General features: G+C 41.4%; 1 protein-coding gene across 1 annotated transcript; it reads right to left on the minus strand.

Annotated features, from left to right (window-relative positions):
- Positions 1-963: 963 nt before the first annotated feature.
- Positions 964-50,432, minus strand: CDHR3 (cadherin related family member 3). Its single transcript, XM_069956132.1, has 19 exons — positions 50,348-50,432; positions 36,770-36,963; positions 35,209-35,377; positions 34,625-34,716; positions 33,228-33,322; positions 29,943-30,047; positions 28,281-28,429; positions 27,148-27,337; positions 26,385-26,556; positions 16,534-16,636; positions 16,344-16,442; positions 14,970-15,199; positions 14,478-14,649; positions 12,977-13,227; positions 9,710-9,885; positions 8,109-8,122; positions 6,626-6,654; positions 5,138-5,186; positions 964-1,520 (listed from the first exon to the last, which is right to left on the minus strand). Exons 1-19 carry the CDS (start codon positions 50,394-50,396, stop codon positions 1,168-1,170), a joined length of 2,691 nt encoding a protein of 896 aa, XP_069812233.1. The 5' UTR covers positions 50,397-50,432; the 3' UTR covers positions 964-1,167.
- Positions 50,433-72,089: the final 21,657 nt, after the last annotated feature.

The following is a 72,089-nucleotide window of genomic DNA, read 5'->3' on the forward strand; positions in this document are numbered from 1 at the left end:
ATGCAGTTTGATTATTTAGGGTTAGGTTTTTTTGTTTTTTTTTCCATTATATTTTGACACTTTTATTTTTTTTACTTTTTACCAGTTCTGCTAGTGCACTTAGATCAGCAATCTTCTGATCAGTACAATACATTGCTAGTGTGGTGCAGCCTTTGTGCCTGTTAGCATAACACTGACAGGCAATGTTTACAGCTGTGTTTTCAGCATTGTGTAGAGGCATATATACATGGCAACTGTACTGTGGTTACCCATGTCGCTGGACTGCCAATGGGGCAAGTGACACTTACATGTGGTCGTGATTTGACCTTGACATGTAACGGGTTAAACTACCCAGAACAAGCAGCTGACAAATGAGAAAATACTTATTCATTTGCTGATTGCACTTTTGGTTGAGGTAATAAAGGGATTATTATCAGATACACATTACCCCATGTAAACAAGGTATGAGCAGCCAATAATGAAGTTAATTGCCAGTACTAATGGGACAGACCAGAAGAGTACAAGTAAACTGAGTGTGAATGATCCAACTTAATAGATGCTCAAAGGTGGGTTGTAACGAAAGGCTACAGGTTATCAAAACCTAGCAGGTATAGCAGGCACATGGGGGATTAGTAAATTTATATTCTTAAAACAATACATTTTAAGAAATGCTTGTACAATTGAAATATGTTTCATTTAAGACAATGCATCAGTATAGACTTAATTTTTGGTGACAAAATCCCTTGATGTGTAAAGGAAGGTGAGTTGCTTTTTACTCAATATATTTTGGGCTATATTTTATTTTGCACATAGTTTCACTGCTGAAAGCACTAGAACATCATATTGCATGTTACCCCAGGGGACTGTACATGGAGCAGCAAGTTATGCTTTTGGACACATCTGTAAATCTTATAGTTATCAATTCTTTATCATTAGAGTTTGATAATATACACATAAACAAATCTTATTCATATTTATGTGTCTTATATGCTTAAAATACAAAATACAGGTAGAAAAAATAATATAATACCATAAAGTGCTGGATACAGCTGAAAACTTTCACATTTACAGTACAAGTGTAAAATTCCACACAAGGTTTAGCTTTTATTGTCATGTTATTGGATTCAGTGCGAAGTGAGAAGAGTTTTCAGAGAGGTATATTGTTGCAAGCTAACAAGGTTTATTTTGTTAAGCTGGAGTTTTGGGAATTTTAGGAGATACTCTGGGAGAACGTCCTGGTGATATTAGGGCCCTGGTAGGCGGACCTTTAGTTTCGGGTTCCATATTGGGTTGTTTAGGTGTTTGTAGCTTGTTTGGTGTTCCAGGTATTGCAGCGATTGTTCCATCTTCTGCTTTATCTGTATTACTGGGTGTCTTGACCTTTTTATTTGGGGAACCTCTTGACAGTGCTGGTGATTGTGTTTGCTCAGGGGGATTGATTGGCAATTGCTGTGCGGCTGGCACTGGACTTAAAGGCTGCTTTGTGTCCTTCCATCGTCTAGCCCCAGACTTTGAATTGTATTCATAAATATTTCCTGTAACTACAAGCAGCAATGCAAGACTTTAGTAGCAATATTATAGTAATATGGAAATTACTGTAGATGTATCATATGAGAACTGTAGTTTTAGCTTCACTTCAGAATAAAATGACATTATTTATAATGTGTTAAAATACACAATAGAATCACAAAAAGTTATACACTCTAATATTCCAGGATACCTTGTAATTTATTCATGTAAATCTCTACTAGGGTAAGTAGTGGGTGGTTCTTCTTAGTGATAGCCCTATGTGTTCATTGTGTTCTTATGGAGAGAGCTGTCCCCCATAGAATAGGACTGCCCACTTGACCCCTAAGCCCAGAATTATCACATTATTTATCAAATAATTATTTATAATGTATTAATATGTACGTTAATAAATGATAAGTTATAATATATCAAACTACACGGCTCCTCCCTGCTCCATGAAAAGATCCACCCTCCTGCCCCATCTATAATAGAGCAACTTCATCTTTTAAAAAGTGTCTTTATCTTTAAATAAAGATAATGTACAAAACTAACTATAAAAGAGATAATGGGATTGACTTCTAAAAATAAGCTGGCCATGATATTATAAGCATCTCTAAAGGTCTCCATACACTTTAGGGGTTGGTCAGGTGTACCCGCCCCTCACAGGTGGGTGAGATAACTAATGGCCGGATGATCGGAGGATCCTTTGGCCGTCAGTTATTGAAGATGTGAGACCAACTCATAGTAATTAGGTGTTTCAAGGGGGGGGGGGGGGGAATACACCTGGCCATCTATCTTCACTGCAGCAGCAGTTGTATCTAATGCTAATGGACCAGGTTCACTAGAGCTGAAGCAGATTGAGTGTGATTTCCCCCTACCCCATTTTTGTGACTTTTCATTGGTCCGTGACATATTTTTTATCCAGGGCCTTAGCTAAGGGGGGGGGGGGGGGCAGGGGTGTAGCTGCCCCGGGCGCCGAGACCAGGGGGGGCGCCATCACAGGGAGCAGAGAGAAGGATGACAGTGAATGAGGCAGCCTGGAAGCCTCCTGCTCTCTGTCAGTGTGAGGAGACAGGGGACGATTTTTGCTTGATCAAAAAAGGTATTTCCCATACTGTACTGTCTCCTGGCTGCTGTTTAGCTATAATTTGCGCAAAATTGCGGCGTTTTTACCGCGATTTTGCGCAAATTAGGGCTAAACAGCAGCCAGGAGACAGTACAGGAAAGAGATGGTGAAGGACCTTGACATGTGACTATGATGTCACCACAGGTCCTGTATGTACACTGCACTATGGAGGAGGAGGAAGAAAGAAGCTACTGGTGTGTGGGAAGGGGTGCCTGTCTGGGGAGGAGATCCAGGGGGGGTACAGGGTGACACTTGTCTGGGATGGGGGGACACACACAAGAGAGTTGGGTCCAGTGTCTATTTAGGGGCCCTTTAATAACTGCCCTATCCAAATATATATATCACATTTATATAAACCTTACCTACTATCTGCAGGGGTAGGGAAGCTTAGCTCTCCAGCTGTTGCAAAACTACAACTCCCATCATGTCTGGACAGCCAAACTTTTAGCTTTGACTGTCCATGTATAATGGGAGTTGTAGTTTTTCAACAGCTGGTGAGGCAGGGTTCCCTATGCCAATCTATAAAGCACCTGTACCTGTCATTTTTCTAAATGATTTCTATTTTGAATTTTGTGAGGTTATACCTTACTGGAGGTATTACTGCTGTGGTCTCCGCTGCTGAGTAGAGTTGATGGAACCTCAGGAAATCCTAGGTTCTATAAAACTCGACCACTCATGAACCTGCCGCATTAGATTGCTGATGCCTTCCTGGTCCATGGGGAAGGAGGAGACATCCCGGGTACCGACTGGAATTCCTATTACCTAGGCTAAATCCTGGAATTCCAGTCGGTACCCAGGCACTCTCCTTCTTCCCCACGGACCGGTAAGGCATCAGCAATCTAATGCGGCAGGTTTGTGAATGTTCGAGTTCAATTGAACCTAGGATTTCCCAAGGTTTGATCAACTCTACTGCTGAGCGTACCTGTGCATTAGGAGACGGCACCATAGAATCACATTACACTGGGTGTCACACTGGAGATAGATCAGGAAGCTTCGCCTCCTAATTCACAGGTACAGACAGCAGGGAGCGGAGACAACGGCGCCTCCTCAGGTACAGACAGCAGGGAGTGGAGACAACGGCGCCTCCTCATGTACAGACAGCAGGGAGCGGAGGCAACGGCGCCTCCTCAGGTACAGACAGCAGGGAGCGGAGACAACGGCACCTCCTCAAGTACAGACAGCAGGGAGCGGAGGCAACGGCGCCTCCTCAGGTACAGACAGCAGGGAGCGGAGGCAACGGCGCCTCCGTTAAGGTACTTAGGGACCAAATTTTAAATGGGAACATTCCAGGTACACAGTAAATATGACATTATGTATCACATATTGTGAACCCCACACTAGTGCTGCCAGTAGAGATGACCGAATTGCTCATCTAAACAATCTCTGATCTACACTTCATAAAGGCTACAAACACACTTGGCGTATCCGCAGCGAGACTCGCTGCGTATCCCGGCCCTATACTTCGTATACTGCGTATCCCGGCCCTATTCAATGGCAGACAAACATGCAGCAGGGATGTCCGCAGCCTGCCCCTTTAACCCGCCGTCTGCCGGAGACAATACATTACTGGGACCCCGCTCATGCTTGCTTTGGCGGTTCCTGGCATGTCCCGCTCGGCCAATTAGTGCGCTGCCCCGCAGTGCACTGATTGGCTGAGCGGGACGTGAAGACACCGGGAACCGCCGAAGCAAGCAGGAGCGGGGACCCGGTAATGTATAGTCTCCTGCGGGTTAACAGGGCGGGCTGCGAGTTTGTCTGATATTGAGTAAACAGGGATGGGATCCACAGCGAGTTTCGCTGCGTATTAGCAGCGAGAAACTCGCTGCGGATACACCAAGTGTGTTTGTACCCTAAAAAAAAAAATATATATATATATATATATATATATATACATACATGGGCCCCCCTGTTCTTACTGCGCATACGGGGGGGGCGCCAAATTGAATCTTTGCCCCGGGTGCAGGAGAGCCTAGCTACACCTCTGTTTTATCTTTGAAGGGGAACTATCAGCAGGTTAGAGGCATCTAACCTGCTGATATGTCCCCATAGGGCACAGGGCGCTGAGGATGAAAGTAAATTTCCCAACTTCATCCTCAGCTCTGTTTTCGGGATGTCAGCAGTTTATTTAATATGGTGATGAGGCATTTCAGTGCACAGGGGATGGGGCTACCAGCTTCAGTGCACCAATCCACCCTGGCCAGCCTGCCCTTCTAACTAATATTAGTAGAGCACCACCCCAATACTCATTAGGAGGGTGGGCTGGCATGGACTAATCGGTACACTGAGGGCATTAGCCCCATCCCCAGTGTACTGAAGTGTCGAATTAGCATATTAAATAAACTGCTAATAGCCCAAACATGGCAGCAAGGATGAAGGTAAGAAAATTACCTTTATCCTCAGCACCCTGGGTCCTATAGGGACATATCATCAGGTTAGATGCTTCTAACTTGCTGATACTTTTAAAGGGAAAGTAAGGTATTAATAATACAAAGGTCAGCTATGAACAGATTATCTATAACTTACTTGGATCGACTGCCTCTCCATCGAAGACAGTGTTTAACTTGGTCATTTCCTATAAAATGAACAGCAATGGTTACTGTAATCATGTGCTTTTGTAACAAAATGGAAAGAAGACAAAGACACCTCCTTATGATCTATCAAAAGTAATTTACTGCAATGGCTAAAGCAAAATGTTGTCATGCTGTACATTTTATATTCTTTTGTTCTATTTTGTATTGTTACACTTTATTTTCTTTGTTTTAAAAAATGACACTAACACATTGCTTTACTAAAGTTATATTACTTTGTATGCTCACAAATGTGTCCCATACAAAGAATATGGTATAGAGATGTTCATTGTGTCTATGCCAATGAGGCTTGCTGTAAAATATGTCACTAAAGGAATCATAAAAACAACTTAGGCAAGATGGCTGCCCCCCCATAATAATTTACTAAGGATAAAATGTTAAAAAGTATAATATGAAAATAGAAACAGATAAGAAAAACAAAAAACAATATCTGACTCTGATCAGTTAAAACAAATCTAGGTGTCACCCCCTTTTTAACTAAAGGGTATTAACAATTTTGTCCACATACAGTATATATCTTCTTGCATAAACAGCACCATCCCTGCCCTCAGGGTGTGTGTGGTATTACCATTCAGCTCTATTCACCCCAATGGGACTGAGCTAGAAACCTTAACTTTTAATGACTGTTACCACATATTTGTCACTTGATTTAATAAACACACAACACCACAGTCGGTGGTTAGTATTAAGTTCATGCGCCGTTATCGAGTGTAGTACACTCTCAAAGTAGCTGACTGACTAACTAATATCACACTGTCTAACTATATAAGGACTGATGGTGGAGTGATATGAAAACCAGCCACCATAGCACCTCATCTAGTTTAACCCACACATGGGCGTCATCGGTAGGAGGCGTCCTGATGACACCCATGTACTGTATAGGTGAAACTGCAAGAATGATGCAGTTTGTGGGAAAAAAGCGGCCAGGATAATCCCTTTTATGAATTCAGCTTTTTCTATAACAGTTGGTAAAGCTGTTCTATAGTCATTCTCCTTTGTTCTGTGCCATACAATTGTGTTGGGTTCTGCTATTAGTAAGTGGAATTAGAAACCTTTAATTATCAGCCATTAAGTAGTAATGTTACTGAGGCATTGTGGGAAATAAATGAACACATTTTTACTAACTGATTAGTAGAGGAGGAAATGTTGCAATAAAAAGCATACCTTCCTGTGATGTTTTACAGGCTAATGCCGAATATACCTTTTATTTATTTAAGATCTACAACTATTCTATTACCTACTTTTTATCCTTAGTACAACAAACTTTTACAAAAACTGGATTTACTTACCAGATTTGATGAAAGTTTGTTCCTAGCATCTACTACTCTTTCAGTAAAATAATATTGTTCAGTTTCTTATTAAAACATTTCATTCCTGAACCTTATTTAGGCTTTTTATATGTTAAGATACATGTAAAACTTACCCAGAAAACATCCTGCTTAACTTTCTTTTCTATATAAAAAAACAACAACAACATAAGTAATAGACTAGACTATGGATGCATTTTAGAGTCATTAATAGGGCTGCAACATCTGAACTACCTACTTGCATCTACTGAAGTAAGCTTACCTTTTAAAGGAACCCTATAGTAATGTAAGTTTAGTTCAGGATGGTCCTGGTGTTATGGTGCTTTTTTCCCATGACCAAAAAAATCTGTGTAGGGCCATAGCCTCAAACCTAAATTTTGTTGTATCTCAGCTGTGTACAAATGAACCTTTATATCAGCCTTCTAACTACTGACAAGTGTTTAACTTTAGCATAGCAGCATAGCATAGTGAAAGACATCTTCCGTAGCATATTGCCTATATTAAAAGTAGTAGTTTAGTAGTAAGAGTAGTTTAGGAGGAGCTTCATGTAGAAGCATGGTTTAACTTCCAGCTGACTGTCACTCAAGCAGGGATAATGATGGGAGTGTGGCTTTACAGGCTTCAGCACTTCAGGAACTTGGGAAAGCCTGACACTTTGCCCCAAAGAATATCTATTATGGAAGCAGAGATAGATACATGAAAGATACCCTGTGTCTCCTTGACTTAGCAGCTAATAGTGGCAGTGGTAGCTACCATAGAGGCAGGGAAGGCGGTTGCTATGGGGCCCGTGGAGGTAGGGCACCCAGGGAAGTTAAGAGCCTCCTGTGTCCTTTTGCTTAACCCCTTATGTACTGCAGTGTGTAAGTGACCCAGTGTCTCTTACATGCTGCAACACAAAAAAGGGTTAACAATTAGCTCCCTGCACACACTGCAGTAAATAAAGGGTTAAAGGCAACCTGTCACCTTCTGTGTCGGGGTGACAGGCTCCCGACCCCCCGCTACAGCCCTCTATACTCACCTGATCCCGCCGGGTCCCGCTTCTGGATCCGGTCGGGTCACGGAGATCTCAGCCGCTGCAGCCCGGCGCGCGTGCTGAGAGATGAGTCCAACGCTCATAGAGAATGACGGAGAGTCCAGCGCTCTGTCATTCTCTATGAGCGTTGGACTCATCTCTCAGCGCACGCGCCGGGCTGCAGCAGCTGAGATCTCCGTGACCCAACTGACAGGTTCCCTTTAAGCAAAAGGTAGTCTGCTCCTGCACCTATGTATATAACCATGAGGCTCCTAATACTCTGTTATAGTTAAATACAGTGGATGGACAGAACAAGCAGACATTGGCTTTCTCCTCTGCCAGTCCTTGTTTTGCCACATCACCGAATATATATATATATATATTTTTTTTTATATAGTGTGTAGGAGGGCCCCATACAGTTTTTTGCTATGAGGCCCCATGAATCCTAGCTACGCCCCTGAATAGTGGTCAGCAGTTTGTATCCTGAATTGCAACAGGTTCCCTTTATGTTCCAAATCCCCATATTTCAGTAATGAATATATTTCATTAGGGTTGTATAAAATAAGATTTACATAAGTTCCACATACCTGTTGGTTTTATTCTGGAAAGGAATAGACAAACATATTAATTCAGGATAACGTAAGAACAATACATAAAATATATTTTTCACACTGATAATTATTTAGTAAAACACTGAATTTATATTGCACTTATTATGTAAAAATGTTCCGCAGCACACCAGCATACGTGTGAAAGGTGATTTATTCCAAAAAATACAAAGGAGTACAAAAGATGCGACGTTTCGACCTCCTCACAAGATCATTATCAAGCAATGATCTCGTGAGGAGGTCGAAACGTCGCATCTTTTGTACTCCTTTGTATTTTTTGGAATAAATCACCTTTCACACGTATGCTGGTGTGCTGCGGAACATTTTTACATACTTTTGGGGATCCCCGAGCCAGGGGACTGACTCTGTACAGCACCTGCTCCATGAACCTTTGGATGTGCGGCTTCTTCCTGTTTCTTCTATTGCACTTATTAGCAATGTAATTTCAGTAATTGCAACATGCTTTTTTTTACCACTGAATGTAGATTTTGTAGTGTTACAGGAAAAATCTCTGCTAACATAGTTAAACTTGTAGGAATTGTCAAGGTGAATATTTTTGCAAATATATTCATTTAGTAAACTTGCCTCCTTCTCTTGATATGCTGCTCTTTTCTTTCCATTGTTGACAGTGATTTGTCTAGGTTACCGACCACCACTCTGGTCTAAAAGCAGTGGTTCAATACTGTGCCAATACACAGCAAAGCCAGCTACTGCAGCAGTGTTAGGCTGGGTTCACACTACATATATTTCAGTCAGTATTGTGGTCCTCATATTGCAACCAAAACCAGGAGTGGATTAAAAACACAGAAAGGATCTGTTCACACAATGTTGAAATTGAGTGGATGGCCGCCATATAACAGTAAATAACTGGAATTATTTCAATATAACAGCCGTTGTTTTAAAATAACAGCAAATATTTGCCATTAAATGGCAGCCATCCACTCAATTTCAACATTGTGTGAACAGAGCCTTTCTGTGTTTTCAATCCACTCCTGGTTTTGGTTGCAATATGAGGACCACAATACTGACTGAAATATATGTAGTGTGAACCCAGCCTTATAGAGTATACAATAGCTAAAATCAACAAAAAACTATGCTACTGTAGAACAGCTTTACCAGTCATGTTCCACAATCCATATACTAGTACATTCCCTATTTGCTATCTATCCCTATACACCTCTGATACTTCTGATCAAAGTTTTGAGGAGACAGATTAGTGACAGTACTTGCCTACATTTTTAATATGATTATTGCAACAGGTCAGTTTTGTACACATGCTCTCATTCCTGCATAGACATTTTCTTTATAAAGTCCCGTTCTCATGAATGAATGGCCCTCAGTTAGTAAAAATCTACCTACTGCTTGACAAATATAACATAAAAATCTATTACGAATAATCTAATATCTAATAAGATTATCATATATGGTGAATACAAGGTATAAACTATGCAGGTTTCCACTGTTACTTTGGTCCTGCAGACTGTACATATGACACCCTTCAACCATATATGTTTATTAGACCAAACAGTAAGCATGCAGAGAAATCCACCCATGGCATATATGTCTTCCATAATACTCACAATGGTTCAGTGTCTGGTTTGGTTCGTCCATTGCATGGGCAGTACTTTGCAAGCAAGTAAATCAGCAATCCAAGAAATCCAAGTAGGAGTAAAGCACCAATTGTAATTACAAATGGTACATACCATGCCAATGGAGAATACACATTTTTAGATGAAACCACATACACAGCACTAGGCTGTAAAAAAACAAACATATTTCGGATTAGGCATCGACAAGTATAAAAAGTTTAAAGACAACAAGGTCTACACTGCTGTTTGGCAAATACAAGATGACTATATAAACCATATGTATACATTTGTAATTTCTTTTGTGTTGTAATATAGGAACTATATGAAAGAGGAACCAGCAGCATCCATGTCTAGATAACTATGGAGACAATGCTGATCAAGCTATACTGACATACATAAATGGCACAGATATCAATGGGAAATTAGATAGAGCTATATTATGTGGCAGTGGATAACTTAAAGAGGGCCTGTAGGCAACCCTTAAAATGGGGAACTATCAGCAGGTTAGACAAATCTAACCCACTGCTGTTAGAAGTGTAATCCTCGGTCCAGAGCACCGTTAGGAGCACTGTCCCACCCCCACCTGCCTGCCCTCTTCATTGATTATCATTAAAAGAAGCAAGCACATCTAGCATCTTATTTGTTGGGGAGGGTGGCTACAGGTTCTCTTTGAATGGAATCTGCAACCTAGATAAGTGCTAGAGGTTTTTCAACTCTTCACAATCAGTGACTGTTCGCACAACAGTGAAAGGGAACAGGGAGAAGTATTGCATTGAGAGGCAATTCAGTGCCCCAGTTAAACTTCTTTTATCTTTCAGACTGACATACTAAAGCATTTTTCACATTATTGTGCCCATGGACAAGCTAACTGCAGGAACCATTACTCCCATTGCTACCACTGCTATCATTGCCATATAACCATCTCTGCAGTTTAATAGAGTTTTTAGGCAACAGATTCCCTTTTAATTGGTATTCGTAAAATAAAGGTCTTTCTTCATCATATAAAAAGGTATACAATTTTTCAAAATAATTTTCTGTCATTTCCTTATTGTTTTTCAAAACCTCTGCTAGTTGTCACTGTATTGGAACCTGTGCGTCCAAAGCACGGCCAGAACAGATTTATATCCACAGAGAATGGCAACAAGCAGGCATCTTGACAAATGTGAGAAAATGATTCAGAAAGTATTTGGAAAAAGTTGAACCTTTCATTATACAAAAAATAAGATTCATTTGCTAAAACCAGTCTTGAAAAAGGCACGTCGGTCATGTAGCAACCCTGCCCATATTTACGCTAGTCATGCATTAAATGTTAGCTCCATCATTATAATAGTGCCAGGTTGCGGACTTGTGGTATGTGGAATAAACATAATTATCTTTGTCACCTAGAGAGCTCAGTAACAAATACAGTGTATCGGGTTTCAATAAAAGCAAGCATTTACACATCCTAAAAGCGTTAATCCAACTTCAGATAAAATATGATTGTGCTAGACCGTGAACGTTAATCTACAGGTGACAAATAAACTAAGGTAAATATAAGCAGGTATCACTGCCATTAAAAACATCCAGGAGTATCAGTGTGGAAAAGTACCTATGGGCAAGGTGTCTACTAAAACTATTCTGTACTTTACAGCTAGATGAAACTATATCTCCTATTTATACTGCTAGACATCTTCTGTTGGATCCTATTACAAGATCTGCTTAAAACATGAAAGAAAAACTTATATTTGATTCCCTACCAAAATGGTGGATTTGCAAATGTAGTGTTGGTACCCTTTTCTGTTGTTATGATGAATATGGAAGAACGGCCCACATGTTCCATCCATCCATCAGGCACTTTTGCATGAACAGGTTTTTAAGAATAATCCATTTTTTTCCTCAGACCTTAACAGTTATTGGCATGAAGCTCAGTAATATATTGGTGACTAGTTATCTTATCGGATAAAGTATGCTAGTATGTGAAAGGCACTAGCCTAAGTGAAACGTTTAGGCTACCGTTCCATGGTGACACAGTGTCACCTGTAAGCTATAGCAAAATGACTTAGGGATAAAAACAGTTGTAATTAACCTTATGGATGTCACAATTAAACATGTTTAGAAAAAAAAATGACAGTTCTCAACTTCTACAGTAATAAAAAATATAGACATCCATGCATGGAATCGTGTCATGTGACCTCCAATCCAGGGGGGTCCACATATTGAAGAAGTAGTGTGCACGTCACCATAACATGCTCGGCGGGCGCAAATATAATGTTAGCATTACTGTTGCAGTCAGTGTTAGACTAGGGTATATGGTGCCCACCAATGAAGAACCAGTGAGAAACAACATGTCAGTCAGTGTCTGTGCAGGTTCTAAAGCTGGGGGCCCACCGGAGGATCCTCTGGTCCTCTAGTGGGCCAGTCCAACACTGCAATCAGATCAGGAGGGGTTTATTAGCAAAAAAAATACACACACATATATATATACATATATATATATATATATATATATATATATATATATATATATACAGTTGTACCTATGTTCTTGAACTTAATTGGTTAAGGGGGGCAGTTTGAGAACCGAGCAGTGTTTTCACATAGGAAATAATGTAACTGTGTTTGATTGGTTCCAGCACCCACCAATAATTACCTACAATACTCATTTATTACATTGATTAGTGCCCAGTGTAATCTCTGCAGTACATTACAGAGCAGCTCTATACTGCTGCACTGGTGGTGCACTGACTGTACTACTACTGTACTGTATATGTACTCCAGCAGTCTTATACAATACTGTATAGGATGCTAGATGGTGGGGCACTGACTGTACTACTACTGTACTGTATATGCACTCCAGCAGTCTTATACAGTACTATACTGTTTGTGAAGCCTCACCAGTGCTAAACTCACCACGTACAACCCACCATCCACACTTGCAAAAACTTTCTGATACTGAGCAAAGTTTGACTTCCGAACTTTACTTCAGAGTGAATTTTCGTTTGAATTCAGATGCACTCTAATACCAAGGTATTACTGTACTTTAAGACTGTGTGCCAAAAAAGTGTTCGAGAACCAAGCAAGTGTAAAGCAAACTTTCCTTGAAAATGTTGTTTGAGAACTGAACTGTTTGAGTTCAGAGCAGTTGAAAACCGAGGTACCACTGTATCTATCTATCTAAAATATCATACCCCTTTATAAACATGGTAACCTAGACTGGTTGGACTTTGGATGAAAATTTTCAACAAATTCAGGTTTCTGGTAAATCATCTACATACTTACCGTGGTAGTTGTTGCAGTGGTGGTTGGCCCAGGGACATAGACATTAATTAATAAAGACACAGTCCCAGTTTGTACAATTCCCTTTGGCTGCGGAGCATTTGCCATCAAGTTGCCATCAGTAATAAAAACTCTCAGGTTATATTGCCAAGTAGTATCCCCACCGTTAGAGTAATCAAATGGGAGGGCAAGGATCAGACTGGTGACATTGGTGCCAGAGGATGGTGAAAAAACGAAATGGTTGTTTATATTGCCTAAAAAAGTAAGAAGAAACATAATCAAAATCTCTTGGAAAGTTTGAGAAGTTCAGCTCAATGTTCAGGTCCTTCAATCTTAAGCACAAATGTAGATTATTGCTGAAAGAGCAAAGTATTATAGTAAAAAGAAAGACACTACGGAAAGTTGAAACTGTCCATTAGTTTGAGGACACTGCTCTACAACATCCAGCAATGTAGTTTTCATGTGACATAAAGGCTGGTTTCACACTGGCTATAAATTTCATAAAAACGCCCAAAAAATGTTGTGGCCAGATGTTAGCTGTGAATCAATGGACTTTTATTAAATGCCATGCTTAAAGTCAAAAACACCAGAAAAAACGCCAAGATAATGTTTGACAGTTTTTCTGGTGATTTTTAATTTGGAGGCCAGAAAAACTCCTTAAAAAAGCTGTGTTTTTTTAAGACAATAGTAAAGTTTCAGAACTCCTTTGAGACACGAATGCCTTCCTGTACAATATAAAACTGTCTCAGATGCCATAAGATAACATTACATTGCCGGAGGTCCTAGAGGTGTAACCTTAAAGCGACTCTGTATCTACAATCGACCCCACACAAACCGCTTCTACCTTTTAATCCAAGATCTGTCCTGGGGTCTGCTTGGCAGGTTATGCAGTTATTGTCCTAAAAAACAACTTTTAAACTTGCAGCCTTGTGTCAAATTGGCGTGGCCTAGAGTCCCTCCTCACCATTAGGAATGCCCCAGGCAGGATTTTACGTATTCATCACCTGTAAGAACACTGCACAAGTGTTGGATCGTTTAGGCATCTGTGCACTATTCAGACAAGTGATGAATAGAAAAAAACCTGCCCAAGGGAATTTCTAATGATCAAGAGGGAAGGGAGGAGGGACGGAGGGGCATTGCAAGCCTAGGGCACAGACATTTTAGGCCACCCCAGTTAGACACAGAACTGCAAGTTTAAAAGTTGTTATTTAGGACAATATCTGCATCACCTGCCGAACAGACCCCAGGACAGATCTTGGATTAAAAGCAGCGATAAGAGGGTACAAGTGGTTAGGAGGGGGTAGATTGTGGGTACAGAGTCACTTTAAACCGATGAAATCCTTCCACTTTCACTAATGCCTCAGTGAAAGTATTTGAAAGCTAGGCAGGACCTCACAAACTTTCCAGAAGCTATGGAATGGCAATATAATCGAATTTGATGTATACTTAAACGAAACACAACCATATATTGCACAATTTCATCTTTATTAATGGATTGTTGTACCTGAATTAATAAAGTATTGAAAAGAGGTGGGTGCAGAATCCCGATCTGTACATGTAAGCTTGAAATTCTGAATGTTTGTACCCGTTGCTTGATTTGTAGGTACATACAGTGTGTATGAATTTGGTGAACACACCGGTTTTTCATCATTAGCCTCCAGTATATTAATAGTTACCTAAGAAAACAAAAAAGGAAGAAACCTATAAAATAAGGACTATAATAAACAGAATGTTCAAATAAAACTTTGGTCACATTTTTATGATTTGTAAAATATAGCTGGGCTGGCCTTGTGCAGAACTATTTGGCTAAACCACCTTCCCCCAACACTCTTCATGTTCAAATTCTAGCCATTGAAAGGACAGCACCACCTTCTTAAAGCTATAAAGAATGCATTTTGGTAAAGAATTATTCATAGTTTTGCTATATCTAGAAAAAGGTCACATTTCTGCATGATGTTATTTTCCTGGTTGTAAATTGTAATCTATTAAAGCTTACTTGAACTGTAGTAAACAATGATCCGGAATCTGTAGCTTTCACAGTAAGTGTATATTGCTGTGTTGCTTCATAATCTGCATAATCGGAAAGCACTAACACGCCAGTATTTGGATTTATCCAAAAAATGCTAGTAGCACCCAAAGTGCCGCCACCACTTTGAATTGAGTAAGTGATGCCTATATATGGGTAGTCTTTGTCTGTCGCATATATGTAACCAATTAGTGTTCCAGCTGTAAAGACAATAACATATACATTATTATTTTATATTCCACACTGCGATTGCACATAGAACATCAACATATGTTATTTGATTCTTATATAAAGTAGCCTTTGCAGAGAGCCCTCAATATAAGTTGATGAAGAATATCTTCAAAGGTTAAATATACTGATAAGTTTTCTTTGTTATTAAAAGAAGGTTACCCCTTTAAAATAAAATTTTGGGGTCAATCAACCCCTTTAAAATATAAATTAATTAACCTCTCTTCGGGAGCTTCATAGAGGTTTAATGGATCTGCGGTGCACACGCGTTGCCCGCAGCTCTATTCTGCAGGGATGTTCACAAGATCACCTTTTCTCACCCCAGCAGTCCACGCTCTGCAATCTCTTAGTTATGCCTATTTTTGTGCATACTCTGCTTAGGGTATACCTACCCTATAAGGAAATACCCCAGTTTATGCATCAGTTCATTGAGTATTTCTAACGTTTTGTCAGGACAGGGGAGGTAGGGACAAGACACCACAGTGAGCCCTGATGCTGAACCCACCAACTGTCCCTACCCACTTGCCTTAAACGGCCCTAGGCAGCCGCGGACAACCACAAAGACGTTTCCTGTACTAGATACGTGCACACAGAACAAGACAGACAAACAGAATAGCGGATAGTCAAACAAGCAAGGTAAGAACCAAACGGGCAGCGAGGTATAAAATCAGGTTACATTCGAATAGTCAAAAAGTCAAGCCAGAGGTCAGGTAACAAAGTCAAGCAAGCAGAGGGAGTTAGGACGGGGAGCGCAGGGGGAAGCTGGGATCAGGGTGTTAATCTAATAGCCAACGCTGGGACTCTGCCTTAGCTTTCTTTTATGCTGAACCAGAGCCCGGTCCAAATCCCCATTGGACCGGCGCTCAGATCTTCCAGGTTCCAGATAGGAAGAGAACCAGTCAGTCTAAAGACCTACTCAGCTGGAAAAATCAAGTCTCCCAGTAAATCAGTTTAACTCCCGCATTGCCAGATAGCTAAAAGCAAGCGGGTGTGGCACAGAAGTAAAAACAGGCCCAGTTCAGACCAGGTTACTGCACAATCCTGACACGTTTATTATTTGGCTGTTAATTCACTATATGATATGTAGTCCCATACATTTCTGCAGCAGTTACTCACATGGGGAAATCTCAGACACATTGAACACATATGAAGAACTGTTGAATACTGGAGGATATTCATTGACTGGAGTTGTTTTTATATACACGAAAATACTCTCTGAACAAAAAAAACAACAACAAAAAACAGCATTAATTGTATTCCAGTTTACAGAGGAAATGTTTACAGCACAGAAACGCACATAACTTACTCTTGTAATTTGGATAGGCTATGTCCTCCACGTCAATTGTTAAACTATATTCATTGCCTACACCTATATTATTGGGGTCTTCAAAGTCCAAATTACCTGTCAGCTAAAAGTAAAGAATTGTTATACATTATTATTATTATTACTACTACTACTACTACTACTCATTATAAGGATTTTTACAAAATTAGCAACATAAGATGATTTTGAATATTCCAAACATATATCCAGTGGCGGTCTTTGGCACCAAGCACACCAAGCGATCGCTTGGGGCCCCCAACATCCAGGGGGGCCCCCACGCCCCGCTCTTGTGCTCAAGACCACTGGACGGGGCTGCTGCCCCGCTCGCTGCTGCCATTTGAACTGTAACTATGAGCACTCGTAATGAGCGCTCATAGTTACATGCAGCAGCACTGACAGGGCAGGAGACATTGGCTCCCTTCCTGTCAGTCACTCTTGTGGCCGCAGGAAGGGTTTTCCCTGCGGTCACAAGTGGCAGCTTTGTCCTTGTGGTGCCGGCGCTCCAGTGACATCACTGGAGCATCGGCGCCAGCACAAGGGGAGCGCGGCCTCTTGTGATCGCAGGGAAAACCCTTCCTGCGGCCACAAGAGTGAAGAGAAGAGGAGACGCCCAGACCCAGGTGAGTATAAGTGTTTGTTTTATTGTGTTATATACTGTATGGGAGGGGGAGCACACAGGGGTCTGTTTAACTGGGGGGTCTATATAAATCGGGGGAGCACACAGGGGGGCTATATAACAGGGGGAGCACACAGGGGGGCTATAGACTACTGGGGCTTCACAAAGGGGTCTACATACTATTGGGGGCAGCACACAGGGGGTCTATATACAACTTGGGGCAGCAGAATGGGGTCTATATACAACTTGGAGAGCACACAGGAGGTCTATATCCAAGTGGGGGAGCACACAGGGGCTATATACTACTGGGGGAGCACACAGGGGTCTATATACTACTGGTGGGGCACACAGGGGGTCTATATACTACTGGGGGAACATACAGGGGGTCTATATACTACTTGTGAGGCACACAGGTGGTCTATATATAACTGGGGGAGCACACAGGGGTCTGTATACTACTGGGGCAGCACACAAGGGGTCTATTTAATACTGGTGGGGCACACAGGGGGTCTATATACTACTGGGGGAACCACACAGGGGGTTTATATACTACTGGAGGAGCACACAGGGGTCTATATCCAAGTGGGGGAGCACACAGGAGGTCTGTATCCAAGTGGGGGAGCACACAGGGGGGCTAAATACCCCTGAGGGAGCACACAGGGGGTCTATATACTAGTGGGGGAGCACACAGGGGGTCTATATACAACTGGGGCAGCAAACAGGAGGTCTATATACTTCTGGGGGAGCACACGAGGGGGGCTATATATAACTGGGGGAACACACAGGGGTCTATTCTATATACTACTGGGGGAAGCAAACAAGGGGTATATACTATTGGGGGAAGGACACAAGGGGTATATACTACTGGGGACAACACACAGCGGTCTATTGTTTTGGAACGTGTGTCGAGGGGGGGGGGCCCCAGACACAACTTCGCTTGGGGCCCCAGAAATGCCAAGACCGCCCCTGCATATATCCAGCCCTCAACTAAATCATTTGTGGTATGTCCAGCCTATTGTAAGTCTTTTGACAGTCTGTACATTCTCAAAGCCACAATGCAATTTGCAAAGCCTAAACTGGGGTGGGGCTACATGGTAATTCCTGGCCACACAACAAGGTGTCAGAATGTCTCGTGACCCCTTCACTCATACAAGGGAATGGGGTCACACTGCGACCCACAGGTGCAAACAGGGAGTGAGGCATAGTGATATCTTGTCACTCGACTAGGAATCGCCATATAGACCTAGCCCTATACCACGCCAGGAGGTACAGAGTTTGCAACAGGAAGATTCCCTAGGTTGCAGTCTTCAGAGCAGTCACTGTAACAGTAATGCTGTAGGACAAAAATTAAAGTAGCAATCTTTAAATGTCAAGACAATACATACATTTAACAATTGTGCTGATATGGTTCCCAGAATAATAGTATAGAGCTTGCCGCATGTACCAGCAGTGGCTGCAGCAGTAGCTTTAGTAAGAGAGGCAGGGAGAGGGGCAGCAACTAGTCATCTGGGCAGGAAGTCACACGTGACTAGTCACTGCTGTCTGCCTGTCAGCATGCAGTGCGGGGTTGATTGACAGGCAGAGAGACCACTAACAGGCCTCTCTGCCTGTCAATCATCCCTGCACTTGCTGATTGGTTCCCTTTAAATCCCATCACTGCTATATTTACTATATATGTAACTCTATTACAGAAAATAAGATGAAGAGTGGCACTACAAGTTCCAGCGAGTGGGTGCCTGTAGACGTAGTCTGTGACCAAAGACCTCCGATAACTATGTACATACGATGATCCACGGTACTCCAGTTTAGTGAAGAAAACCGAATTAAATGTGAATTAAACAGAAACCTAATGCAACACAGCAAAAATCGCACAACGCACTTGAAAATGGCGGGAGCACCGCCAAAACGTTGTGCAATTTTTGCTGTGTTGCATTATGTTACTGTTTAATTCACATTAAATTTGGTTTTCTTGGGGGGGGGGGTGGCGAACCGCTGATGAGGAAGGACGTGTGGTAGCTGAGCTCCCGCTCCACACAGCTACATTAGCAGACCCAGAAATATTTTATGTCCTGAAATTGGCCGAGAAGCATTTTGAGACCCAGCTGTTTATCCCCCCCGCTGCCGACTGGCTCTTAAACCCTGTGCGCCCAGCCCCGGTACCCATCGGAGGCTGCCGCCATTACCTCGGCTTGCCCGGGAGACCCGCCGCTGCTGCTGCAGCTGCCGCCGGGAGTGCCTGGTACCTCCCTCCTTCCTGGGACTCTAAACCCGCGGCGGAGACCTTGCCCCGGCGGGTGCCGACGCTGACGAAAAGGTCCCCCCTCTCTCAGCAGGGTCCCGCTCTGCCCTGCCGCTCATTCGAGACCATCGCCATTGTCCGGCCCCGACCGGGAGTTTAGCTGAGGGGGTAGCTGTCGCCGGGAGTGCCTGTATTCTTCCTCTCACCTGAGGCTCCCCATCCTGGTGAGCCCGCTGCAGTGATCCGGCTTCGGCAAGTGACAAGACCCCTGAGCGCCGAGAAGATCTTCTGACAGCCGGGTCTCCACGTGGTGAGTCGCCATTTTGCCCATCATAGGAAGCCCCTGCACAACCCTCTCTCCACCTGCTGGCTGCGCTCTGGCCTGCTCAAATATCCAGCCTGCCTATAGAGATAGAGTGGACATTGTAGCTTACCCCTCCATGCCCATCTCCCCTGAGGGTAACCTCCCTGCAGTCAGTCTAACACCCTTAAAGAAACAGCACTTTCCTGAGCCTGAGAGTGACCTGTCTGCAGCAAGTCCAGCTCTCTTAAAGGGGCAGCAACATATCTCTGACTCTGGGGGCACCCTGTCTGCAGCACGTCCAGCTCTATCACAGGGGCAGCAGCACATTTCTGACTCTGGGGGCACACTGTCTGCAGCAAGTCCAGCTCTTTCACAGGGACAGCGGCACATCTTTGAATCTGGAGGCACCCTGTCTGCAGCAAGCCCAGCTCTCTTAAAGGGGCGGCAACGCATTTCTGACTCTAGGGGCATCCTGCCTGCAGCAAGTCCAGCTTCATTACTGGGGCAGCACCACATTTCTAAGTTTGGGGGCTGCCTGTCAGCGGCAAGTTCAACTCCTTTAAAAGGGCAGCAACGTAATTCTGATTCTGGGGGCAACCCATCTGCAGCAAGTCCAGCCCTATTGAAGGGGCAGCAACGCATCTCTGACTATCTGATGCACGCTGCTCCTAAGCCCCAACGTAAGAGAGGACAACAAGTAACAGGTGTCCAGAAAATGTCTTGTTCCACTAGAGCCACGACCAAAAAGGATGGGAATTGGCCGCAACACACGGACTCTGATTCTGATGCCTCACATGCGGGGGGGACCTTCGCAGCAAGTTTTCCGTGATATGCTCTCCCAACTCCCGACCAAAGAGGATTTCCAGTCCCTCATTGCTGAGGTCAGAGAAGCGTGCAGAGTTGAAATTGCTGAGATGAACAAAGATATCCACCATATTTCTGAGCGTGTTGACATTTTGGAAGATGATCATGACTCAACACGCACCTATATCGGTCAATTGCAATCTACTGTCTGCTCACAAACAGCCGCCCTGGAGGATATGCAGAGGCACGTGGAGGATTTGGATAACCGGGGACGGAGGTGTAACATCAGGGTCCGTGGGCTGCCAGAGACGACTCAGGATGATGACTTGATCTCTACCTTGAAGGGCTTGTTCAATATTATCCTAAAGGAACCGTCTTCTCACAAAATAAAGTTTGATAGAGCGCACAGGGCCCTGCGGCCCAAACCAACCTCGGGCCCCCCCAGGGATGTTATTTGCTGTTTACACGACTATACTGTTAAAAAAAAAATTATGGCTCAAGCACGGCTGCTGCGCGACTTTGATTTTGACGGTGCCCCTGTTCAGCTATACCCAGACCTGCCCTGGATCACTTTACAGAAAAGACGCTTCCTACGTCCTCTGCTCACCACCCTTAGGGATCACGAAATTCAGTACCGGTGGAATTTCCCCTTTGCCCTGTCTGCTAGGAGAAATGGTCGCTCCGCGGTACTACGTACATTGGCGGACCTGGCAGACTTCTGTTCCAACTTGGACATACCTGTCCCCAACATCTCAGAGTGGTCAGTTGCCCCTCCTCCCCCGCCCCCTCCTGCGGTCTGGGAGAAGGCCCAAAACCAGAAGAGACGCAGACGATCAGGAAGTTCTTCTACAACCCCCACCCAGGGGAACGATGTCTAGATCTGATGGACTGTGCTACTCCGGAGTCTTATGCTGTAGACTAGTTGGCTTCCTTAAGCCTGTCATTCGTTACATAGTTTGATTTTGTGGCCTATACCCTCCCTCCTGATTATTCGGGTCTAAATTCACTGTCTTCTTACCATAGCTGTGTGGACAAGCAATGTTGGAACAAATGTGGTTTTGTTACATGTTTATTTCTCATGGTATTTCTCTCTCCCCCCTCTGGGGTACCTGTTTTCAACCTGCTGGTCTCATTCTATAGAATCCATCGCTCCTGAGACCTTCTTAGGTTGTTACTCCCCCTGTCCTGATATGTTTGGTCAGGATGAGTGGCCGTGTGCCTGGGATCCTTTTGGGTCCGTACTAGTTTTGTCTTGTTTTAATGTGGTTTGTCTGTTTGTTCCCCTGTCCTCCTTTCCCTCAATCTTTCCTTCCAGGGTTGGTCCAAGTTCTTCAGTTTGGTCATCTGTTGCCAGAAATGCCTCCCTTCTCTACTCGCTGGATTTGGGTAAGCCATTTCATTTACTTGTCCTATCTTTCCAACCGTCCCGATGATTAACTGTGTTTCCCTGAATGTCAAGGGCCTAAACTCTAACTCTAAAAGGCGCCTGGCCTTGAGGGAACTGCGTAATCTCAGAGCGGACGTGGCTTTCCTACAGGAGACCCACTTTGATGCCTCAGCGAACTTCCAATTTGCTAAATTTTCCTTTCCCACGGTAATATCTGCCTCAAGGGGGAACAAAACTGCAGGTGTGGCCATCTTGTTTTCGCACACATGCCCCATCACCATATCCTCTACTTATGCCGACCCAGGAGGGAGGTTCGTAATTGTGGAAGGTACCATACAGGGTAAACGCCTAGTGTTTTGTAATGTTTATGCCCCTAACAGGGCACAAATTCCTTTCCTCCGTAGAGTGCTTGCCCGACTCTTTAAGTATCCCCCAGGCCCGAGATTGGTAGGAGGTGACTTTAATGTTCCTTTTTTTGAGCTTACTGATAGGCACTCTGTGGAGGGCAGACCTGTTTCAGCTGACCAAGCAAAACTGTCCAGGGAATTCCGGAAACTTGTCCGCACCCATGGATTGTATGATCTCTGGAGAATAGACCACCCTACGGAACGGTCTTACACTTTCTTCTCCCACCCCCATAAAATGCACTCCAGGATCGACTACTTTTTTGGTAATATCCCTATGGTCCGTGTTCTCCAGAGTGCCTATATTGAACCAATTTCATGGTCTGACCATGGCCCCATCCTGGTTTGTTTGAAGGACCTCCTTACCCCTACCCGTCAGTGCCATTGGCGGTTAAATGAAAGTCTACTAAAAAATCAAATTTCCAGGGACTCTATTAAAAATTCCATAGTTAATTACTTTCAAGAAAATGGCGGCTCAGTGTCCTCTGAATCGATTTTGTGGGAGGCCCATAAGGCTGTGGTTCGGGGCCACTGTATAGCCCTGGGTGCGCGCCTGAAAAAGGACACCCGAGTAGCCATGGAAGAGGCCAAGAGTTTGGTTGTTGCCCTGGAGCGGACTCTTGCTGGGCGCCCTTCGGTGGGTACTCTGCCTCGGCTTGTGGCGGCGAGGGCTCGGCTTAAGGAACTGGCTCTGTTTAAAGTGGAGAGATTGCTTCTCTACTCCAGACAACGCTTTTATGAAAAGGGTAATAAAGCCCACACTCTTTTAGCCAGATTATTGAACGAGCGCTCAGCCGCCCCGTCTCCGCAGGCCCTAAGAAACACCCAAGGGGTAGTTACCTATCATCCACGCGAGGTCTCGTCGATCTTCTGTGACTACTACTCGAAACTTTACTCCCTAGCCTCTACCTTGCCCTCGGACCCGGAAGCTCGCTCCCTGCGCATCAATGAATTTCATCAAGGTTGTAGTTTACCTTCTCTTTCCAGCACTGCTTTGGAGGAATTAAACTCGCCTATCACCGATGAAGAGCATTCTGAAGTTCTTAAATCTCTTCCCACGGGGCGTGCTCCGGGTCCAGATGGTTTCCTTATCTATATTATAAAACATTCTCTTCTGAATTGTCACCTAAGCTACTTTCTGTATTTAACTCCTTTTTACAGGGATCCCCCATACCAGCTTCTATGTCCCATTCCTACATTACCCTTATCCCCAAACCAGGTAAAGACCCATTAGACTGTGCCAACTATCGCCCCATTTCCCTCCTCAACTCTGATTTCAAATTATTTACCAAGATTCTGGCCACCAGATTGGGTTACTGGTTGCCCTCTTTGATTCATGCCGACCAAGTGGGGTTTGTTCCGGCCGACAGGGTGGGGATAATACTAGAAGAGCAATTGACATTATTGATGCGGTGGATCAGCAGTTAGACAGAGCCTTAGTACTGAGCCTTGATGCAGAGAAGGCGTTTGATCGCCTTGGGTGGCCTTTTATGTTCGAAACGCTGAATCGTTTTGGCTTATCTGGCTCTTTTCTAACTGCGATCCATAGCTTGTATGCAAAGCCTATGGCGGCTCTTAAATTCCCCCATGGACTCTCTGATGCCTTCCCTCTCATGAATGGCACCCACCAGGGGTGTCCCCTTTCACCTTTGCTTTTTGTTCTGTGCATTGAGCCCCTGGCGGCTGCCATTCGTGACTGCCCTGATATTAAGGGGGTCCTAGTTAGGGGGAGAGAGTTTAAGGTAATGTTGTTCGCTGATGATTTCCTCCTTACCTTGTCGGAACCGGTAACTACCTTGCCTAATCTCCATGCCCTATTGATTAGATACGGGGCTGTGTCGGGATATAAGGTAAATACTTCTAAATCAGAGGCCATGCCCCTTAATATCCCTAATTCAGTGGTCTCACAATTGAGTTCCACTTTCAAGTTCCGTTGGACCTCTTCATCCATTAAATATTTAGGCATCTACCTGACCCCCTCCTATTGCTCCCTGTATTCAGCTAACTACCCGGGCTTATTTAGAAGTGTTCGGTCTTTGCTCTACAAATGGTCCTCCCATTGCATCTCCCTCCTGGGTCGTATAGCGTCAGTGAAAGTGACCATCCTTCCCAAGTTCCTATACCATTTCGAGACCCTGCCTGTTCGGATACCCATGAGTGAACTAAAAGCCATTCAAAAAGACATATTTAAATTTATTTGGCAATCTAAACGACACCGTATACCCAACTCGGTAATGCTGGCCAGCAAATCCCAGGGGGGGCTTGGTGTTCCGAATGTGATCTATTACTATTGGGTGGCGCACTTAAGGCAGATACCAGCATGGTCTACTTATTCGGCGTATAAGAAATGGACAGAAATAGAAAAAATTTGGTTGGCCCCATATCACCCAAACTCCTTCCTATGGCACTCCTCCCCTCCAAAATCGTCACACCTCCTGCTGCTTGGCCCCATCAGATTCACCATGCATGTTTGGTCCTCTTGTGCAACTAAATTTGGGCTGTCTTCCCCTATATCCCCTCTTAATTCCTTTCTACTCTTTCCAAACTTTCAGTCTGGACTGCAGTCTCAAATGGTTCGCACCTGGGGATCCAAAAAATTCTTTCAGTTTGCTGATTTGGTGGACCCCCTTACCCGTACTTTGCTTTTGTTTGAGAGGTTAATGGACAGATTTGATCTCCCTTCCTCCGAGCATTTCTCTTTTGTTCAGATATGCCACTTTATAATGTCCCGCCTGGGTTCCCTCACAGTGTCCAAGCCATCCCCTTTTGAGCAGCTGGTAAGGGCAGGCACTTCTACTAAGGGGTTGATATCGGATATATACCGAATTCTACTGTCCCCGAGTGGGGGAGCCCAGGTCAGACATAAATACATGGACAGATCGGAATCCTTTCTGGGGAGGCAGCTTCCTCCGGAGTGCTGGGCTACGGTGTGGGACAGGGCAGCGACCTCCTCAATCTGCACTACGTATAAGGAATCTCATTACAAGTTAATGATGTTCTGGTATCATACCCCTGAGCTCCTACATAAATTAAATAACAGTATCTCCCCTCAATGTTAGCGTTGCCAGAGAGCTGTAGGTTCCCTCATTCATGTTTTCTGGGAATGTCCTCATATACAGGGGTTCTGGAGGGAGGTCTGCTTCTTGTCTTCCACGGTACTTCAGACTGATATTCCTTTGGACCCGGCAATATGCCTCCTTAATTTGTTTCCAAAAAAGCTGGGGAAGAAACCTGCAAAGTTACTTCTAGTAATCCTAACTGCATCCAAGTCATTAATAGCCAGAGGGTGGAAACAAACTATTCCTCCCTCATTGAGTAGTCTTAAGGCTAGGATTGCTGAGTTGAGGTCCCTGGAGAAATTGACAGCGTCTCTGAATAATAAGATGGCCCAGTTTGAGTCCATCTGGTGTTCGTGGGACTCATACAGTGTTTCAGGTAGCGGAGTGTAGAGGCCTTGGACCGACCCTTGCCCCCCCCCCCCACCCCCCCTCCCTTTATTTTTCCCCTTTGTTTCCCCCATTGTTTTGTGTTGTCCTTTCTGTTCTGTTCTATGTGGTCTGCCTCTTTACTCTTCAGTTGGAGTATTATGCTGGTTATGCGTTGTTATGTTCCTTAGTTGGTGTATACCGCTTGTTTACCATGTCTCTTTTGATACTTCATATCAAGCATGCTGATGCCGTTACTTATAACTCTATGCTGATTTTTATTTTACGGTCAGACTGGTTCGTTTATTTGTCTGTAAAAATCCCTGTGAAAAACGTTAATAAAAATTTACAGTTTAAAAAAAAAATTTGGTTTTCTTCACTGAACTGGAGTGCCGTGGATCATTGTATGTACATATGTAACTCTATTACATATATATGTACTATATATGTAATTTTACTGGCTACAGCTATTTTCTGTATTATACTTTAAATACATATAGCCAAAAAAAAGAAAATTCTGTCCTATTTTGTCAAGTTGTTAAAATTCTTAGTTGTTTCTGTAAAACATATGGGACAAGTAACATGTCTATTATTGGCTCCTCTAATACTATTTTGTAGTGCCATTTAAATATAGTAAATGCAAAAAACACTAACCACTATTTTTCCAGATCCTGCTGGAATAAGTTGGAATCGCTCATTGCTCCCAAGCCCAGTAAGTCCAGTGAAGTTGAATGCTTGGTTAATGGGATCAACATCAATGTCCTTGCACTGATCCGTGAGATCCATAATGAGACTGCCATTAACTTCAGTTTCAGGGACAGTTGTGCTGTTAAAACAATGAAATAATAAAACAATTACTTGCTTTCCATCACAGGTCAATTTACTAAACATGGCAGGTGTCTGTGTCTGATATGTACAATAAGTGTAGAATAAAATTATAATTCCGTAGAGAAAAATACCTGGATATACACATATGAGTAAGTGTTAAAATCTTTGTGTGTAGGGAGTTACATGGGGGCCATTCCATCCAAACTGAACCTTTTCGTAACAACTGTAACACCTAGTTAAACATTTTTTTTTAACAGCTAATTAAAAAAATGCAATTTAACCACAAAAGTTATAAATATACATTAAGACTCTTAATGTATATTTATAACTTTAGTGTTTAAATTGCAGTTTTACTAGGTGTTACGGGTGTTACGAAAAGGTTCAGTTTGGATGGAATGACCCATATGCATTTTTATTATATTTTTGTGGTATACTTTATGTGTATGTTTATCATTTTAAAAGCTATCTGACTGTCTGTGTGATGTAGTTTTATATAGATAAAATAGAGATACAGAGATATAGAATAGATATACATGAGAAAAACCCAAATGAGAGTAAATGATAAGTGCTAATAAAGATTGCTTCATACCTGAAAGCATACGCGGTGCACACTGGAGGGTTGTCATTTATATCCGTAACAGTAATGGTAATAGTTGTGTAGTTTGAGTTCCCAGCACTTGGAAGGTCACTTACTTTAATTTTTAGTGATATAACACTATTAAGTCTAAGGGTTGACACATCAATGTCTATTCTCATGGCAATCTGAATCACTCCAGTCACTGAAATGTAAAGCAGGAAAAGTAAAAAGAAAAATAATTATATAAAACACTATTCTGGCATAATTGATTTAAGTTCTGCCCATTGAAAATAGATGCTTAGAAACCAAACCTTGATATAGATCTAGACAAAACCTGAAATATGACAATTAGACTGTAAAGCGACAGAGAGTTCACCACTACATTGCTGTGATTTGCAGTGAACAAAGCTGACTACACAATAAGATATAAATGAGTACTTTGAACGATCTCTACTTAGAAGGTTGACTTCCTGTTTAGATAAGCTATCCATCTCTGACAAAATATCTGGCAGTAAATATTTGATTTTCATGCAACTCCACCATATTTATGGGCATTACAATGTCAGCCAGAGGCTCTAGCCTTAATGTAAAAATACCAGCAGAGACTGTGAATGTAAGTTGTAGAAGATTGTTCCTCAGTTTTTATAATTTACTACTTTCAAATTATGCAATACATATAAATTATAAATGAACAGAGGCTGTCCTGATATGATAATCTTTTTAAAGGGAACATATCATCAGAAAAATGACCTATTGTTAATGAATGTTCTTCTATTAAAGAATTTTTTTTGAAGGGGGGGCCTAGCGCCAGGGCTTCACCTTGTCCCTGTGTTTGTGGGTCCCTGTCTGACGTCACAGCATGTCACTAAATGCTGTTAAAAACAGCCCAGGAAAGATGGTAGCACCCATAACAATATACAAAAAGTGAAATAAAAAAATTACAATCAGAAAATAGAAGCAGGTCAGAAAAAAAACAAGTTTTAATATTTGGCTCTAATCAGTAAAAGAGAATCTAGACAAAACATTCCCTTTAGAGTATGAAATAGTGGAAGCATCAAACTTGGCTATTGCAGATGTCAGAGTTTTTAATTAAGCATAATTTATAAATTATATATACATAAACATTGTGGCTATACTCATCGTACATTCATTTATTGAGAAATACTGGTTTGGCGTATCAATGCTATAGTACAGTGTGCTTATAAAACCAACATTATCCGGATCCTCAGCAGTTATTGTTGTAACTACAGTCCCTGGGTTCTGTTCCTCAGGAATGGTAAATAATGTATTTGTCCTAAAAGAAATAAAATCAATTTTACTTCTTATTTAAAACAGTTGTGAAGAGGTTGTCTAAGATTTTACTGATGGTGACCTATCATTTGTATCCCAGCACCCCCACCAATCAGCTGATTAAATTCAGGCAAGCTCTGTATTACATAGTTACACAGGTAATAGGGTTAAAAAAAGTCCATCAAGCTCAACCTACAGAAACCCTACAGTGTTGATCCAGAGGAAGGCAAAACCCCCCTAAGATGCCAATTGCCCAAATAAAGAAAGAAAAATTATTTCCCAACTCTAAAATGGCAATCAAAATGAATCCCTGGATCAACGTTCTATCACATGTAATCTAGTGCCTATAACTTGTTATATTATATTTTTCAAGAAAAGCATCCAGACCTCCCTAGAACTTATTTAATGAATCAGCCATAACAACATCATGTGGCAGAGAGTTCCATAGTCTCACTGCTCGTACAGTAAAGAATCCACGTCTGTGTTGATGGTGAAATCTTCTTTCCTCTAGACATTGAGGATGCCCCCTTGTCATAGTTACAAGCCTAAAAGCCCTATTACACAGAACGATTATCGGCCGTATTCGTCCGATATCAGCCATTACGGACAATAATCGTCCTGTGTTATAGAAGGCAACAATCAGCCGACATGAGCGATGTTGGCTGATCGTTACTGTTGTTTTTCTTTTAACATGTTGAAAGACAAACGACTGTGATAGCAGTGGTTTGCTGCCGTTGCTCTGTAGGACCACAGCTATCCTCTATGGGCTGCCTGAATGATCTAGCGATCACCCGGGCAATCCCCCCGCACCTCCCCGCGGCCTCTCCGGCACTTACCCACTGGCTGCCAGTGTGTGTAATTGCGCCGGTAGTGAGCGAGGAACGAGGAGCAAGTGAGCGCTGGTACGGCCGTTGTTGCCGATTACAAGAATGAGAATATATGTTGTGTGAATATAGCCTAAAAATACAGATCAAAATGCATCCTTTTTTTTTTTCAAGCATACACAAAAACGTGGTCAGCCAAGTTTTTGTGTACGTTAAAAATGACTTACTCCCTCACTGCTCTGCTTAAAGGAAGGATTGGTCGGAATCTTGAAGCGAGGCCCTTGGAGCTGTCAGAATGGGACCTGGCATAGCAAAGCTGAACAGAAGAGCCGAATGCAGAGCAGAGGAGCACAGTGCTGCTGGCTAGCATAGCCAATAATTGTGGAGGAGCCTGCCCTCCACCCAAAGCAGGAAGTGAATGCAGGAAGCATAAGGAGGGGTAAGTCTGGCAGCTGAGAGTACCCCTTTAAGTACAGGAAATGACCTACTACAGATTTTGGTAAATGGTTAGTGAAGGTCAGACCACACAAACTGGTGTAGTAATTTGGATTATTGATTTGACAAGCAATGTTTTAGAAAACCAGTCTTGAAAGACGATTTCATGCAGTTTGCCTATTGGCTGCTCACTGAATCATAAAATCACATACAAACGAGTTGTCCAACTCTTCAAAAGAAAAAAAACAACATACGTACATAGTGAAGTATGGTGTTTCATCGTTGATATTTGTTATCATGACTACCAAACTTCCATTTACAGTTAATCCTCCTGAATCCATTACTTCCACAGTAAGTGAATAACTAGTGGAAAAAATAATTCAATAACATTAACACTATATTGCATTTAAAGGGGAAGTCCATGATTTTAAAATACTGTCAGCAAGGGCAGGGGGGAAGGGAACATAATAACCAAGCACTACTTACCTTCCCCTTGGCCCGTGAAGTGGTGCCCCACCAGCTCCCAGACCCCCGCCGGAGGGCATTTTTCCCCCAGTTGTGATGGGTCCTTGAGCGGCACTCCGGTGCTGGACAGCCACATGGGACAGGTAAACAGTGGTGGTAATTATGTTCCCCCCTGCCCCTGCTTTTAAAAAAATCATTGCAGTGCCGGACTTCTCCTTTAACTTAAATATATTATTCATAATTATTTGTTTTCCAAATGTCTTAAAGGGAAACTGTCATCACTGTCATGCTGTCCGAAACCAAAGCCTGTTTTATAACTACGATTCCTTTGAAATGTTTCAAAGTGAATCATATACCATGGCAGTGAAGGAGTCTGTCCCTGTTTTATGCTGTCCCTGGTTCTGACAACACCTGGTGTGTGTGTGTGTGTGTATATATATATATATATATATATATATATATATATATATATATATATATTGCTGTTTCACTTCACTATGTTAACTACTTGAGAAAGGTGTAAAACCCAAACACTGCACATGTGAATAAAGAGGGAATTTACTGTGGAAGTGCTGCCTGGGATCTTTTCTATATGCCACTTATCCAGAGCATATTGCTAAAGTGCGCATTGGAGATGTAGAATGCAGATTAACCCTATTGAAATTAGGCAAATCTGTATTCAAAAAATGTGGTCCAAAACGTCAATATTTGCTTCAAAGGTTTAATGCTTCCAAGGGATTTCTACACTCAAAGGCGAAGACCAGCGATTTCTAAAAGCCGACAGCTTGCAGGGGGAGGGGGGAAACTAATTACAAGTAGAAATTTACCTTTCCCTGTGCCTGTGGTGAGCAGCGGGAGTGGCAGTGGAACCTCCGCCAAGCTCTGAGATCTCTGGGGTGTCCACGTCATGACCCGGCTAGTGGCCTGGCCGCTCAGCCAGTCAGTGACTGAGGAAGGACGCTGCTCCAGTCACTGATTGGCTGAGCGACCAGGCTATAAGCTGCGACAGGCATTTTCCCTTGAGTTGTGACATCATCACAACTCGGGGGAAATTGACTTCCTGTGGGGGTCCTGAGGCCGGTCTGCTGCTCACCGCAGGCATGGGGAGAGGTAATTTCCTACATGTAATCAATTTTCCCCCTGCCCCTGCAGGCTACAGGCTTTTAGAAATCACCGCGCTTCTTCTTCAAAAATTTAGCATGTGAACATACAATACAGGAGCAGAAATTTGCCTATGGTATGAGCTGGGCTATAGTATGAGCTGAGCTGGGCTATAGTATGAGCTGGGCTATAGTATGAGCAGAGCTGGGCTATAGTATGAGCTGGGCTATAGTATGAGCTGGGCTATAGTATGAGCTGGGCTATAGTATGAGCAGAGCTGGGCTATAGTATGAGCTGGGCTATAGTATGAGCAGAGCTGGGCTATAGTATGAGCTGGGCTATAGTATGAGCAGAGCTGGGCTATAGTATGAGCTGGGCTATAGTATGAGCAGAGCTGGGCTATAGTATGAGCTGGGCTATAGTATGAGCAGAGCTGGGCTATAGTATGAGCTGGGCTATAGTATGAGCTGAGCTGGGCTATAGTATGAGCTGGGCTATAGTATGAGCTGAGCTGGGCTATAGTATGAGCTGGGCTATAGTATGAGCTGAGCTGGGCTATAGTATGAGCTGGGCTATAGTATGAGCTGAGCTGGGCTATAGTATGAGCTAGAGTTGAAAAAGACCCAAGTAACTAAGACAACAGTTTTTTAAATATTTGTGTGAAGGGATGTATTTAGGGTTTTAGATATATCTAGTGCTTTTGTGCTTCCTTATCTTAGTAGCAATCAGAGACTGTAAGGGTGAATACACACTGGACAGATTTGCCTCTGATTTTCTGTGCATGAATTCCCACAGCAAATCTGCAGCAGATTACAGAACCAACAAAGTAAATGTGGTTTTTGAAATTTCATCTACAGAGAGCAGACATTTTCCTGACTAAAACTGACCTGGCATGCAGAATGAAAACATTTCTAATCAATGAGGAAGGTAAAATCTGCACCAAATCTGCGGCATTACTGCATTAAATCCACAGCAGATCTACAACTGTTGAAAACAGTTTATTGTCATTGTACAAATGACTAATATATAGTCCTCAATACTTTGATCCTGAAGCCCGGCAGGGTTCCCACAGCCCCCTGGGGAGAGGTAAGTTCATACTGATAAAATTCCCCCCTGCTCCTGCTGGCTGCCAGATCTTAAAAACAGCCGGACTTCTCCTTTAAGGGAATGTTGGCACAATGTAAAAATAAGGGCAAAATATGGCCATATTTTCATAATTATGGGTGTAAATAATGGTCATGCTCTTTATCTATGACTATAATTATGAAATTACACATGTATTTTCACCTCACTATACAGTGAGTGAACATAGTCTCCAGAAGTTGGATGCTGCCCTAGGGCTGACAAGAAAACAAGGATACAGCCCTAGACTTTTTTTGTTAAAATAACAAACAAAATCTAAGCAATCTCTGAGCTCAGGGAGACCAGCAACAGAAAATCAAATGGAGTACTCACTGAAGAGTCTCCATTGATGCATTGTCCCCTTAAATTTAAATATGCATTGTTAAAATAACGGCTGTTGTTTTCAATTTCAATGATTCCCATAGAAAGCTAATGCAAACAGCGACTTCTGTTCACACAATGCATAGAATAACGGCTGTTGTTCGCAGCTGCTGTCAAATTAATGTGACATTTATTGGCAGTCGTTATTTTGCAACAGCAAAAACAAATGGCTGTTGTTTTTAAGTTTAAAATAACGGACGTAAAAAATTGTTGTGTGATTGTAGCCATTGGCTGTTACCATTTTTTCCAGGACTCCGTAGGGCAGCATCCAACTTGTGCAGCCACAGGGAATCAAATGCTAAGTGTTTGGGTAGTCTGAAGTAGCATGAGAGTGATGACAGGTTCCCTTTAATATAACAAGCAGTGGTTGCTAAAGTAATCCCTAACTTCTCTAGAAAAAAATCTAATTCTTTTAAATCAATGTTGTCATCTGTTGCTATCTGGGTGCTTTAATAAATTAAATGTTTTTGTTACCTGGTTGGATCAGTCTCATAATCAAATATTTTTGTAGACTGTATTACACCAGTTGTAGAGACTGTAAATGGATCTGAAGCAGGTGTCAGTGAGAACTGTAAAATATATTAGTGTTAGCAGCTGTCATTTCCACGTATAGTAATATTATTCTGCAGAAAATAAAAAAAACTTCATTTTCAAATTACTACGCTGTATATTTTCTGTTTACCAATGCAAAAATACATTTATGTGTGTGTTCAACATTTAAAGTGTCACTTTCATTATAACTTTTAAAATCTAAATCAACAGTATATGTAAAATGGAGCAAGTTTGAAATATACATTCATTTTTATTGTTGTTGTTGTTTTTATGCTGTATAACAAAGCTGTACTTACCAGAAATCCAGGTCCAGTTTCCTGATGGCAGATTGTCTGACTTTTGCTGGTTGAAAAACACAGACTAAACATAGGAATTCCAGCCGGTACAGAGAGTCACGGCTCAATGTGTCCATCAGTCACATGACTGCCTTCTCTCTGTGAATGCTCAGATGGCCTGAGATACACAGGACTTCCTGTTTTCTGACGTTTTCTGTTTACTGAGAAGAAAACAGTCAGAAAACAGGAAGTGCCGTGTTTTCCATGATAACTAAAAAAAAATAATTGCAATTGCAATTATTGTAATAATTGTAAATTGCAAACTTGCTTTATATCACATCTACTGTTGATTTAGATTTTGAAAGTTATAACAACAGTGACACTTTAACTTAAAGTGTCATTTAAAATATTTTTGCAGAACTCAATAGTAGAATAGATTTTAAGAATCTCTGTAATAGGTTTTATTAGGCAAAACAAAACAAAAACCTCTTACCGTGCTCAAAAAGCTGTTTTTACTTTTTTTTTTACATTAACTAGAAGTCCACCTGGGGGAGTTCTCTATACACAGCATTGATCTGTCATAGAGATCAATGCTGTGTATGTACACAGCAATGATCCATTAGATCGGTGATACATTGCTTTGGCCTTCTGCAGGCCAGAGTAATGTATTGCCGAACTGGCATCAGCGTCCCGGCCAGAGGCCCGGCCAGAAGAACGGATCTCCCCCCTGCGGTTGCATCGCGGGGGGAGATCCAACCCACTAGATACCAGGGATTAAGCTATAAAGCATTTTAATGCAGCTGTCAGGTTTGACATCTGCATTGAAATGCTTAATTAGCCAGTGCGGCAACGGGACTAATAGAGGCACTCCCCGGCTACAGATACCGGCCGGACCCCTCTCTGAACACCCCTTGCGCTGCCATGACGTACAAGGTACGTAATGGAACGCTAAGGGGTTAAATGACAGGTGCACTTTAAGAACATTATTCATTTGTGTATTCTTGCAGCAGCTTACATGGGTTCTATACACTTCGGAAAACCAACCTTCAATGCACTTGTGGGATCCTCAGGATCAGATGCTAGAATTGTATAAATGGCACCCATAGGCGCTCCTTCTTTGATATAAATTGTGACAACTAGAGGACATAAAATTCAGCATAATAAGCAATACATTGTGATCAATATAGGTAGTTTCTGATGTTTTTAATACCATAGTGGAGTATCAAAGTGTTTATTCTATATAGTGTACAATATAGGAGATGTCTGTGTCCTGCATATATGACAAAGTTTATACCTATGTGGTAAAAAAAAAAATACATATAAAGGCTCAATAATGAAAATCACCTTGTCACCACTCTCATGGGTTTGTATAGCAACCGTGCAGCTTTTTAAAGATATTTTAAATGTGCAGGTACGCTTTAATAATATGTATAATGTCAAACTGCAATAATGCGGAACATCTGACAATGTATAAAGTGATCGTGGCACTCTGTGTAATGTAGAGGGTATCAATATACAGAAAATGTTATGTGTTTATACTGTTGTGGTTTACTTGTGAGGAGTTCATGACCATGAATTAGTAGGCATTTGATTTTATAGGAATTTATAAATAAATGAAGAATACTCACTTTGATTTGCTAAGTTGTCAAGAAACACTGGAGGTTCATTAACGTTAGTGAGCTGCACAGTTAAGGTTTTTAATTCAGTGGCCATTGTGTTATCCTCCATGTAAATCTGTATATCAAAGCTGCTGGGTGTTGTTTCATAATCAAGTACTGGATTGCCTGTGGTAACCACCTGTAAAAAATATAACATGGAAAGGTAGCCTACAGAATGTAGTGCTGCTCTGTATAAACTCTGTAGAAGAAACAGTCCAGTGGAGGACATTTAAAGAGTACCTGTCATACAAAACAACATTTCACATGTCATCGGGCATATCAACAGTTATTGATCACAATGGATTACATTGCTGAGACTTGCTGTGATCAGGAGAATGGCATCTGTGCCATTCACTCCCAGGCCATATCTCTGTAACAGCCAATTCCAACAATGTAAATTAGTGGCCAGCCTGGGCACTTAGCAACTTTGTCTTACTTGGGATCAGTCCCTCTTCCTTTCCTCTAAGGGGTGACTATTCTGACTTAGAAGATCCACAGCGTAGACGAGGGTTAACTGTTCATGGTTACCCCACCTCTGAGGACTTAGCACTGCATACTCATTTTTTTTCAAAGGAAACAGGTTCTCTTAAACTCTCCCATAAAGGGCCCTGGCCTAAGTCAGGCCCCCTTAATCTCTGCAGCAGGGACCTGTCTCTTGTGTCTGTCTCTCATACACACTGACTATAGAACTCAGGACCAGGAAGTTACCTTAACCTATATAGGGTCTGGTGACAGGAAGGAAAAAGAATAGAGAAAGAGAGAGTATAGAGTGTCTTGCATCTGTGATTGGCTAAATACATGCATAGCTAAACCTTTAGAAACACTGCAGCTGTGCACAGGGAGAGTGAGACACCTAGTGGATGAGGCAGGAAATTGCAACTCCCAGCTCTTGGTGTGACACCTGACAGAGTTACTTTCTGATGGCTGGTAAACAAGTTACCAGTGTAAGTAAGTAAAGTAAACAAGTAAACAGTGACCCCTGTACTGGGACACTACGCATTCATTTCTATGGAGCCGCCTGAAAGAGCTGAGGTCTGTACTCGGCTCTCCAGGGGTTCCATTCATTCTCTATGGAACATCTTTAAGGTAATGACAGCCTATCATCAGTCATCTAAAACTATCATTCACTGGTAAACACAATAAATGATCATTTTGAAATTGTCTGTTTTAATCAACTTTTTTATATATTGCGTAGAAAATAATAAACCCAAACTCACCTACACAATGCCCCTGGGGTCCTCCTGTGATGCCTTTGTGTCCCACATGGTCCAGCAGGGGACCCAAAAGCAGGTGACAGGTTGAACCCCAGGGGCAAAAGTGTTAGGTGACTATTGTTTGTTATTTTCTTTGCAGCCCCAGCCATATATACAAAGATGAATACCCAGAGTACCCCTTTAAGTTGATCAAAACAGACAATTTCAACATTATAATTATTAAATCCAATGTGTATGGGCTCCTTATGACTAAGATGAATAAGAACTTGTATATTAAAAGATAATGTCTTTAGATTTTATTTTTTAATAATTCTTACCAAATAGCTTGGAGGGCTTGCATCGATTCTGAAAGCATTGGTAAGTGGATTGCTGTTTACTATGTTGGGAGTTACTAATAATGAGGATGTTGAGTTCACAGAAAATGTATAGACCACTGTTCCTGCTGGTGTGTTTTCTGCCAATGTAGTTGTATTAGGTAATCCAATGAACAATAAAGTGCCTTCTCCTCCTCCTTAAAAAATAAAAGATACATTATGAAAACAATAAACCAAGAAAAAAATTAAACTGTAACAAACAACAATATATTTTTTATTATTCTGGATAAGAAAAGGATAAACTAAATTTATTCCCACCATGTTAGCTTATCTTATCACTGAATAAATAAATAAATAAATAAATAAATATAGACATATAGTGGCAGATTCTAATGTATCTGCAGTCAACAGCGAGGGGTTCCTTCAGACCTTATAGGTTTCCTATTCTTTGCTGGGAAACCTGCTAGATAGGCCCTGTCTCTTCCTGGAGGAATTCTAGGTTCTCTCCCTTACACCTTCACAGTAGTCAAAAATAAAACAAAATCTACTGCAAGCAGGGCTGGCTTTAGGGTAGATGGCGCCCTGTGCAAAATTTGCTCTTGGCGCCCCCCACCTGCACGCAGCATTATCACACAGCATTATATTAGACCCTTTGTGTGCTGTCTCATTAGTATAGACCCTTCATGTGCTGCCCCAGTAGTATATTGATCCCTGTGCTCTGCCCTGTGGTATATAGACCCCCTTTCTGCTGCCCTGTGGTATATAGACCCAATGTCTGCTGCCCTGTGGTATATAGACCCCCTGTCTGCTGCCCTGTGGTATATATACCCCCTGTCTTCTGCCTTGTGGAATATAGACCCCTGTTTGCTGCCCTGTGGTATATACACCCCCTGTCTGCTGCCCTGTGGTATATACACCCCCTGTCTGCTGCCCTGTGGTATATACACTCCCTGTCTTCTGCCCTAGGGTATATAGACCCCCTGTCTGCTGCCCTGTGGTATATACACCCCCTGTCTGCTGCCCTGTGGTATATACACCCCCTGTCTGCTACCCTTTGGTATATACACCCCCGTCTGCTGCCCTGTGGTATATACACCCCCTGCCTGCTGCCCTGTGGTATATACACACCCCGTCTGCTGCCCCCACAGCAGGGGCGGATTAACTCTACCATAGGCCTCGGGCTGTTTACCAATCTTGGGCCCCCCTACCCTACTGTACATATGGCAGCACTAGCGTGGTGTTCATAGTATGGGATAGATAATATCCCCCCCCCCGGGCGACAGAGCCTCAGTGGGCCCCTCATCCATCCACTATGCACAATCACTTGAGACACCACTAACACACACAAACATACATACATACATACATACACACACACAGCACTCACAGGTCAGTCTTCTCCCTCTTCCTCTCTGCCCGGCTGATTTCCACACTGTAGTATTGAGGACCTGTGGATCATGTGATCAGGTCCTTCACCCCTCTCTCTTTTCTCTCTCTTCTGATGTTTAGCACTCACCCTTAACTTCAGTGAGGGGACTGAACATTAAAACACTGGGCCCCTCTCCCTCTCTGGGCCCCTGGAGGCACTGGAGCCCCGGCACTTGCCCGGATAAGCCTTGTGCTGACGCCAGCCTTGCTGATAAACAGAGGCTCCCTGCACCTGGGGCCTGGACGTTCCCTCCACAGTGCATCAGTGATAGGGATATATGGCCGGGCAGGGGATGCTCTGCTGTAAACTGGAAACAACACTTGTTTATAATGCTTTGAGGATAGAATGTGGACTTGGCCGGCGGTAACCTGGGAGCTCAGATGACAACTGTCTGGCCGTGATTACCAGGAGGAGACAGGGGAATGTAAGCAGCTGATACAGCCCAGTGTGTGAGAGAGGGCACCATACTTACAGCAGCGACATACTTATAATTAAATGGGGCGGCACAGCAACGGTGGTGGCCCTGGCACTTGCCTGGGTTGTGTGCTAGCGCCCCCTTTTTACTGATGGGGTGATGCACTCTATGCGGTCGCACAACCCTAACGCTGGCCCTGACTGCAGGAACACACAGAGAAGCAGCCACATGTGGCTGAAAACACAGTAGTGATCTGGTGAAGCTGAGCCAGCCTGCCTCCTGAAGCTTATACCCACTGTTCCTAAAAGGTAAGTCTAAGCTTCCCTCCCATCTCCCCATTGTACCAAGTGCTGTATCTTCTCAGTGCTGCAATGTCATTTTCTTATCCTCCTCCCTTTAGCGTATCAGCAGCAGCAACAGTAGTAGTTCAGTGCTTAGTAACCCTTTCCTTGCCGTGATACTGCTGTTTCTTTCCTTTCTACTCACATAGCTTCTTGGAAAGCCAGTGCATCAGTTACCACTACTCCCTGCAGGTGCCATCTAGTACTATACTGTGTTGGCCTGAGATGCACAGACACCATACGAATATGACTACTTTAATCAATACAGTCACACAGTTACCATATAATAGCAGAATACAAATAACAAATATTATCACTATATTTATTATCATTATACTGTTACTGACCATTTGCTGAGACCAATATCATCAGAAAAACGACTACACAAAAGGACAGATAATACTGCCACACTATGACCACATATTACTACCACTTAGTATCTGAATAATATACTGTTACCAAATAAAGCCATCACGTCACACCCATTATTACCTTACTGTTACAAAATAACCCACTATGCACAGACCAATATTTCCCTATACAGTGACCAAATACAGGTAAATACCAGTTGTACATAGGCTCTACAGACCATATAAGTGACTACAATGAAGATACATTTAGTGACTAACAGGTGACATAATCTCTGATAAGTTGGTCAGTTCTCTTTTTCTTCCCCATCAGGCTGAGCGCTGTAACAACTTCTCGCTGTAACCAACTATGACTCATATCCACAGAATCCACCAGACAAACGTCTTAGGCACCTTACTTTTCTGGCACCTTCCCCACTCCAATACAAACTCCTCATCATAGTGCCCCCACAAACAGTAATAGGGCCTTCTTTGTGGTCCTATCTGTAGTAAGGTCCTTTCCTTGTACCACTATCTGTAGTTAGGTCCCCTGTGTGTGCCCCCATCTGTAGTAAGGCCGGCCCTTTCTGCCCTCATCTGTAGTTAGGGGCCCTCTTTGTGTCCTATATTTAGTTAGGTCCCCTCTTTGTGTCCCATGTGTAGTTAGGCCCCCTCTTTGTGCTAAATGAACTGTGCTTCTGTCCCCTACTAAAGTGTGTCACTGTATCCCTAATATACAGTTCCACTGTGCACCTAACATACTGTGCTACTTTCTCACAATATACTGTGCCACAGTGCCTCTAGTGAACTGCCAAGGTTACCCCAATATACTGTGCCCATAATATACCCTAAGATACTGTTCTCCAATAAACAGTGCCACCATACCCTTAATGAACTGTGCCACTGCCCCCCCCCCAAAAAAAAAAAGATCTGTGCCACCATGCTATTAATGAATTGTGCCCATCCTTCCCTAAAGCACATTAACAGCCTGTTCAGTTCAATGCAGGTTATTTGCTGTGCTTTGATTGGTCAGAGAAGTAAGAGGAGGGAAGTCCTGTGTGTACTCCTGGCAAACTACCCAGCACTGGTCCTGTCCCCTAAAATAAAGATAATGAGAAATAGCTGTGCTATTTCTTTAAAGGTGGACTCTAAAGGACTGAATTAAAGCAGTAGCACTAAAATTGCCTTATCATTATCACTCATGCAGGTTTATAAAATTCTTTTGAAATACAAAGAAAGCTTTAACACTGATTTTAAACAACTTAGCTACAAGCAGCTGTTGCTTTGTTGTTGTCCTTAATGGATTATTCAGTTTCCCAAAAAGGAAAAGTCAGATTACAGTTTATTGCCAAGATTACTGTAAAATTACAGCAAAATATTACAATTAAAAAACAGCAGCTTTTTGTACAGTAGCAAACCATAATTTGCACAGGTTTGGCTGGGCTTGATTTTTCAACAACCCAGGGCCTATGGTAAATGTAGGTTTCATTCACACGTTCCATAGTACATCTGTAGGTAGCCTTAGGTAGTCCGCATTTGAATGAATGGGTCTGTACTGCCATCCGTAATCATGGGTCTGCAGTTAAGGGCGCACTGCAAAATGTGTGAATGGGGCCGTAATCTGGTTAGTGTAGTCTTAATCTGGATAAACAAACATGTATGCATGCTTCACATTATAGCATGAAACATTAAAGTCTAAATGAATTTATATGACTAGTATAACATGCAGTATACTATATAGAGTATTTTACTGTGCCTTCTGGATGTTATGGTCTAGTGAGTTTTTAAATTCAAGCTGCCTGGAGGATAGATCAGTTTGTTTTATACTAAAGGACTTAGATCCTTGTAAATAATGAAACGGTGCAGGAGTAACACTTAATAGTAGTGTAAACAGAGACACACATGCCTTTTCAATACACACTATAGAGCTATGTACACACCCTGTACACTTACTGTAAACCAGTAAAGTACACGTTAAACTAATCTTTAATGGCCATAAAGAATTACAATACACAAGTGTCCCACTTTGGTTTAGATCCTCATTTTCAGTGAAGAATGAAGAAACAATAAAGACATTTCAATAGATTCCCAAGCTGGTACTGGTATAACAGTTTTGTCATGTATTCACATATATATATTAGTATTGTGTGTGTGTGTGTGTGTGTGTGTGTGTATATATATATATATAATCATAATAATATAGATTCACAGGGATTTACCATCTGAATAACTCCTTTTCAGGACCCCCGTAAATTCCCCTGCTGTGCACACACACACTAGCCGAAGTAAAGAGCTGCTTATAAGAGTGTCTCCAGCTCTGGCAGTCAATGCTACAATGCTAATAATAGTTTAATAATATATTTCCTCTGTTAAGCAATGTAAGTCTACTTACAGATATCTAGTTGTTTTTATCTGCTAGACCTGCTGTGATGAGCTGATTTCAGGTGGCTTAAAGGGAAACTAGATGAGGGAGGTTAGATGAATCTAATCTGCTGATAGCTCCCTAGTGCACATGGGGTGCTGAGGATGAAGGTAATGGCCCTATTACACAAAGCGATTATCAGCTGTATTTAGCCGATTATAAGCCATTACGGTTGATAATCGCTTTGTGTAATAGAAGACAACGACCAGCCGACATGCACAATGTTGTCGTTCAACGTCTTCTAACATGTTGAATGACAAACAAGGAACATGGCTACAAACAATTGCCCCATTTTGACAACACCCAAGAAGCATCACTACAAGGTCATGTTCACACACTGGGGGAGATTTATCAAACTGGTGTGAAGTAGAATTGTCTTAGTTGCCCCTAGCAACCAATCAGATTCCACTTTTCATTCTTCACTAATTCTTTGAAAAATGAAAGGTGGAATCTGATTGGTTGCTAGGGGCAACTAAGACAATTCTACTTCACACCAGTTTGATAAATCTCCCCCACTGTCTTTTTTTGTAAACTAACGGCTGTTAGTTGATACTCAAAATAACAGCCTTTATTTTCAGTCTTCAATGATTTCCATTTAAATCTATGGAAATGTCTGCCGGTTCACACAATGTATAGAATAACCCCTAGACGACCTAGGACGTACAGGTAAAATAAATAAACATATTATATACCAAGGCATGCGTAATTGTCCGATCTATTAAAATAGCACAATAGTGATCCCGTACGGCGAGCAGCTTAAACGAAAAGAGGGAAAAAACACCAGAATTGCAGATTTTTTGTTACATATAAAAAAAAAATATTAAAAAGGGATCAAAACTAGAGATGAGCGAACCGGGTTCGAGTCGATCCGAACCCGAACGTTCGGCATTTGATTAGCTGGGGCTGCTGAACATGATAAAGCTCTAAGGTTGTCTGGAAAACATGGATACAGCCAATGACTATATCTATGTTTTCCACATAGCCTTAGGGCTTTATCCAACTTCAGCAGCCACCGCTAATCAAATGCCAAAAGTTCGGGTTCGGATCAACTCGAGAATGCTCGAGGTTCGCTCATGTCTAATCAAAACGTCTACACAAATATGATACTAATAAAAACTAGAGATCATGGTGCAAAAATGAAATCCCATACAGCCTCCTAGGTGAAAAAAAGAAAACCGTTATATAAGAGGCACAATAGGGCCATTTTACTAATAATTAATTGTTCGGACTGACCTACAGAATGATGGTATTATGTCACTTTTACCGTATAGTGCATTACATAGACACAGGAACCCCCTAAAAGTTACAATATTGTATTTATTTTCTAATTTCACCAATTTTTATTTTAATAAATAATATTTTGAGGGTTCCATCATTTATTTTATGGTAGGTTGAAAGACACCATTACAAAGTACAAAGTACACTCGTTCTTGAAAAAAACAAGCCCTTACATGGCCCTGTAGACAGAAAACTGAAAGTGCTAGAGCTCTTAGAAGGGGAGGAGGAAAAAACAAAAAATGCAAAACTGGCGCGGTCATATGGGTAATTTTGGGCTTAATCATGAAGGGGATAATGGCCATTGTTTGCAGTGGCCATCAAATTAATGTTCAGGACATTTATTGGTGGCCGTTATTTAGCAAACAATGACTGTTATTTTAAGTTGTTCACACACAGATTTTTTCTTGTTTTTGCTGTCCTTGCAACAAAATAAAAAAATAAAAAAGCCACAACCAAAACGGTATTGAACATGGCCACCGTTCAACCTAAACTTAAATAATGCACCAAGTAATGTGCCAAAGTGTGTTAATAATAATGTCTGTTATTGGGTATTCAAAATAACGCCTTTATTTTGAGTATTAAATAGTGGCCATTGAAAAACGCTGTTTGGCTCGGCCACACTAGCGTTTTTACATGAAACTGACGGATCCGTTAATTTTTTGTAAACGGATAGCTAAAGACGGATTTGCTAATGGATGGCAACGGATGCAAACAGGTAGCCAAAAATGTTAGTGTATCCGTTTATTTTAGTAAAATTAGCGGAAGCTTGCCATCCGTTTGCTTCCATTGTCATGCTTTTGTAATTCCGTTTGTGTCCGTTTTTCACTGTTTTTTTTCAGCTCCTCCCCTTCCTTCCCAGAAGAACTTCCTGTCTTCTCTCCCCTTTTGCGCATGCTCCAACTTGAAAACGGAAACTTGAACAACAGACGCAAATGGATTAACCTTTGGTTTCGATCCGTCACCATTGACTATCATTATAAAAAAAAAAACGGATTGCATTGATCCGTTTAAGTTCTGTTTTTGAAAACGGAAAAAAAAATACTGCAAACTATTTTTTCGTCCGTTCAGAAAAACGGAACTTGAACGGATTGCATGCTAACGGAGCACTATTTGGTCAAACGAAGCACAATAAAATATCGTTGAAACCTATGGGGATTATAACGGTTCTGACAATTTCCGTGTCCCTTTCTCTAAAACGGAAAAGGATGACGGAATGGTGCCGGAAGGACGAACGCTAATGTGAACGTGGTATAGATATTGTTATGTGTTGACATATGTATGCATGCAATAATACAGATGTGCCATTTACACCAAACAACATAAAAACAGCAACAGAAAAACCTAATAATCTATTAAACATAGTCATTAAATTGATAAAGTAGCTAAGTGGCTGTTAGCTATAACGTTAATGCACAATTGACCTGCATGTCTAATGAACCACAAACATAGACTTTATGAAAAATGATTTTTTTAATCTCAGCTATACTTATTTGGTCTAAATATAAACAATATCCTCTATCTTAAAAAGGTCATGGTGACTTTATGCTTCAATGAATTTGCAGGTTTTACAAGTAGGAACAAGTCTGTGCTTATCTTTTTACAAGTGTAAAATATTCATGTGTAGTGATGTGTAAAATATTATTGAGCAGTAGTACATCAAGTAGCATACAGCTTAATCAAACAAACTTAAAGGAGAAGTCTGACGGGGAAGTAAAAAATTATCGCGGGTGGGGGGATAAAAAAACAAGTTACAGTCACCTGTCCTATTGCCTTCGCAGAGACGGTCCCCGCTCCTGGACCTCACCAGCTACGGCATGACCCGGCTTACAGATGCCCCGCTCAGTCAGTCAGTGACTGGGGTGGGACACCGCTGCAGTCAATGATTGGCTCAGCAGGCCTAATCCCACCAGTCTGTGACGTGTGACGAGTCATGACATACCCGGAACCAGGAAGAAGATGACAGCCAGCGGGGTCCAGGGGCTCTGTGATGCAGTGCAACATAGGCCCTGGGAGTGGTTAGCATAGTGTCTTTTTTATTTAACCCCACCCCCTGCCCATAATGATTTTTTATCCCCCCATCGGACTTCTCCTCTAAAGGGGTATTTCACTCAAACATCACTTCTGATATTTTGCTGCCCATGGTGAGACTAACAATTTCTTCCATACTTGTTATTATCTATTCAGTCTCCTTCCCCCAGTTCTCTGGTGCTGCTTTTGTGCTAAGAATACAAAAAACTGTGTGTGAGCTTTTCTCTCCATCTTCCCCTCCTCCCCCTTCCCTTTTAAGATGGCTGATATAAACAAGTCCCTATCTGCAACTTTGTAGCAACTCTGTAATGTCGAGAGGATTAATCAAAAAGGGTTGTTCATAAAAAAAGATCTTTTCAATCAACTGTTGCCAGAAAGTGCCAGAGATGTGAAATTTACTTCTATTAAAAAACCTCAAGTCTTGCAGTACTTATCAGCTGGTGTATGTCCTGCAGGAAGTGTTGTATTCTCTCCAGTCAAACACAGTGCTCTCTGCTTCCACTTCTGCCCAAGTCAGGAATTGTCCGGAGCAGCAGTAAATCCCCATAGAAAACCTCTCCTGCTCTCCAGACTGTAAAAAATACAGCACTTTCTGCTGGACACATAGCAGCTGATAAGTACTAGATGACTTGAGATTTTTTTTTATATGAATGAAAACATTTTTTGCTTAATTATGCCTTTAATCAGCAACTTTTCTTCAAATTAACCCTTCCAACATTACAATGAAGTTAGAAAGTTGCAGATACAGCATGCCAGTGACTTGTTTACATCAACCACCCAGATCACACACAGTTTTTTTGTATCTTCAGCACAAAGCAGCAGCTCAGAACTGGAGAAGGAGACTGAATAATAGTATGGAATAAATTGTTAGTCTCACCATGGGCAACAACATATGAAAAGTTATGTACCCCTTTAACTGTTTGTGTGTCAAACACTGTGTAAACTCGAAAACCAAATAACTATGCCTGTGTATGTCTTTGAAACCTTCTACTAATGCCCTTTCAAAACATTAATCACTTGTCTGCGACTGAAAAAGAAAAAGAATCTGTGACATCAGATCATATGCCTCTGTGCTGTTACACATGGAGGAAGTCCCTACTGATAGAAAGCCATGCCTATACATATATATACATATATATGATAAGGAATGCCAAGTCTAGTTGTTAGACACAGTAAACATTTTGCATCCTGTAGTACTACTCAGTTTTGTCTATTGCTCTTATCCCTAACAAAAGTGACTGGTCCATTCACATGATGCTAAGGGTGAAAACACACAGTCTGGCTGCATTCCAGTTTCCAATACTACAATGAAATTACTAAATTGCATACTATTGGAAACTCACATGATGCATCTACATGCTAAAATGACACTGCAACACAAAATGATTATGTGTTTTCACCCTAACTGCATCCAACTAGTGATAGTCCAGCTGTTAACCCCTTCAGGACCATGGATGTAACTGTATGTCCTTTTTTGTAATGCGTTCCCGCTCAAGAAAGTACAGTTACGTCCAGCGATGGAACGGGTGCAGGATCTGCGCCTGTGCCATCCCGCGGCAGGTCCCTGCTGTTAGTGATAGCCGGGCCCGCCGCATCTGCAGCACCAGGCCAATCGCAGCATCTATAGTGTTGAATAGAAGGAGAATCTTCCCTCTCTTCCCTGAAGCCTCCTGTGTAATAGCTACAGTGGCTGACCAGGTTCAGTCTAAGGCTCAGCCTGTGCAATGCAGATCTGCATTGCAATGTAATGTGCCTGTAATCAGGCAATCAGATAGTAATGTCCCTATGGTGGGACAGTAAAATAAAGTAAAACAGAAAATAAAACATACAAATAAATAAATTAATAAAGTGCATAACACATAAAATCCCCATAGCCCCCAAGGCAATAATATATGTAAAAAAAAAATAAATAAATAAAACAGTACACATATTAACCCCTTAGCGACCCATGACGTACCTGGTACGTCATGGTGCCGCGGGGGTGTTCAGAGCGGGGTCCCGCCGGGACCCCACTCTGAACGGCACCGATCCCGGCTGCAATCTGCAGCCGGGCAGTGCCTCTATTAGCCGGCGCGGGTCCCGTTGCCGCGCGGCTAATTAAGCACTTCAGTGCAGCTGTCAAACCTGACAGCTGCATTGAAGTGCTTTGTGTTGCACATCCCTGGTGTCTAGACACCAGGGAGATCCGTTCTTCTGGCCGGCCTGGGCCTCAGCGTCAGAATAACACTGATCCCGGCTCGGCAATAGATTGCTATGGCCTGCAGCAGGCCATAGCAATCTATCACCGATATGATGGATCATTGCTGTGTATATACACAGCATTGATCTCTATGAGAGATCAGTGCTTTGTATATACAAGTCCCCCAGGGGGCTTCTAGTTTATGTAAAAATAAAAGTAAAAAAGTGTTTTTATTAATAAAAAATCCCCTCCCCTAATAAAAGTCCAAATCACCCCCCTTTTCCCATTTTATAAATATAAATTATTAAATAAACAAATAAATAAACATATTTGGTATCGCTGCGCACATAATCACCCAAACTATTAATTAATCACATTCCTGATCTCGCACGGTAAATGGCGTCAGCGCAAAAAAATTCCAAAGTGCAAAATTGCGCATTTTTGGTTGCATCAAATCCAGAATAAATGTAATAAAAAGTGATCAAAAAGTCGTATATGCGCAATCATGGTACCAATAGAAAGAACACATCATGGCGCAAAAAATGACACCTCACACAGCCCCATAGATCAAAGGATAAAAGCGTTATAAGCCTGGGAATGGAGCGATTTTAAGGAACGTATATTTGTTAACAATGGTTTGAATTTTTTAAAAGCCATCATATATGAAAAGTTATACATGTTATATATCGTTGTAATCGTAACAACTTGAGAAACATGCATAACAAGTCAGTTTTACCATAGGGCGAACGGCGTAAATGCAAAACTCCCTGAAATCAAAACAAATTCGGGTTTTTTTTTTAATTTGACAGCGCAAATGATTTTTTTCCGGTTTCGCAGCATATTTTATGGAAAAATAATGCCTGTCATTGCAAAGTATAATTGGTTTCGCAAAAAAATAAGCGCTCAAATAAGTCTCTAGGTGAAAAAATGCAAGCGCTATGGACTTTTAAACATAAAATGGAAAAAGCAAAAGCGCAAAAACGAAAATTGGCTTTGACCTTAAGGGGTTAAGTATTGCTGCGTGTGTAATGACGCTGGCAATAAAATGATCACATAACTAAACCCGCACGATGACTGCAGGGAAAAAAAATTTCAGAAAATCACTAATTTTGTCATTTTATCATGAAATGTGAGCATTTTTCACACAAAAAATGTATACGTATATCAGCCAAATTTTACCACTAACCTAAAGTACAATATGTCACAAGAAAACAGTCTCAGAATTGCTAGGATAAGTTATAATATCACGGAGGTATAACCACATAAAGTGAGACTGGTCAGATTTAAGAAATGGGCTCTGGTCCTTAAGGTGCTATCTGGACCGGTCCTGAAGGAGTTAAGCCCCAGTAGTAGTATCAAAATGTAAAGTAACTATTGAAACAGGGACAAAATACAGATACCAATAGATCACATGATTAGTTGTCCCTTGGAAAAGGCCCATTTGTGATTGTGGGCATCTTCATACCTGGACCCCCACCATCCACGATTGTGCTTTATAAAGGGGGAAAAGGTTTATTATGCCGCGTGAGGCTGGGCGAGGGGCGGCAACTAGCCATCTGGGCAGGGAGCCGTCCATGGCTAATCACTGCTCTCTGCCTGTCTTGGGGTATGGGGTGCTCTATCCAAGGGTGGGGTGGGCTTCCCCTGCTCTCCCAAGGTGACAGGTTCCTCTTAATAGACAAGTGTCTTGTTTCAACCTTACTATGTAACTATGAATCCCAGCAGGGAATATATTTAGAAATCTCTTCCATGAAGCTATAGTATCCCTAAGAAGCCAGCTTTGTTTCAATTGCACAGGTGGCTGTCTGTATTTCATATATAGTAAGTTCCAGAGGGCTAAGAGTGCCTTCTCTAGTTCTACATTGTTATGATATTTTGCACTTAGCACCAAATCCCTTACATGTTTATTACCATTTTTAGCATAACTAAATGCAGCCAAATTGATACCAGCTCAGTATACAAGAATATAACTATATTAGATTGCACTAATAGGTAATCAGAAGTATTCAAATATCGAACAAGTAGCATATACAGTAGTAATAAAGTAGCATATAAATAATAATACAGATGTAACCATATAAAAAATCCACTACTCTGATTTTTAAATATACTGATTTTTTTTTCCATCATACTTTTTCTCTGTGGAAACATTGGGGGACATGTATAAAGCAGCGTATGCAGTACGGATTGTCATTTTCTGGAGCATTATGTGTGTACGCCGTTGTCCGTGTAATTTATCAACTGATTTATACCAGCGAAAATTAACTTTTCGCATGCTTTGCATTTTCAAGGGGTGTGTCTGACTTGCATTTCTTCGCAAATCGGCGCCAACCAGGATCCGGGTTGGCTATCTGAACTTCTCCGCTTCGTAAATGTTGCCTCAGCAAACATTTGGTCACGCACGATCCTTTGCTTTTGTAGCAGGCATTTGCAGAGTGTTCGCAAACCTTCGTCATGCTTGCACCCGCGCACATTTTGTCAGACGCGTGTTCGCTTAAATATGTGCAAGCGTACCGGAAATTGGTGAGGGAAATTTATTAAAGAACTTTTGACGTTTCATCTATTCGCCGCATGACATTGTGTGCTCAGACCCCTAAGATTTTTCTGCCTTCATTTTGGCGCCAAGGCTTTGTTTTACAGTTTTACAGTTGTAATTTGCATAATGCTGGTGCCAAAATGAAGGCCATCCAAAAAAAACGGCCATAAAACAGCCCAAAAATTATGTTGTGGGGACATTCCCACAAAATGCTGTAAAAAGACAAATAAACCAAGAAATTGTAGAATGCAAAAAATTACTAATAGAAATTATATATTGTACGATGCGTTTAATGTCACAGAATGTAAAATTATTTATTTTATTTTTTTTCTACTTGTCCAATATGCTACACATTTATTGTGTACAACAGGTTTTTTTTTGTTTTAGATTTTTTTTATAGAGATTTAAAAATTATTAAGAAATCAATAATTAGTGGTCCAAAACAAAAGTTAACATCTACATATAAAAGATAGTCACATAATGTACTGTTAATCATCTAAATTATGCTCCACTGACAGCTTAATCAGTGTTCTCAAAAATAATTTCATATAGCAATATAACATCAGTGGATACATATATGAAGTCAACATAACATAGGGACCTTACCGGGGCCTATGACACCGAGCAGGAAAAAGAGCAGCCTGAGTTTCTCCATCTATAGCGTCTGTATTGAAGGTAAAGTGTGTGTACAGTATTACAGGACTAACCAACTAGTGGAAAGTCTGGCTTTACCTGCCCTGTTGTTAACTAATCTCCTCCTCTGCCTAGAGAGCAAGCTGCCCAGTAAATAACCAAGCAGATAAAACAGCGTCTCTAGGGGAGTATCTAAACACCATAAGGCTAAAGCTACATGAACACTTTTTTAAAATGCTACTCATTGTAACTATGCAGAGATGGCATTCATCAGATTGCATACAACTCAAATATATCCTTAGCACTACAAAGTGCCTAAGTGTGTGTCATTTGTCTGCCACTTCAGCCTTCCATAGCTATCCACCTAGCAATAGGAGCAGCATTTTACATCGGAAATCTATCAGTTACCCTATGATATCATCAGGAAAGGTAATTGATGAAAAAGGCTTTCTTTTTTTTATCAAATCAATTTTTATTTCAAAGATTAACATAACATAGTTAAATATGGCTCATAATAGAACATAGAAAAAGGATATTTTACAGCTCCAATAAAAAAAATTCCAAGTTTATTGAGTCCACATAAAAACATCACACACAGACACCAATATTCATAAAATAATGCCTACGCATTTAGGTGACTAGCTCCTTAGTTATGGAGGGCAGGCTGAAGCCACTGGGGACCATTGCAATGATTTGTGATTCAGGCAGCATGAAACTGATAACAGGTTCCCCTTAAAGGGCAACTTTGGTGAAAAATAATTTCTTTTAAATCGATTGGTGTCAGAAAGTTATACAGCTTTGTAAATTGCTTCTGTTTATAAATCTCAAGTCTTCCCATACTTATCAGATGCTGTATGCCCTGCAGAAGGTGGTGTATTCTTTCCAAACTGACTCAGTGCTTCCTGCTGCCACCTGTCCATGTCAGGAACAGTCCAGAGCAGTAGAAAATCCCCATAAAAAACCTCTCCTGCTTTGGACAGTTCCTATCAAGGACAGAGGTGGCAGCAAAAAGCACTATGTCAGGCTAGAAAAAATACACCACTTCCTGCAGGACATACAGCAGCTGATAGTACTGGAAGACTTGAGATTTTTAAATAGAGGTAATTTACAAGTCTATGTAACGTTCTGACACCAGTTGATTTGAAAGAAAACATTTTTTTTTGTTGCCGGAGTTCCCCCTTTAAGGCTTCGAGTAAAGTGTAACTGTCATTTTTTATTTATTTTATTTTTTTGCAGCAATTAAGTAGTACAAGCGATTTTAAGAAACTCTGTAACAGGTTTTATTAAGCAAAAAAAGACTCTTTCTGTACTCAAAAAGCTATTTTCTAGGCTCCCCTTTTTATCTGTTCATTATCAGGCAAATCCGTCTTCATTACAGAGGAGCAAAGTAAAGATGGGTTCGCTGAGTCCTATTATAACCTATGGAGGGCAGGGGGGAGGGGTTGAGGGGGGATGAATGAGCAGGAAGAGGAGACAAACAGCCCTGCAATTTGGAGACTATCTGGGCACATAAAACGCTGGATTCACAGGTTAGAAAGCTTAGTGCAGGTCTGCGAACTTGGTGACATAAGATTGCAGGATGATGTGCTGTGCAGGGCTGCCTCATTCATCCCCTTGGCCCCTCCCCTCCATTGAGCATAATGGACAGAAATCCTGCTTCTTCTAAAGTAAGGGGCGAGGTAGGAAAACAGCTTTTTGAGTGCAGAAGTAAACTCTTTTTCTTAATAAAACCTATTACAGAGTTTCTTAAAATCGCTCGAACTATTCATACTTATTGATTCCTGAAAAGTGACATTTAAATGACAGTTACGCTTTGAGTGGTAATAGAATGGTTTGAACACGTCATTGATCAATGAAGGAGAAGTCGCTCATTTGTCAATGATTGCAATTTTTTTGTGCTGACAAAAATCATTGTTAATAATTCAGACATTTTTAAACAAAGATCACAATTTTAGTGGTAGTTCACATTTACATTATAAATGTCCACAGAAATAGTGTAAAAAATATAAAAACTAAGCTTTTAATAAACAGGTTGTATATGGGACTTGTGGCGCCCTGTTGGATCCCTGAGCGAGTTGGGGTAGTGTGGTGTACCATACTGAAAGGGACAGCAATTTCTCCCAGCATTGTTTCCATCTGCTCCCTAAGCCCAAAAATCGCAAAAAATTCCACAGCCATACTCACTGCTACCCTAGTTTAGTTTTTTGCCAAGCTGTTTTAGACAAAAAACTATGCAAGAATTATGAAGGGACTTGCGCCAAAAGATGATTTTTGCACAACAACCGTAAAATTTTACGTAGCCCATAGAAAGTACCAGCTGCTCAAAAAAACTGCACAGTTGATACATGCCCCTTGGTGTTTTTTGACATGCTATTAGAACAAATGGTACTGTTGGACCCCTTACTTACATTATTATCCATAAGTAATGGGGGTCATAACTGATGCTAAGCAACTGCATGCTGATAAAATAATACATTTTCAATAGCTCATTAGGCAAAGTAAAACTGCAATATGAGAAAAAATCTAAGCTTTCACTTTAAGAGTGAATGAATAAAAAAGTATACAGCTACACTATACTACTTGCTTTTACAGAAGGCCCCTGTAGCTTGAAAATGTGACAATAGCACCATCATGTGGACTTTCTGCAGGATACTGCACGGTTTAGTACAAAGCTATATGACACACGTGTTATCCACTGATGTTTGTATAAGAAAAAGTGCAAAATGCCTTGTGCAAGATATATAAAGTATCAGTGGGAAAATGTATGTGCAAGTACTGTCCAGAAGATACCACCAATAAAAACTAAACCTCAAATAAATAAAACAATAGATGTAGATATACATGGCATGCAGAACCCAAATGTACTAATAAACTGCTTAATGCAGAGTTAACAAAATGGGTTAAAGGGGTTGTCCAGCGAAAATCTTTTTCTTTCAAATCAACTGTCTGTAGGCCGATTCCCATAGAAAACCTCTCCTGCTCTGGACAGTTCATGTCTTGGCCAGAGATGTCAGCAGAGAGCACCGTGTCAGACTGAAAATAAAACATTTCCTGCGGGACACACAGCAGCTGATAAGTATGGGAAGACTTGAGAATAGAAGTAAATTACAAATCTATATAACTTTCTGACACCAGTTCATTTGAAAGAAACAGATTTTCACTGAATCACCCCTTTAATGAGAGATGAAAGGCAACCAAATATAGAGGAAAGATAAGATCACATACAGAGAAAGTACAGCAGATGCACCCAGTAGGTAGCATCACCACTCTAGGTATTAACCCCCCACCCCAACCCAAAGTAGCTTGCTGCCACAAGGGGCACATTGACAGGCCAACAGCCCTTCGCTCTGTCAATGACCCCTTCTGACAGCAGGTGGCGAAGATTATGGGAAACCCAACCACCATAAATAAATAAATAAAGTTAGTTTTTTTTGGCAATAACTAGTTTAAAATACTTATTAGTTTTTGCAACCATTAAATACATAAAATTATTAAAGAAACATAATCTTGCTGCGGTAAGCTGTGGATTTGGGGTAATCCATACTGTGTAGAAAAAATAAACAAAACAAAACAAAACCTTTCTTCCACAGTAGACCTGGGACGCCTTTGAGGTTCCCAGTGGGTAAAAGTAGGATAAGTCTGTCGTCCTTGCTAGCAGGATTTTTTAACTCAGTTGTGTAATAATCAAAGTTATATGCCTCCTCAGAAGGAAACATACCATGGGCATTTTTTTGTGTCTGTGTATAAGGCTTTAGCATGTGTGTTTTTATGTATAAAAATAAATAAAATTAAAAAAAAAAAGATTTTATTACTACTAACTTAGCACTACAAATCTTGTACTATAAACGAAGTACAATAATTACAATTAGTACAATAATAACTACATAAAAAATTACATACAAAATAGGATGTACTAACATTCTAAAGGTTAACCCCTTCCTGACTAATAACGTACAGTTATATCATGGGTCATGGGTTGGATGCGCGTGTACAGCTCCATACATGCCAATTTTGCACTTACTACAGAGGTCAGTCCAATGCTGGTCATTTGACTGTATCAATAGTGATTGTGGAAACAGGCTGGTTGTCAGTTTTAGTTTAGGGGTTCCTTAGGCACCCCCAAAATGCAGTCTTGGGGTTCTGATCAGTTGTTGTGGCAGCTCTCTATGGCTGCTGTGACAGATCTGCTAGTATTGTCTGCATTAGGGTCCAAGAATTCAATGCAATGCAATAGCTTTTCATTGAACCGTGTAAGCAATTAAACAAAAAAGTTTTAAAAAACTAACAAAAAGCCCTAATAAAAATGTGAAATTATCCCCATTTTCACATTTTTTAAATAAAAAAATCTTAACTAAAAAAAAAAATAAAATTCAACGCCATATGTGTTTCTATTCCTCATCATTTGGTTCTGTTTGGACAGCAACATGGTTGGTGTACAGATATTGAGAGGAACTCCTCCGAATACCATCCGTCCGTATGCCACTCACGCTTCTCTCCCAGCAGAGATGAGTAGTGCTAAATAGAAATAAATGAGCACAGTGCTCAGCCAAGCGCTGGTGCCTATTTATTTTAGTCATTGGGTCACACATCTGGACCTTCACCAAATAAAGCTTTTGACATGTCACATGTTTTTAAAGTGACAGGTACCCTTTAGGCCATGTTCACACAATGTATTGATTTTGTTCACTGAACAGAACAGCCGATGGTAATGAAATCAATACATTTGCATTGATTTCAAAGCAACAATGGCTGTAGTGTATACACACAGTATACACTACAGCCACTGTTGAACTGCGTCCGCAGAAGATAATGAGAATTTTATGCCGCCGCAGTTTGGTGAACAGTGGCTGTAGAAAATAGTTGTGCACACAATGTAAAGAACAGCTGTTGGATGTATTCAACATTTGTTCAATGGTTAATTGGAGTGCGGGAACACCCAAAGGTGCCCGCAATCCAAATGGCAGAAAGCTCCTCCTTGCATGCCCGGTTTGGGGGTCAGCCTGTCTCCCAGTGACGGTATTTAGAAGAAAAACTACTTTTATCAATGCAGCGGGACAGGCAGTCAAACTGGAATGGCCTAAAGCATCAGCGCCCTAGGCCTGCGGCGCCTCTCTCCCAGCCTTCCTTCCCTTTCAGACTGCCCCTGGGCTGGATAGAGGCGGGGAGAGAGGGACCACAGACCAGGGGCACTGATGCTATAGGCTACGCCAGTTTGAATGCCCGCCCTTCCGGACTGATAAATGTCATTATTTATACCGGCATCAGGGGTAGACAGACCAAGGTGGCAAGGGGCAGAAAGGTAATGGTACAGAGTCGCTTTAAAGTGTACCTGTCGTTAAAACATTTAAAATCTAAATCAACAGTAGATGTGATATAAAGCAAGTTTGCAATACTCATTATTTTTTTTTTTTGTTATGCTGTAAAACAAAGCTGAACTTACCAGAAATCCAGGTCCAGTCTCCAGAAGGCAAATTTTCTGACTTGTAAAAAACAGACTAAACACAGGAATTCTGCCCAGTACAGAGAGTCACAGCTGAATGTGTCCATCAGTCACATGACTGCCTTCTCTGTGAGCGCTCAGATGGCCTGGGATACACTGGACTTCCTGTTTTCTGACAGGAAGTGCAAATTGCAAACTTGCTTTATATCACATCTACTGTTAATTTAGATTTTGAAAGTTATAATGAAAGCGATACTTTAAGGAGTGGTCTAAACTTTAGAGGATTATTATGACCTCAAGCTGATGCCATTCAAAAGAAATTAAAGCAAAGTAGCCTCTATACACAGCATCTACCTTGGATCTGTTTCTTTAAGTTGATTTTAAAAGCATTAAATAATATAAATGCCAAGATTGGATGTCTAAAATTGTAGCAACTGTACTGGTTTAGAACTAAGCATTTCCCATAGGAGACATTCTCCCGTCAGTTAGATAATAGGAAATATGTCTTTCATTTATGTCTGCAACTGCAGCCAGCTGTGCTTTATTTAATATTCAGTGGATACAGCAAATATATATGCAGTGTCCCAGTACAAAAGGTTCTTCTCCATATATATATGTATATCTGTATTCCATTTGTTCTTGTACTGGAAAGTGTTAATGGCCACAGCAAAGAGCTCAACTTATGTTGCCCCCCCAGTGTTCAAGTTTGGTATCATCCTCTGTATTCCTCATATTCTCCTATGTATGTTAATTTGCATATTTTTCTGTGCTTGTCACATGGTGTGGGGATGCAAACGGCCTAGTGTCACGTGACTTTCCCAGGCTGCCATAGCAACCCCAATAGCGGTCGAGCTTTTGGCTGGGGTCAGTTAGTCACTTCCCTCTCTAGGGTGTGTTCTCCCTCTACCTTCAAGAGGGAAGGACGTGTTCTCTGCTGCTCCTCAGGGAAGGCCGCAACGTAGTGTGATCCACCTAACTACCTCTGAGACATATTCCGGTCCAGTCTAGACCAGTCTCATCCTCAAGATCCTTACTTCACCTCAAGATCTGGGTACATTTCTCAAGTCGCTATCTTCATCTCATCGCTAACAGCAAGTATTCTCCTCAGTATCGTCATACCCAGCATCATTCTCAGGGAACTAGTACTCCCATACTCCGTTAAGATTTCTCTCAACCAAAGTGACACTATCACACTACGGCCTATTGCAACATCACCCATCTCCTCAGTTGTATCTAAGTCTGCTTATCACTGGTTACATCCAGAGACTGTTATTATTAGCGTTTGCCGTTACAATAAACGCACAATTCCCGTTGATTCTGAACCCTGGCATTGGTCTAGTTATTGGTACCTTGACTAAGGGCAACAAAGAATTGGTGGGGTCCCACATGGTCAGGTTCCCGTGGGTTAGTCACCTCCCCTCGTGCCATAACCGTGACATAACATCTGGCAAGTGGCAACCCGGGTCCTACCTACCAGTACCAACAACTACTACCCCCAGCGGGTCGCCCTATTGCATATATATACATATATATATTTTTATATATATATATATATATATATATATATATATACTGTATTTATATTTCCTTTTGTAGTCAGTTGCATACCCCCCAAATTGTGGACAAAAGAAAGATAGACAAGCTTGCATGATCCAGAATAAGAGCAAGTTTTGGAAAGGAAAACAAAACCTGTTGAAACCCTGGCCATGCTGCTATAAAGTATTCTTCACCACTTTAGCCATCGAAGCGCTTTGCTGTTGAATTTCATGTCCAAGAGGAAAGATTGCTGCTGTCTTCTTTGCCACTGCTTAGCCAGACAGGATTAAAGTGACTCTGTACCCACAATCTGACCCCCCAAACCCCTTGTACCTTCGGATAGCTGCTTTTAATCAAAGATCTGTCCTGGGGTCCGTTCGGCAGGTGATGCAGTTATTGTTTTAAAAACAACTTTTAATCCTACAGCGCTGTGTCTAACGGCTGGGGCTTACATTTGTATATGCATTAGGCTGGCACCACCACTCCTTCCCTCCTCCCCACGCTCCTCAGCATTAGTAATGATCCAGGAACATTTACTGCTGTTTGAGCTTTGCACAGGTGTCTTAACGATCCAGCCCATGTTAATTATACACACAGGTGGGGAATAGGGAGCAATCTGCCTGGAGCATTCCTAATCATGAGGAGGGTGGGGAGGAGAGGTTGTGCCAGCCTAATGCATATACTAATGTAAGCCCCGGCCGTTAGACACAGCGCTGCAAGTTTAAAAGTTGTTTTTAAAACAATAACTGCATCCCCTGCCGAACGGACCCCAGGACAGATCTTGGATTAAAAGCAGCTATCCGAAGGTACAAGTGGTTTGGGGGGGACAGATTGTGGGTACAGAGTCACTTGAAGACAAGAGTGGTGCTTTCTCTGAAAGAAATTGGACATGTTTTTCTAACGCTGGATAACCCCTTTAGTAACTGTGTAATAACTGACACCTGCAGAGGCAATTTTTGTCTCAGACAGATAACCAATCACACATTTAGGAGACAGGGGTATGCTAAGTGGAATTTGGATAGAGCATGCAGAATCATAGCTGGTAAGAGAATTTGTCATCTTTTGACTATGAGAAAAAAGACAAGAATATCTCTAAAGCTCTAATCTTTGTGACATATAATATGGTATTCTAAAATCAGGTTTTCTTTTAAGAAATATCTGCGTTTGTTGTATAAGGACTTTGCAGAGTTCTTGTCTGGCAGTTGTATTTTCTCCAGTGATGTAAGATCTGCTTCAGCCACTAGTGGGAGCTCATGGCTAAGCCAACCTGGCTTTTTTTTTTATAAAAGTGCAGATGCCCGCTGTGTATGCTGCAGATATGCCCCAAAATACAACATTTACAGGTGGATCAAATAGTAAGGCCTATACAATAAAACAGTTAACACAATACCACATTTGTAGTTTATAATGTAGAGAGGAAAGCGTGCGATGTTCCATAAATTAGATGTACATCTCGTAAATTAAAGCAGCCTATTGAGGAGAATTTGCAGGACATGTGGATATGCCCAAGTGTCCAAGATGGGTATATCCCTTTAACAACACATTTGTAAGAGAAAGGCATAGAGTAAATTGTGCCACGACCAAAGTGCAGGTATCTACAAATGGAAGAAACAATTCTGTCCAACAACAGTGGCCGCCATAAGGAAGATAGGTAGAAGTCTAAAGTGGCAATTTCAACATGAAAAATATAGGCTACAGGAAAACATTTGAAGGAGTTGTCCAGCGAAAAACTTTTTCTTTCAAATTAACTGGCGTCAGAAAGTTATATAGACTTGTAATTTACTTCTATTAAAAAATCTCAAGTCTTCTCATACTTATTAGCTGCTGTATATCATGCAGGAAGTGCATGCCCCGCTCTGAACTCCCTTACCGGCAATAGGGCGTAAATATACGCCCTTTGTCGTTGAGAGGTTAAACCCAGAATCCTGAGATTCGAATGGCAGTTCTCATTTTAAGCCAAAAGATGTCTCTGTAATGTTACCAAATGCAACAGCAATTTAGCAGTTTAAGGCTATGTTCACACTACATAAAAACAACGGCCATATTTCATAAGAAAGTTGTTGTGCAACAACAGCCGTAATTTGCACAACAACAGCTGTTATGTAATACGAACTATCAGCAGGTTATACAGATCTAACCTGCTGATAGCTTCCTATTGTGCAGGAGGCGCCAAGGAGGAAGGTATTACCTACCTCCTCGGGTGCAGTTCCCATGCTATTAGCAGTTTACTCCTTGGCCCAGAGCACCATTAGGAGCAATACCCCGCCCCATAGTGCCAGCCGGCCTGCTCCTTCTAATGATAATCAGTGGAGCAGACGGGCCGATTGGAGCTCGGGGAGCGGGGCAGTGCTCCTAACAGTGCTCCAGGCTGAGGCGTAAACTGCTAACAGCACGGAAATGGCGCCTAGGAGGAAGGTAAGAGACATAGGGAGTTATCAGCAGGTTAGATTTATCTAACCTGCTGATAGTTCCCCTTTAAAGGGCAAAATAAAGATCACTAAGATACAAGGATACATTTACTTTTATAGACTTTTAAAATGTTGCTGTTTTATATTCAGACAACACAAATCTTATTATATTGTGTTAGGTTTTATTATTATAGGAGCCAATCCTGGACCTTAAAGGCTATGGACACCTTTCTAGACATTTATCTAAGCTGCCATCTTTATAAAGTTTGCTTTATTGGATTGTAAAGATGTCAGTGTAACAAAACATTCAGGGAAAGAACTGAGGGCCTCATTTCATTAACCAAAAATGATTCCTTATCCAATTTCCAATGTTTCGGCCACTAGAGACCTCATTTGCCTGCAGTCTGCTGTCCACTGTCTGTTGTCAGGGACAATTTGTCTCTAATGACAGGTAGATAAAAGATTAAAGGAATTGGTGTGGCAGTATGATTTTTTGCTTGTATACTGGTATTATTTGTCTTGATATACTATATTCAGTCATTAACGGTATAAAGCTATTTCCCACACAGTATTTTTGCTCATGATTTTGGTCCTCATATTGCAACCAAAACCAGGACTGGATTGAAAACACAGAAAGGCTCGGTTCACACACTAGTGAAATTTAGTGGATGGCTGTCATTTAATGGAAAATAATTAGCGTTATTTTAAACATCAGACGTTGTTATGAAATAACGGCCATTATTTGTCATAAAATGACGGCCATCCACTAAATTTCAACAGTATGTGAACAGAGCCTTTCTGTGTTTTCAACCCACTCCTGGTTTTGGTTGCAATATGAGGATCAAAATACTGAGCAAAAATACTGTGTGTGAACCCAGCCTAAGACTATGTTTACACAACGTAAGTAAATTATTAATCACAGACGTGGTTGCCGATTAGCAACACGGTCATGATTAATCCTTTACACACATTGTGCTACAGGCCAAGGGAATCCCGGAGGGAGTGTATACACTTAGTATACGCTCTTGCCTGGGACCCCTAGCGGCGCTGCAAAAAACTGACATGTCAGTTTTCTGCAGCCTCTAAGTGTATCAAACGGAACTCCAGCACTGTGATGGCGCGGTGCTCGTGGCAAACAATGAACCAATGAATGAATGGATCCCGGCACTCGCTCTTTTTGAATACTTCTTCTAAGTTTTATTGTAACATAATTACAAACGCTGCACGCGTTGCGACCTTCCAGTCTTTCTCAGCAGCATAAAATGAACGGTCATAGTCACAAACTTATAACAAAGGAAAACAGGTGATCCACAATTAGATGACGTCATAACAAAACACATGTTGTGTTAACTATTTCCTCGCTGAGCAGGAACAAACAAAACAAATTAAATACATTCAATGTATGAATAGGCTATAGTGAAACAAATATTAATGATGTATAATAAAGTACTTAAAGTCTTCTTGGAAGAAGTATTCAAAAAGAGTGAGTGCCGGGATCCATTCATTTGTTTTCTGCAGCCGCTATTTAATGAATGCACACAATGGAGCGTGCGGCTCCGGCCTATGTGGCGATGACGTAACGGATGGGGCGTTGCTAAGTGGCACTTCGGACGTGAAGCCCTGCCCAGGTATCCCAATTCGAGATGATAAAAGATCACTTTTTACAGTCTTCTCATGATAAAAGCAGACTTTTTAAGTCTTCTCATACTTATTAGCTGCTGTATGTCATGCAGGAAGTGTTGTTTTATTTTCAGTCTGACACAGTGCTCTCTGCTGACATCTCTGGCCAAGACAGGAACTTTGTCTCGGTTTTCTATGAATCCCCATAGAAAACCTCTCCTGCTCTGGACAGTTCCTGTCTCGGCCAGAGATGTCCGCAGAGAGCACTGTGTCAGACTGAAAATAAAACAACATCCTGCAGGACAAATAGTAGCTAATAAGTATGGGAAGACTTGAGATTTTTTTATAGAAGTAAATTACAAATCTATATAACTTTCTTACACTAGTTGATTTGAAAGAAAAAGATTTTCACTGGACAACCCCTTTAATTTCTCTTTTACTACCTTTCACATACACTGACAAGTAGAAGGGTAACAACTATATTTAAAGGTAACCTGTCACCCCCCGTGTCGGGGTGACAGGCTCCCGATCCCCCCCCTACAGCCCCCTATACTCACCTGATCCCGCCGGGTCCCGCTTCTGGATCCGGTCGGGTCACAGAGATCTCAGCCGCTGCAGCTCGGTGCGCGAGCGTTGAGCGTTGGACTCATCTCTCAGCGCGCGCGCCAGGCTGCAGCGGCTGAGATCACCGTGACCCGACCGGATCCAGAAGTGGGACCCGGCGGGATCAGGTGAGTATAGAGGGCTGTAGCGGGGGGTCGGGAGCCTGTCACCCTGACACGGGGGGTGACAGGTTCCCTTTAAACTTTTGACTTTTAGGCTCTATATCTCACCAAGCACTACAGCTTTGAACATGAGACTACCATAATTTTATAAACAATCATGTTATTCATCTAATACATCATACATAAATTTTACTTTTAACTATTTAGCATATGCCTAGTTATGCAGATTCTTGTTGTACAACGGCTTACTGTTTTGCTCCTAAAAATCTTAATTTAAATTTGTATTATTTTCTTAGTATTTTGTAAATCCACCTTTGGCTTTTAACACTACCAGAATCATTCTGGGACAGCTCTTAAAAGTGTTCGATATGTTTGAGGTCTGGGGACTGTGGGGGGTCAATCCGTCAGTTCTACTTAATAGGCCATTGAAACATTACTTCACCAATCGATGTATGCTTTGGGTCATTGTCCTGCTGGAACACTATGTCATCCTTTTCATACTCATAGTATTCAAATGTACAAAGTAATTTATCTTGTAAGATACTTGCAAATAGCTCAGCATTGAGACCACCATCAATGCTGGTCAAGTATCAAATGTCTTTGGCTGTCTTTAACCCCATATCATCAGGCTTCCTAGACTTCCGGGTACCTAACCAAAATGCATTGCTAATACAGTGGTACCTTGGTTTAAGAGTAACTTGGTTTAAGAGCGTTTTGGTTTAAGAGCTCACAGTTTTTCAAAATTGTGACTTGGTTTAAGATCATTGCTTTGGTTTAAGAGCTCCCTGTACTGGGTGGGAGGGGCATGCTCTGTACAGTGGGGTCTACAGCACTGTGTTCTGACCCAGAAAATCTCCCACACCTTTCAAATCATAGCAGCTCCACTTCAGGCTGGGGCTTGCATCAGGGGACAGGACTGTGGAGGTAATCTCTCCATAGCTGTAACCGCTCTCTCTCTAGACAGAGAGTGCTGTATGTATGTGCCCACACCTGTGCTGCTCATTCCTTCATGCACCCTGCAGTCTCTGTCTGCCCTTGTGTTTCACATCCTCTCCATTATTGTACAGTAACTTATAATATCATTAATTCTGCTGTTTCTGAATGTTTGTTTTATCTGTTTTACATGTTATTCAGAATAATAAAGTATTATTTTTGGGGTGTGGAACCAATTGTCTGCATATAAGTGATTTCTTAGGTGAAAATTTGCTTTGGTTTAAGAGTGGATTTGGATTACAAACACGGTCCCAGAACAAATTATGCTCGTAATCCAAGGCACCACTGTATTTCCTTTTTTAGATAAAAGATATGAATTTAATAATAAACACACATGGACAAATATGTACACAAGTAAACATCAACATTAGAGATGAGCAAATTTACATTAATAACGGAGCAAATCGCTTAGTTACCTCTGCCATCCGCTCATCAGCCTGCTGCATTATAACTCGTGCTGGTAAAAGCTGAATCCAGTCCTGGGAAACTTCTCCCAGGATTACAGAGCTTATCAAGTCCAGGGGGAGAATGCTGTTTCAGTGCCAGCTGCACATCTCACCAATTTCGGCATCTTGTAGTTGATTCGGCGCGGTCTGGGCACTTCGGTCTTGTAATCTGCTGCCCACCTCTTCCAAAATGATGAAGGAGAGCACTAGGAAGGCAGCCCTGTTACTGATCAGCTTAAATCATGTCTGATAGCATCAGAGCAGCAGAATTTGCATTAGCTGTTTTTATGGTAATAGAATTGGATGCGGTGGATAGAATCCGTTCTTAATAAGGCCCACTGAACAGTCAATGGAGATAATATTTTGGATGAATTGTTGATATGCTTTAGCCATACACATTTTGGGGATTTTGCACAATTATACCCCTTGTTTAGTGGCAATTCATGCAGTATCTGAATAAGTAGCACAAACTTGACTTATAAGTCATAGATATGGCTGTCTAATAATACTTTATGAAATGCTATATGCTTATAGTTATAAAGTGTCAAATAAAAGGCACCAAACATAACATCAAAAGAATAACATGAAAAGGATACATAACTGTATCTCTGTAACCATCGGCAAACATGGTTATGTAACAAAAGTATATCAATGTAACAAACTATTATAGGGGGAGAAAGAGGTTGTGTTTTATGGCAGGGAGTAATCATGCTTTGTGACAAGAAAAAGACATATTTGACTCAAGACATGCAAGACATGTTCAGGTGCCAGAAATGGCCTGGCTCAGAACATGCATAGGACTGTCATAGCACTCAAATGATGCAGTTTGGCAATTCTCTTGGCTGAGTGACCATTATCCATGAGCTGGATGATGCTATTTCTCTCTCTCTTTTTTTTTTCTTTATATTCTTCATCGCTGATTCTCGATTTAAAACATTGACCTTTCACTTAGGAATCAGCCTAATAACACATTGAGGTATTCGGGAATGTCAGAATAGATTGTAATTTGTAGTATACAAAAAGATTGTTGCATCACCAGGAGAAAAACAGTAAGGCCACGTTCACACGTGGCATGAGAGTCAAACATCGGCCGCTCACCTGGCCGCATGGCCACACACAATGGGTAGTACAGCCAGGAGCCATGCTATCCATTGTGTGCACAGACTATTTTGTGCAGCCACAATTCAGGGGCTTGCTAGGAAGAAGTAGTCTGTGTATTATGGCTACCTCTGGGCACCCCTACCAAATATTGTTCTTCACAATACAAAAAAAATTATTCAGTGACTTACATGTGACGTCAATCTGAGTTAAATCTGAATCATCACTTTCCTTTTCCTCTCCATCTTGCCCAGACCACCATGATGATTTCTCCCAGTTCATCTCTTTTGAACCTGCCAGACAAACATCTCGCGCTCCTTACCTTTTTCCCACCCATAAGGTTACACTATTGGTGTCATATGCAGTAAAGCATACACCGGCACCCCCTCTCCACCCCCCCCCCCCCCCCCCCCCAGCTGTGGGATCCCTGGATTACCCTGCTTGCCTGGTCATTGAAACGGACCTGGTAGTAGTAGTAGTAATAGCAGTGTTAGCAATAATATAAAAAAGTATAACAGTGGAACTATGGCACTATTAGGGTATGATCAGATGTGGCAGAATGTAAAGCAAAACTGTAGTTTACAGATGCTGCAACTAGTTTGACTTGGATTCACTTGTATTGCACAAATCCAGATAAATTTAGGTAGATTTATTAAAATTACTCTTAGTGGCAGTAGTGGTGGTTGTACCGCCATAAAATATAGTAGTATAGTATAATTAATATATTGCTATAACATACATACATACATACATACAGTTGTGCCCAAAAGTTTACATACACAGAATTGTTGCTTTTTTTGTCCCTTTTTCAGGCAATGTGAATGAATACACAAAAACTTTTTCCACTCATGGTTAGTGGTAGGGTAAAGCCATTTATTGTCAAACAATTCAAATCATAATGATAGCCAAAAATATCCAAATGACCCTGATCAAAAGTTCAAAGTCCCCTCTAACATCAATGACAACTTGAAATATTTTGTGGTAGTTGTGGATGGCTCTTTATTTTCTCAGATGGTAAAGCTGCCCATTCTTCTTGTTCCTGTAAATTACTGGGCTGTCTTGCATTAACTGTGTGCTTGAGATTTCCCCAGAGTGCCTCAATGATACTGAGGTCAGGAGACTGAGATGGCCGCTCCAGAAGCTTCACTTTGTTCTGCTGTAGCCAAAGACAGGTTGAACATGACAACCAAAAACATCCAAATGACCCAGGGTATATAAACTTTTGAGCGCAGCTGTATACAGCAGAAATATTTGTTAAAGCAAATCTGTCACTCCTAGACCACCTACCAGACAAGCAGCACCACTGAATAGAATATATATATATTTATATATATATATATATGCAAGAGGACGGCACTCCAATAGTGTAAAAACATAATCACATACAGCGACGTTTCAACTCTATCCTGAGTCTTTTTCAAGCAAGTACATAGTGGTATCATAGTGGTATATATATGAGCGAGCACACCCACAAGGAGTGTCTCTCAATTAGTGACATCATAATAACAACAAACATAAATGTGTTTGTCTGCTCATCGGTACAGTGTTATGAAACATTTCAAATAAACATATTTGGTAAACAGTGCATATTTACTATAAAGCACCCACATGTGCAAACAAAAAATCCCTTTAAAGCCCATATATCTTCAAACATGGTTTTCCCATGGGGTTGAAACCATGCCGCACATCGCTTGTAAACAATGGATCAACACAAGTCCGAAAGTAGGCATGTCACATGATGTATCATCAGCTCTCAAGCCAGTTGCGGTCACATGATTAATTACGCGCATGCACAGAATGTTCATACTGTGGCGGGCGCCATCTTGGAAAAGGTAAAATCACTCTTCCTCGTCCGTACTTTGTACGGATACAGAATCAATGCATTAAAGGACTAGCTGGAAAGGGGGGAACTATACAAACCCACAGAGCCAGAGTTTGCCATAAACGAGGTGTAAGGCCATCTCGACAGCATCCTACTCATCATGGTGAAAACATCACTCTCTCGAGCACACGGGCTCTGCCATATTCAGAATTCAGCCAAATCACCTTATATGACTACTCCATCAGGGTGAAAGTCCCCACACTTCCAGCAGATTTTTGTCCCTTGTCGCACTTCATGTGGACCAGAAGAAGAATAAAGAATAATGAGGATTGAAGAAAAAATTCAGTCAGTCAGGTGAGTATAGGGTCCTCGCTCCATCTAAACAAAACAGAAAAGAAAAAAGGACAGGGTTAATATAAGTGTCAAGTGCCAGTGAACATAACACCTAAAAGATAACAAAATATAAATAAAAATACTACTTCCTTCAGCAAGAGTATGTAATATGTAATACAGCGGCCATGCTCAATATTATAGAAATGCTTTCAAAGAAAAATCCACATTTAACCCATGCGGTTGAAGGGCATTGAGACGTGAGATCCATTGTGCCTCCCTTTGTTTCAACATTTGTCCAACGAGTTTACCCCAAAAAAACTTGTTCAGAGAAGTGTGACTGAGGTCAAAACACAAATTAGAGTGTCACCTATCACTAGGGAGAAGAAGGTGCTGGATAGGATCCCCTTTATTAGCACGTTTAATGAACAGAGTCATTATATTGCCCGCATAATTCGAAAGCATTGGAATGTTATTGCCAGTTTTCATAATAATATCCCTATTCTTAATAACCCCCCTCTTTCATCCTACAGGAGGACAGCAAGTATTAGAAACAAACTTGTTTGTGCAGATTGCCAGAAAAAAAGATTGGATCTGTCATCCTCCCTTAAACCGGGTAGCTTCTCCTGTATGGGTTGTGACAATTGCAATCTGATGACAAAAGGAGAGGTTTTTTGTCATCCTAATACGAATCATAGATATAAACTTCGGTTTCATACAACTTGTAAAATGGATCATGTCATTTATGTCATACAGTGCCCCTTTCCGTACATCTATGTAGGAGAAACCACCAATGAGTGCCGTATACGACTAAACCACCAAAAGTCCTCCATTCGCACTGGTAGACTTGATCTCCCTGTCTCCAGACACTTTGTAGAAGCAGGCCACAGCCTTCAACAATTGCGTTTTATGATAATAGATCACATTCTGATACCACGCAGGGGTGGGAACAGGCAAAGAATGTTGAAACAAAGGGAGGCACAATGGATCTCACGTCTCAATGCCCTTCAACCGCATGGGTTAAATGTGGATTTTTCTTTGAAAGCATTTCTATAATATTGAGCATGGCCGCTGTATTACATATTACATACTCTTGCTGTAATATTTTTATTTTGTAGTATTTTTATTTATATTTTGTTATCTTTTAGGTGTTATATTCACTGGCACTTGACACTTATATTAACCCTGTCCTTTTTTCTGTTTTGTTTAGATGGAGCGAGGACCCTATACTCACCTGACCGACTGAATTTTTTCTTTAATCCTCATTATTCTTTATTCTTCTTCTGGTCCACGTGAAGTGCGACAAGGGACAAAAATCTGCTGGAAGTGTGTGGACTTTCACCCTGATGGAGTAGTCATATAAGGTGATTTGGCTGAATTCTGAATATGGCAGAGCCCGTGTGCTCGAGAGAGTGATGTTTTCACCATGATGAGTGGGATGCTGTCGAGATGGCCTTACACCTCGTTTATGGCAAACTCTGGCTCTGTAAGTTTGTATGGTTCCCCCCTTTCCAGCTAGTCCTTTAATGCATTGATTTTGTATCCGTACGAGGTACAGGCGAGGAAGAATGATTTTACCTTTTCCAAGATGGCGCCCGCCACAGTATGGACATTCTGCACATGTGCGCAATTAATCATGTGACCGCAACTGGCTTGAGAGCTGATGATACATCATGTGACATGCCTACATTCGGACTTGCGTAGATCCATTGTTTACAAGCGATGTGCGGCATGGTTTCAACCACATGGGATTGGCTGAATGAACGGAGGGTGAGTCGGGTCCAACCTCCATCTTAACCCCTGATTAGCAGGATGTTTATAATGTTTGAAGATATATGGCCTTTAAAGGGACATTTTTTTGCACATGTGGGTGCTTTATAGTAAATATGCAATGTTTATTTGAAATGTTTCATAACACTGTACCGATGAGCGGACAAACACATTTATGTTCTGTTGTTATTATGATGTCACTAATTGAGAGACACTCCTTGTGGGTGTGCTCGCTCATATATATACCACTATGATACCACTATGTACTTGCTTGAAAAAGACTCAGGATAGAGTCGAAACATCGCTGTATGTGATTATGTGAATAAATTATCACTTTTACACTATTGGAGTGCAGTCCTCTTGCCTATATTTGGATATCCAGTGGAGTTGGGGATCGACTGCCGCTGGGACGTGCACCCACCAGCTTGAAACTATTGTGACTTAAAGCCAACACAGTGCCGTCCTTCCTTCCATTTTCCCTATATATATATATATATATATATATATATATATATATATATATATATTCAGAACATACCTTTATTGCCTGTGCTTTTTATTTTAATTTAAAAAAGAAAATGCTGTGAATAGTGTTATGGAGGCTGGACTTCTCTTGGCCCTAGCAATGTTACACCTTATTGTGTCCACCTCTTTGCATAATAGACGACTGAATCCTGGACCCAATCACAGACAACAAAAGACTGATGTAAATGCTTTTATTGATATCTATCTAGCAATGCCACTAGGTAAGGGGGTGACATATCCACTTTTAATATTATTTGGTGAATAATAATAAAGGATGTCCTTAAAGTGCTATTCCTATCTGGAGTAGGTATGCCCTGCTGTTCATTAACTCTGTAGAGAATGAATGGAGCAGTGGCAGTTCGGCCCGCAGCTCATTTTAGTCAGGATTTCAGTCAAGATCATATGGGGAGGGGGGGGGACGACTACGATAAAAAATTGTAAAATTGCTACTCCTAAAATGCACAGAGGCATTACTTCTGGAGGGAGAAAAACTTTATGCATTCTTTGAAATAGCCATACTTTTGTAGCTTGCTCTATTTGTGCTTTTGTAAATGATCTTAATTTCCCTGACTGATGGAGAAAGATGTTATCCAGAAAGTTATAAAGAAGTTATCAAGAAAGATAGATGCCACCTGCAGACACGGGTCTATAGAAGAACTGAATTGAGCCATGGAAAATACACACATCTGTTACACAATGTAAACGTTGCCATGTGCAATCTCAATGAGAGAGTGAACTGCACAATTCAAAGAAGCTTTGTTGAAAAAAAAAATGGTACTAAAGGAACAGATGGTAGAAATGCTGTCCATAATGAAGAGAGCTCGAGAACTCCCCTGAGGCACAGGACAAGAGACTACCAAGCTAGTGCCTGCGCTCAAAAGTAATGTATTCAGACTTCTGACTTGTATAGAAATTATAATGTACAACAAAAGCATGTCTTCTGAAGTGAAAACAACTATTATATAACATATCAAATAAGAGAATCACTTTACACTAAATCACTGCAAATTGCATGGAACTTAATAGGATTTAAATGTAAAGACGAGTCAAGCCTCTTTTATATTATCTAAGAATTTAACAAAAGATATTTAAAAGAAAAAAAAATTGCACAGGGATATAATTAGCTGCTTTAAATTGCAGTTCAACCTTTATCTAAAAAAGAAGTAAATAAGAGTATTTACAAAGTAATTTGCATGTCTTATATACATAAACGTTTTGTGAACCCACAATGGATTCAGGACAAAGGTCCTGTGGTTCTATGTGCAGTTCAGACTTTAGGATACTTCTTTAATAGTGATGAGCGAGCATGCTCGTCCAAGCTTGGTACTCGATCGAGTATTAGGGGAATCTTTAATCATTTGATGATGTTGCTACAGTTCTGAGCACTTTACAGTACATACCAGTTTACTTCTGCCGTTTCCTCCACAACTATCTTTTGCCCTTCTGTCTTCTAGCTTGCATGCTATATGATGTTGTTTATACATGGTCACATGTACTATTTCTTTCAGTAATCATTCTTAAAAAATACAAACACATTAACCCCTTAGGGCCCTATTCCACGGGACGATTATCGTTCAGATTCTAAGCGATAATCATTCGGTTGAATAGCAGTTAACTATTAACGACCGATGAGAAATCGTTTATTGTTTAATAAGACCTGGACCTATTTTTATCGTTGCTTGTTCGCAAATCATTCGCATTGAATAAGACGTCGTTCGGTCGTTCGCAGTAGTGGCGAACGCAATAGCAATGACAAGACGACCGCAAGAACGATCATAAGTAACGATTATCGTTCCATGTAAATGGGTGAACGATTTCAGGTCTTTCGCAATAGCAGTCATTTGGATCGTCTATCGTTAACGATTATGCGAACGATAATCATCCCGTGGAATAAGGCCTTTAAGGACAGAGCCTAAAATGACCTTAACCCCTAGACGACCCAGGGCGTATAGTTACGCCATGGAAGTCTGTCCCCAGACGACCTAGGGCGTAACTGTACGCCCTGGGTGTTTCTCCCGCTATGAAGCGTGCTCCGGAGCGGAGCGCGCTTCACAGCAGGTGGGGGCCGGCTGCAATCAGCAGCCGGGACCTCACCGGCAATGACACGCTGCAGCGATCGCGGCGTTTAAGTGTAAGTGACAGGGGGAGTCCCCTGTCACTTACCGATCGGGACCCCCGCAGTGTGACTGCGGGGGTCCCGATCGGTAAAACGGGCCGCCGGAGGTCTCTCACCTGCCTCCGTGCGGTCCGATCGGCGATCTGCTACACTAAGCCTGCACAGGCAGGCTCAATGAGCAGATCGCCGATAACACTGATCAATGCTATGCCTATGGCATAGCAATCATCAGTGTACAAATCAAAGTACTGTATGTAGAAGTCCCCCAAAGGGACTTCAAATGTGTAAAAAAAAAGTTAAAAACACTAACACACTACCCCAAAACCCCTCCCCCAATAAAAGTTGAAATCACCCCCCTTTCCCATTATATAAATAAAACATATAAAAATAAATAAACAAATAAACATATAATATACCGTAGCGTGCGTAATTGTCCGATCTATTAAAATATAACAAGCGTCATTGCGAACGGTAAACGGCGTACACAAAAAGAGGGAAAAAAGTGCGCGGATTACCGATTTTATGTTACATTATATATAAAAAAAAATTAATAAAAAGTGATCAAAACGTCCGATCTTCACAAATATGGTATTAATAAAAACTAGAGATCATGGCGGAAAAAATGACACCCAATACAGCCCCGTAGGTGAAAAAATAAAACCGTTATAAGCGTCACAATAGTCCCATTTTATTTATAATTAATTGCCAAAAAAAAGGATTTCATTTAAAAAAAATATATAACATTAGAGAATCTGCGTAAACCTGCATATGGTTGTGTTCGGGCTGACCTATAGAATAATAGTATCATGTCGCTGTTACCATATAGTGCATTACGTAGACACAGGAACCCCCCAAACGTTACCATATTGCATTCTTTTTTGCGATT

The sequence above is a fragment of the Dendropsophus ebraccatus genome, chromosome 1, assembly GCF_027789765.1.
Source record: "Dendropsophus ebraccatus isolate aDenEbr1 chromosome 1, aDenEbr1.pat, whole genome shotgun sequence".
Classification (NCBI taxonomy): Eukaryota; Metazoa; Chordata; class Amphibia; order Anura; family Hylidae; genus Dendropsophus; species Dendropsophus ebraccatus.

Excerpts from the sequence above, each read along its gene's own strand:
- CDHR3 (XM_069956132.1), bottom strand. The coding sequence starts at position 50,396 with ATGGAGAAACTCAGGCTGCTCTTTTTCCTGCTCGGTGTCATAGGCCCC. Across the intron at positions 15,200-16,343 it reads TGTGTCTGAGATTTCCCCAT|CTGGAACACTAATTGGTTAC; the intron begins GTGAGTAACTGC and ends TTGTCTTTACAG. Across the intron at positions 9,886-12,976 it reads CCACTGCAACAACTACCACG|CCTAGTGCTGTGTATGTGGT; the intron begins GTAAGTATGTAG and ends GTTTTTTTACAG.